Source organism: Microcebus murinus, chromosome 7, assembly GCF_040939455.1.
Source record: "Microcebus murinus isolate Inina chromosome 7, M.murinus_Inina_mat1.0, whole genome shotgun sequence".
In the NCBI taxonomy this organism is placed as follows: Eukaryota; Metazoa; Chordata; class Mammalia; order Primates; family Cheirogaleidae; genus Microcebus; species Microcebus murinus.
In genome coordinates, this window is record NC_134110.1 from 22,401,544 (window position 1) to 22,473,632 (window position 72,089).

The 72,089-nt window shown below is 40.0% G+C and overlaps 1 non-coding gene across 1 annotated transcript; it reads right to left on the reverse strand.

Moving 5' to 3' along the window:
- Positions 1 to 20,967: 20,967 nt before the first annotated feature.
- TRNAE-UUC (transfer RNA glutamic acid (anticodon UUC)) lies at positions 20,968 to 21,039 on the reverse strand. Its single transcript has one exon. It is a non-coding gene; the product is annotated as a tRNA-Glu (tRNA).
- Between the last annotated feature and the right edge of the window lie 51,050 nt (positions 21,040 to 72,089).

The following is a 72,089-nucleotide window of genomic DNA, read 5'->3' on the forward strand; positions in this document are numbered from 1 at the left end:
AACTGAAGAATTATAACCATACTCAAACTAAGGATCTTGGTCTACAGTACAAGACTTTATTTGTGAATAAATCCATATTTATATATTTAGGCTTAACATTTTTTCAAAGTATGTTTCAATACTTTTAGTAACTTCTTACTTGATTAATTTTTAAAATTTAGCCAGTGAGATACTGGTGCCAGGGGGGACTTCAGGAGGCGTGGGTGGGTCGGGCAGTAGGGGTTCCATATGTCTCGGAAACCAGTGGAGCAGATCACTCCGGCCCCTCCAAGGGCCATGCACAAGCCCTCGGAGAATGCCACGAGGGTATTGGCATTTTCACAAGACCTCGTTTGGCTTCATAGCCCCCATTTGCTTTAATAAACTGCAGATTGCTTCTGAAAACCCTGAAAGGGTTATTCTGAAACAGCTCTTGCTATGCCTGTTGTCTCCGTCTGTCTCCTTCATACCTTATTTCCGTATTTACTATTAATGTTTGCGTCAGTGTTTGCTATTCTTTATTTTCCTGTTTAAGGCTTCCCCATCTCCTACTCCTTCTAAATCCACCCCCAAAGAGAAATTCATCTCCATAATTTTCTGTCTATGACATCAAGTTCATTTCCCAAACGCTAAACTGGGACATGGCCATGCAAATAGCTCAATTTCAGGAAGGATCTGAGCAGCAAAAACCAGAGAGGCATTAAAGCAAAAGGAAATCAAATAAATCCTTGTTTCAAACAAGATGACCTAAAATAGCATGTGAAAGAAATGTTGAACTATACATTATGATTTGCTTGAATAACATCTGAAAAAATGCTGACTTCTAAATGGGGTCCTAGAAAATTTTAAAACAGGACTGGAGACACCAGATTTAATACTGGCCAAGAAAGCCCAGGGTGATGGGAAACACATTGAAATTTGCCTCCTGGTCTGAGGATGAAATGAAGTCAGCTCCCTTAGTGCCATAGGGACCCAAGAGGGACTGGAAGAGGGTTCCGGTTTTCAGGATTTGGGGACAGAAACATTTTTCTTACAGAACAATGTAAAATTGGCTATAAGCTTGCCTGGAGAAGGAATATTTATGGGATCTTTTGGCTTATTTTGTGGGTAGAAAATAATTATACCATTTGCTTCTGAGACTTGTCAACTCTACTGCTATGGGCCACATGGCTAAAGCAGCTTCGTGCTCCCTCACATGGTGCATGTCCTCCCCCCAAGAGGCTCAACAGGTTCACAGGGGGTGAGGATGGGGGCTCAGAAAGTGGGTGTGTGGGTTGCTGCTCCTACCCATCTCAGGTTTCAGGACCACCTCTGCTTTATAGAGTGACAGGCAAGGCGCCGAGAAGGCACATGTTTCACGGATGTGGTAGAAACAAAACCAAACGTATTTTATCCAACCTCCCTCCATCTTACATTTGTGCATCCTAGCCCACGAGAAGCTATGTAATTAATATGATTCTGAACTATATTCAAAAAGAGTGAGCTTTACAGTGTTGTTTTGCATTGTGCATGTGGATGATGGTGTTTGGAAGAGCAAAGTGCTACTCTACACCTGGAATTCCAATTACAAGAATGAAATAAACAGACAAAGAAAATGTGGTGTGTGTGTGTGTGTGTGTGTGTGTGTGTGTGTGTGTGTGTATGTGTATGCATACATATAGTGGAATTTAACTTGTACCCCTAAATCTATTAAAATTTTAAAAAATGGAAAGGAAAAAATTATTTTAAAAAATGAAATAAGATAGGCTGACAGTCTAGAATTTACTAAACAAAGGCCTAACTTTATGTATCCTATGCCCAATGATCTTATATCTTAATTTTTGAAGATACTTTACTATGGTGACCAATTCAATTCAATGCAATCCACCAGTACCACGTAGGTAAAAGCAGTCCTTTAATCACTATGGGAGATGCAATGTTGGGAGAGAGGAAATCCCTTCTGTTTCATTCTTGTGTCTCACAAAGTCCTGAGCTACATCTGGAAGATGAGCTTGCATGGTCACTGATTTGTGTGTTTGCAAGTAAATCTGTCCAGAGCATAGGTGATTGTTTTGTGTCTCTAGACACTGGGTGGATTACTAGAAGAACATATGAATGGAGTAAAACAAGCTCCTCACCACACTGGGTACTTTGAACAGTTAACATTAGATTCTATTAATAGAACTTCAAGGAAAATACTTTTGGGTTTTCCAAATTCAGCCTCTTATATATCTGTAATTTTTCTGGGATTCTCTATTTCTAGGATAGATTCAATTCTCTAATTTTTCCATCTGTACTTCCATAAACACACAGACACTCAGAAGTAAACTGTGTGACTTTCTTCTCCCATGTTCACTTTTGCCTCTTTATTCCTCATTAAAGTTGGATGAAAGGTAGTGAGACAGCCTATGCTGCCATTAAAGATTTCATTGTGTTGTCTTAGAAAGTGAGTTATGAAGGAAACAATTATCAATTATAAATCTGTACCTTCATCATGAAGCAGACTCAGACATATCCACAGTGGAATTATTTCCATGGCTCAGAAACCCTTTCAATACAAATTCAGCTTCAATTGTGTCCTCATATTTCACCAAATTTTCCATGGCAAAAAATGGACTTGGGTGTGAACAACAGAATCAGGTGCAAGTTAATTTCATTTATTTGCTCTCTGGTTTAGGCCATTGTGTCAGTCTAATGACAAATGCATTTATGTAAACTTTAGTTTTTCATCTTCTAAATATTAAAAATGGAACCGAGGATTTGTATATATAATTTACAAGTAAGTCTGATATCAACACAGCTTTCTTTTCACTTTATAAATTTCTCAGAGTGTTGGGAGATAGAACAACTGAAGTAGTCTTCTTTGCTGCATAGAAGGATCTATACTAAAAAAAAAATTGTATCCTAGATTTCTTTTAATGTTATGAGGATAAATCAAATGCCAATAAGTTTTGTGGAATACATAACTTTTTGTTTTATGCAACTGCACTGTCAGCATTTGCTAATGAATATGGAAAACAAAAAAATACACAAAATTATTATAACAATGTTAAATAAAAACATCAAAGAATGTTTATCTACAAAGTGCAAGTGAAGGTATATTTAAAGAATTGGGCAAACTAAAACCCAGATTTTACAGTCTTGAATATTCTTTACATAGTTCTTTTTTAAGGTGAAATTATTCCTTATTTTGTCAAGATTTTGTCATTTTTTTTCCATGACTCAATGACGAGATGTCTTGTGGCCATCTTCTGCATTCTAGCTAGCTTATCAGGGACTCATGTACAGAGCCAAAGAATTGTTGGTGTTGTTGTTAAGCACATTTTGTTTTTCTGGTGATAGTAATCAACAAAATATAATAGCACAAACACCATCATTTCTTGGTATCAATCTCCCTGATTAAACCTCTTAGAATTAATGCTTCTTATGAATGCCTAATTTTGCTGATTAAATAACTAATTTTTACAGTGAAATTATGCATGAGCCCTTGCTTTTCATTTGCATAGGAGGATTATATAGGTTGCAAGACATGGAATTCCATTAAAGTAACATAAAAAATAGAGTTACGGGGTCTCTCCTGGAGCTCGTGTGTTCTGAGGATCAGTCAGGTGTCAGGGAAGAATTCCTCCCCAGGAATGATCCGAAGTCAGTCATTCCTATCTGCTCCTCTTTGCTCTGCACATTGTTTTTCTTTCCTCACAGATGTTTTCTACTCTAGGGTCCAAAACACAGCCAATTTCACAGGAGAACATCACCCTCTGCAGTAACCAGACTGAATCTGGCATCCACAGATGAAGGTGGGCATGGCCTCTGGCTGGTCCCTCTGGGTCGGGTGTTGACCCCAAGATCACACACTGTTGAAGGGTGGGGGTGAGCAGTGTTGGTGTCCAGTTGTATGGTCCCAGATGCTTCCACTGCAACCATGAGAAGGGCCAGCACTTGGAAGAAAGGGCGCAAGTTCCAGGAATGTGCGGAGAGAGCCCAACGACCACTCCCAAGGTGCCCACAGCCAGGGGCTTGGATCAGAGGCTTCTAAAGTTGCTTTTGATTCTAAAATTCTACAATCCTGTCACATATTAGGCATTTCTTTTATTTTTTATTTTTTTTTATCAAATTGAAATTCACACAACATAAAATTAACTACTTCAAAGTGTACACTTCAGTGGTGTTTAGTATATTAGCAATGTTGTGCAGCCACCACTTCTATCAGTTTCCAAATATATTCCTTACTCCAAAAGAAATCACCTCACCCATTAAGCAGTCACTGCCCATTCCTCCTCTCCCTCAGCCCCTGGTGAACACCAAATCTGTATTCTGTTTCTGTGGACTCACCTATTCTGGATGTCTCATACCAATGGAATCATATAGTATGTGATCTTTGGAATCTAGCTTCTTTCTCTTAGTATAATGTTTTTGAGGTTTGTTAATATTGTAACATTCCTCTTTATGGATGAATACTATTATATTGTATGTATATACTACAACTTATTTACTCTTTCCTCTATTGATGATATTTGGGCTGTTACCACCTTTTGGCTATTGTGCACAAAGCTGTTATGAACATGTGTGTACGTGTATTTGTTTGAAGATTTTTGTCAAACAAATTCTGTTTCAATTCTTTTGGAAACCTAGGAGTTCACCTGTGACTGGAAGAGTGTCATATGGTAATTCTATGTTTAACTTATTCAAGAACTGCCAAACTGTTTTCCACAGTGGCTGAATGTTTTATATTACCACCAATTGGGAATGAGGATTCCAATTCCTTCATACCATAGTCAGCATTTGTTATTTTCCATTTTTAAAAATTTGAGCCATCATAGTGGGTTTGAAATGGTAACTCATTGTGGTTTTGATATGCATTTCTCTAATGACCAGTGATTTTGAGCATCTTATCATGTAGTAGCTAGTCATTTGTATATCTTCTTTGGAGAAATGTCTAGTCAAGTCATTTGACCCCTTTAAAGAATTTTTTTTTTTTTTTTTTTTAGTTGTAAGAGGTCTTTATATATTCTGGATACTAAACCCTTATCATATATATGATTTGCTAATATTCTATTCTGTTGGGAGAAAGATATTCCATTGTCTTTTCCCTTACTTGATAATTTACTTTGATAAGAACTATTTAACTTGGATAAAGTTCAATTTACCTATTTTTTTCTTTTGTTATTGTAATTTTGGTGTCATTTTAAGAATTTATTTCCAAATCTAAGATTGTGAATCTTTACTTTCATGATTCTTCAATAAGTTTTATAAATATACCTCTTACATTCAGTTCTTCGATACATTTTTTTTCTTTTTTTTTATTTTTATTTTTTTTTCGATACATTTTGAGTTAATTTTTATATACAGTGTGAGGTAAGAGTCTAACTTCATTGAATCTTTTGTGTGTGAATATCTGATCATCCTGGCATCATTTATTAGAGACTATTCTTTCTCTTATTGGGTGGCCTTGCACCTTTGTTCATAATCAAGTGGCCATAGATTAATGGATTTATTTCTGCACTCTCAACTCTATTCCATTGGTCTATACATCTGTCCTTATGCCAGTATTACACTGCTTTGAATACTGTAGTTTTATAGTAAGTTTTGAAATCAGGAAATGTGAATCTTCCAAGTTTGTCCTTCTTTTACAATATTGTTTTGGCTATTTGGGGCTCCTTGAAATTCCATATGAATTTGGGGATTGGGTTTTCCATTTCTGTAAAATGGAAAATTGATCTTGTTCGATTTCTTCTAGTAGTGGTTTGTAGCTTTCAGTGTAACTACAATGTTACACTGAAATAATTAAATCTATTCCTAGATATTTTATTTAATTTTTGATGCTATTGGGAATAAAACTGGTTTTAAATTTTCTTTTCAGATTGTTCATTACTAGAATATAAATCTTATATCCTACAATATTGCTGAATTTGTTTATTAGCTTTAATAGTTTTTTGTGGATTCTTTAGAATTTTCTATGTATGTGACTATGTTATCTATGAATAGGGACAGTTTTACTTCTTCCTTTTCGATTTGGATATCTATTATTTATTTTTATTGCATAATTGCTCTGGCTAGAACTTCCAGTACAATGTTGGATACAAGTGACAAATGTGGGCATTCTTATCTTGTTCCTGACCTAAGTGGGAAAGTTCTCAGACTTTCACCTTTGAATATGATGTTATTAATAGTTGTGGACTTTTTATAAATACCCTTTATCAGGTGGAAGAATTTCCCTTCTATTAATACCATTAATACCTAGATTATTTTTAACATAAAAAGCTATTGGATTTTGTGAAATGCTTTTTCTGGATCTACTGAGATGATTATAGGACTCTTTGCTTTTGTTCTGTTAATATGATGTATTATACTGACTAATTTTCATATGAGCCACTCTTGAATTTCTGGGATAAATCCTATGTGGTCATAGTGCATAATCCATTTAATAATAGAATTGAGTTCAGTTTATCAGTATTTTGTTGGTTTTTGCATCTATATTCATAAGATATTTTTTTAATTTCAGAATATTACATGAGTACAAATGGTTTGGTTCCATGGATTGCTGTTGTACTGCTTAAGTTAAAGTTTTAAGTGTGCTCATTACCCAGATAGTGTGTGTTGTACCTGTTAGGTTTGATTTCATTGACCCCCCATTGAAAATCCTGCTTATTTTCTAGTGACACCTGTTGCACTGCCCTGCACAGCCGCTGGCAATCGTGCCTCGGGATCTCTGTTCATGCTGTTCCCTTGCCTGGAGTGCCCGTGTCCTCTTTCTTTGCTTGGTAAATATTCCTTATCTTTAAAGATTCATTCCAGGCATGATTTTCTCCAGGGAACCCTAGATATTTATAAGTATAGCTTGTACTTTTTCTTGCGCTGTGAAAATCTCTTTTTTACTGAATTATATATTGAAATTATTCATTTTTGTGTTGGTTTCTCCCCACTAGGCTGAATGCTCTTAAGTCTGAACCTCAATTTGTTCATCTTTCTTTCATCAGCGTCTCACAAAACACCTGGCACATCATAAATGCCCAGTAAGTATATGCTGAATTAAATGAAATGTGGGTACGTATTTAATTGGTGAGTGATGTGGTAGCCCTCAGGGTAACAGAGATTAGGTGAAAAAAGCTAAGAGGCTGCCAAGAGCTGAAGTGTTAGGAATCATCAAGGAAACAGGACTCGGACTGTTTCAGGCGAATAGGATTTGGGTGGGAGGAAAGAGAAGGATGGGTTCAGGCCAGGGGCTTACAATTAAAAGGTGACAGGAAATGAGAATAGACTTGGATGATCTTGGAAATAATAAGACTGCCTGGATTAGACGGGAAAGGGGCTTGGAGGAGAATGGAGAATGCCCTGTGGGTGCAGGTGGGAGGCTATGGATATGACATTCAGCCCCATCACCTGTCTGCGGTGCTTCCACTCAAGTCTCTCCCTGTTTGGCATGTAATTTAGAATCTTCTAGAATGTTATCTATTCCCTGTAGAAGGCTGCTTTTTCCTGACTACCAGTCCCAGGAAGGCTTTGTTCTCACTGCATGCTGGAGTTCATTCTAGGGCAGAGGGTTGGAAGCACACAGAGCCCCTGAAGAGGCCCAGCCGGGGTCAGGAGTCAGCTCTAGGCTCAACATCGCCTGTTGCACGTACTCAAATTTTCCTCAAACCTGCAATTGTTTTGTTTGCCTGCTATTTTATGGGATACTAATTACATCCTAGGGCTATGGACTTCTAATGAGCCAGTACCTAGGAGATTCAACCTGGACTCAATTCTTTTTAGAGATTTTATTTCTTAAACAGAGCATCTTAATATACAGATGTAAGATAATAATTTTTCATTTAACATGTAATATTCCTTTGTGGATCAACCTATCATTACGCCTGATTATTCCACCACATTATGAGCTTTGTTAAAAGGAGGAAAAAACAGCTTGTCTTCCTGATGGTACCAAAAAAAAAAAAAAAAAAAAAAGAAAGAAAGAAATGAAATAAACCGACTGAATATAAGTGATGCTATATATAAAAGCTGCTATGGGTTACCATGGCAACCAAAGTTCTAAAAATGACAGGAAGAAAAGAACATCAGGTTGTTGTGACAAATGACACTTGAAGTGACAGTTTTCTTGTGGTGCTTGCTTTTAATTAATGCAACTCGGTAAGGAACATTATTATTGAATAATAGATTAATGTGGTAAATCAGGAATCTGGCTTGCAGACTTGCAACACTGGGATGACTAATAAGAGAATGCAGAGAATGGCTGGAGAGTGAAACTCCACTGTGGGAGGAGATGACTGATGGCGGCTATCCAAAGTCACATGACGAATGTCTGCACCACACGCTCTCAGGGAGTGTGCAAACAGCTGTCTCCAGCTGCAGTGATCAAAGCGAGGCTGAAAAATGCAACAGTCACCACAAAGGAAAGCAGTTGTGTAATATCAAAAATATCAGTGGCTTAAAAAAATCTTAATATGTTGTCATTTTTATTGCTGGTGATTTTTGTTAACTGTTTCAGTGTCTGCTATGTAAGATGAAACCAGATATATATGTTCTCCTTTGCTAGCCTATTTCTTTCAGCAGGGAGTCCCAGTATTGTGAGTTCTCAACACCCCACGTCAGGAGGCCGAGCAGGCACCTGCTGCTCGGGCACTTACAGACATTAAAATGCACAGGCAGTGTCTAAAGGAGACGATCAGTTCTGAAACACACGGACAAGAAGAGATACAGACTCTCTCTATAGCTGTGGAAATCGAGGACAACACAGTGGAGACACCACATCCACAGGACAGGAAGCTGAGATGAAAAGCCAGGTCTCCACCCTCCACCGCCCTGAGTCCACACCATCTGCTCCAGGCCTGGCCTCCCCGAATGGGGCCAGGGGAATTCCTGGTGTATTTATTTATTTATTTCCTTAGAGCCTCAGAACAGCCCTGTAAGGGCACAGATACAAAGGAAATCACTTTTAAAGGAGAATAGAGAAAATAATTCCAAATGATGTGGGTGGTGGATTTCTTATGTATGCTTCCATCTATAGTGTGTTGAGCTGGTGGGGCTTTTCCAATCCTTATCGCTTGTTTTGTTTGCTTCAATCTCCCACCTCCAGGATGGGTTAGGTATCCTTCTATGGGCCCCCATTGCCCATGCTACTGCGTCTGTCTGCACTTGCTACACTCAATGGCACTTAACAGCTCATCTTGCCTACAGACTGTGAGCTCCCAGAGGCAAAGGAAATGTCTTTTCTCCTAGCTTATTTCTTGGCATATAAAAGGGGCTGAATATATTTTTTAAATGAAGGAATGAATAAATGAAAGAAAGCCTACATGTCTAGGTGACTATAGCAGAGTTTCACTGAATTATAGTTATGTTAGTTAGTTCACCCATCATTTGTCAAGGATGTAGGGACGAACCTTGCGTCAATGAAGGAAGGCGTAGTTAATACAGATAGTGAGGTGTGTAGTACCTGTCAAGTCTTGGCATCTACGGGGCAGCACGAACAACCAAAGCAACAAGTAAGACAGCAGGGTAGAAACGCTAGAATAGAGATTATGGGTCAGGAGAACACAGGAGGGTATTCTCAGAATTGGGAGCTGCACGAAAATTTTCTAGGAGAAAATGAAACATGAATGGGAACTTAAGAAGAAAGAGTTAACTAGGCAGAAAAGAGAGAAGAGTGTTTTAGAACAAAGAGGCATATAACAGCAGAGGAAATCATTGAACCTGCTGGAAATGAAGCATGGCTAGAAAGCAGGTGTGTGCAGGGAGGAGGGCAGGATAGGAGGGTCTGGGGTAGCCATGAGCAGGCCAGTCAAAGAAGGCCCTGTGCCTCACGGGGGGCTAGACACTCCAGCTAATGGGGAACCTCTTGGCCTTTTACATGTGTCTCTCATTTGTAATTAAATACATGCTCATTATAGAAACTTGGAAAATATGAATAGTAAGAGGCACCAATTGTCTTACACCAGAAATAACCAGTGCTAACAAAGTTTAATATAGTTTTTTCACAGCAATATGGCTATATATATATATATATATATATATATATTTAACATATAAAAATGGTGATCCTTGATACCTAATGTTTTAAAAAAAATTTAAAGTTGATAGTGCAGTATTTAGAATTTTATTTCCCCTGAACCATTTGTAAGTTGCCAGTCGGGTGCATTCTCCCCCAGATTCCTATCAACAAAAACATTCTTCTATCTGACTTCAATTTAACACAATTTAACCAGGAAAATGATGAAATTAACATTAATAAATAATCTTCAGGTCCTCAAACTTTAAGTTTTAACAATTGTTTCCAAAGATCCCTTTTTAGCCAAAGGGTCAGGTTCAGAACCACATGTTGCATTTATCATGCATTGGTCGTGTCTATTTATTTTTCTCAATCTGGAACAGTCCTTCAGTCTCTCCTGGTCTTTGATGAAGTTGACACTTTTGAAGATCTCAGGGCAGCTTATGGATAGAATGTCTCTCAATTTGGGTTTGTCTGAGGCCCCTCATCATTAGAATCTAATTATAGACATTTGACAGGAATGACCCAGAAGGAATGCTGTATTCTTTCCACTGGATCCTAACAGGTGGGGGCATAATTTTGCTTTGTACTATTACTGATGATTTTTATACTAATTATTTGATTAAGTTTCCAGCTAGGATTCTCCACTGAAAAGTGATTCTTTTACTCCTTTGTATCGCGTTTCCTCGAAAATAAGGCAGGGTCTTATATTTATTTTTCCTCAAGACACCCTAGGGCTTAGTTTCAGGGGATGTGTTATTTTCCCCTCAAAGCCTCAGCTTGCAGCACACACAGGATGGCCAGGACCTGACATGGGGAGCCAACCTTGTTGGTGGGGCTGCCTGCACCTTTCCATTCACCTCTGGGATAGTAGCTGTCATGATGGGGCAGATGAGAAGGGCTGCTTGTCTTCTTTACCGCTCAGTGACAAAATGCACGGGTTGTGCAGATACACTGTGTAGCCATGTTCATCACTAGGTCTTATTTTCATGGTAGGGCTTATATTGCAAAAATGCTTAGAAATCCTGCTAGGGCTTGTTTTATGGGTAGGTCTTATTTTTGGGGAAACACGCTAATTAATAAGTATTTTTTGTGGAAATATTTTGCTGGTCATATTGCATTTCTGCACATCTGAGAGGCATTGACAACATTCTGTTCTGGCCTACCTTTCCAAGGATGTTGTTAGAGCAAATAGCCTTATATGACGGAGATAACGTCTCCCTCTGGAGCAGAGAATAGCTTCGTTTGGTATCCAGTATAATAAAGATAATGTCTTTGGAACATAGGTTGGGCAATTTGCTAGGATTCCATAAAAGTTTGGGATTTCCTGAGCTCAGAGCTCCTCAGCTGTGATGAGAATTCACAGTGTGTGCAGCATTCATCTGGGCCACTTAATGTTGTCACATGGCACTTCAGGGACAAAGGGAACCAAGATAAACATGAGGTTCATGCCGCCTGCTGCGCAGTGAGTAGTAAAGTCTTTTGTCTCTGATCCAGATATCTCGTGTCTTCCGCCAGCATCCATAAAACTATGAGTGGTTAACTTGTTAGACTGCAAGGGCAAAATCTCTGCATTACTTAAAACTTTAAAACTATGTTAATATCTAGTCTTTATCAAACTTTCAATTGATTCATTTATGTATAGCGGTATGGTCTTGTGGCTTCCTATTTTTACAAAAACCTATAATTCTGTACTGTTGTTAAACTAATTCTTTTTTTGCACAAGTTGCTCCTGATTTGGCCAGTGGGAGCCCCTTCAAGTTGGTTTTGATGTCTTTTTGACATATCATCCTCTTTGAGAAATTTCTTGGTTTAAGAACAAAAAAATATTTTAGCTCATTTGTACTTTTTCTTCTCCTGCCCTTGATTTAGTCCTTTCTCTATGGAGTTCTGGTTCCATTTAGTAGGGTGTGGTATTTGAAAGCCAAGATATGGGCTATAAGAATCAGCCAACTATAGAGTTATAGGGCAAATTTCCCGAAAGAATTCCCTCGCCTTTGATACCAACTGCAAGTTCAGGGGATATGCAAAATCACCCTCCATTTTGATAATTTACAGAAGGACTCACCAATCTCATTGAACATTATTATACTCATGGTACAGTTTACTACAGGGAAAGGATGCAAATTGAAATCAACCTAGGGAAGAAACAGAGTTTAGGAGAAGTATTAATATCAAATGCAGAGTTTCTATTCTCCTCTTACCGTGGAGTCAGGATGTATTACTATATTAGCATCTATGTATGGCAGTACACAAGTGTTGTCCATAAGGAAAGCTCCCTGAGCCTTGGTGTCCAGAGTTTTAAATTGGCGCTTTATCAAGTAGGCATGATCAATTGATTTATTGCCCAAGTGACTAATCTCAGTCTCCAGATAGATTGATATTGTATGACCTGAAGCCTTCACCTTATGTCACACTGTTCTTTCTAGCATGGCCAACTTCACCTTAGGATTATATGGAGGTAGTCAGCCCCTGCCCTAAATCACATTGCTAGGCTATTCAGTATGACTCAAGGCCCCCGGGCAAACAAACACAATCCTATTGAGTATAATATTCCAAGTGTCCAGAGACAAAATCTCAGAAGCTGGGGGACAAAAACCAGACCTTTGCTTTGGACAAGGTCAAATTCATCACCTACATGGGCAAGAGGTGTGCTCACTGGTTCTGGGGTGGTAATGCTCTCGGGCTCTCTCAGGATACAGAGCTAGGGAACAAATGTATATACACACACATGCACACTTACATATTTATTAATTTCTCTATCATCTGTCTATATTGAATGCCATGAGTTCACACCAATACCTCCAATACCAATCTAACACCACAGAGTTTATCACAATTTTTTCCCTTTCCTGTATTTAAAACTCTCTTCTCTAACAATAAGAAACCTATCTCCCATTATCCTTGATGTATTTACTTATTTGTTCAATTCTCCTGTATTAATCAGCCTCCCATCTCTTCCACCATATTCTTCCTTCCAGGCATACTTGTCATCCTAACTCTGCTTGGTCTCTGACATCCCATTATTGGTCACTCCTCCAGGAGGAAACTCTCCCCACCATATTTGTACCCCCAAGCCCCATGATGGGCCACCCACTGTGTGGATGCTATTCTCACATTCTCACCCCACTTATGCCCTGCCACCCCATAAGAAGGAAAGGAGGAAGGAAGAGGAATATAAAGAGCTATACACTAATTTGTTATCACAGACTTTTATGAGTATAAAAATAATACTTGTTCATTGAACAGAATTCAGAATATATAGAAAAGTATAGAGAATAAATTGAAAGTCATCCATATTTCTACTGTTCAGAGATTTCCACTAACATTTTTGTTTTTCATTTTGTCCCCTTCCTAAGAACATTTAAAAATAGTTGGTAACATAATCTGTATAATCTTTACAACAAAATCAACAGACAAATTCAAACGTGTTCAAGATAATAATTGTTATAATGGGGGGGAGGCAAGAGCTTAAACAGAAGAGTTCTAAATGTTAATAGGTTATAAACATATTGGAATATCCAGGAAAATGTACCTGAAAATACCACTACTTTGATCACGGGAGTATTTTGATCCAGGGGTGATGTTCCCCTCTCATGTCGTCCTCCCCTCTGAATCACGGCTGTTGAGGGACGGATGCTCTATTCCAGGTCACATGTCTCTAAGGTGGCTGAGAGAATGGGGGACAGGTGGGGTTAGAGGATGGAAGACGGGGCAGAGGAGGGCCAAGCATACTGCGATTGTCATTCCACTACCTGCTGGAGGTGTCCAGACTCCTTCTCTGGCAGCATAACCCAGCGGCCTGCTGTTCATGCTTGGATGATGCTTGGTCTCCTGTTGTAGAGATAAAAGTACTTGCTGGAGTCTATAAAGAGTTATAGTTTTTGGCCATGATATGTCCATTTAAGAAGTCTTTGTAGATACAGTATTAGAAGGTCACAGAGGGTGTGTTGGAGGCTGCTACCTGACACACTTCTGATCTAAATTTTCCCAACAGAACGTGTAAGAAAGCCAAGTGCAGGCTGATGATGTTTAGGTGGGATGTTTTGGGAGCAGAACTGTGGCAGTAGTAGTGAGGAAGGGGAGGAGGAGATTTCTGGGGAGCCCTTTGGAAGATCAACTCAATGGAACAACATGATTGATTAGATATCAATTATGAGTAAAAATGAAAGCAACAAAGACTCTCAGGTTTTCCAGCGTGTGTATGAAACAGCAAAGGAATGCATACATTATCATCACTTTTACTTTTTTTCTCTAGCTAGCAACTACTCCATGTAAAAGCATCCTAAAAAGTAAGAATTGGGTCATTTCTTTGGGTTGTCTAAAGCACCTAGCAGTGCTGAACACTTAGAATACAGTCATTACATGTTTCCTGAGCTTTTGATCTCACCTACAATGAGCACTGGTGGGGATATTTAGCTCCATCGTGGTAGGTAGCTGTCTTTGGGCATATTAAACAGCACACAGTGTGGTCGCTGGGATTCCCACCATCTACCTGACCCTGTCTGAAAGAGAACATGTGCTTTCAGGGCTTTATTCCTGTGTAGTCAAAGTCAAAAGCAGTGTGGCAATGAGACCGTGAAGTTCAGACTTAACTCTTGGGATACATTTATGTTTTTGCATCCTCTCTTGAGTAGTATATTTCCTGTATAGTTATTTACATCTTAATGTGGATAAAATATCAACCTCCTTTTTAAATAATTCATAGGAAGTATTAATACATTATCATGAATGATTTATTTTTATTAAAAAAATACTAACAGAGTGAAACAAGTATACGTCTATAAGGAAAAATGTGGTATGCAAACAATGAAGGTTAACCAGCTGGTGAGCACCTAGGGCTTTTGTGGCTTGTGTAAATATTAGAAAAGTGGGTCACGGCCAATTCTATCCCACTTTAGATTATATGCCACAAGATGGTTTCAGTTGTCTTGCTCCTCCATGGGAGAGCTTTAAGAACTCATGCCTTTTAATAAAAAAGGCTTTAATAAAAGGTCAATTGCTTTTTTGTTATTTATAAGTATTTTGCTTTGTCAACAAAAAATGGAGCTTCTTTTACTGAGGCTGCAAATAAAGCCATTGTTTGTATCTGCACAAGGCACTCGCAGACAAGTACAACAGGGAGATCAGAGCCCTGAGAGAGGATAGTGACAGACAATATTGAGAAACTGAGTAATGCGGTTATTGAGCTTGGGCATTAAATTTCTAGCTCTCAACTTCCTAGTAGCCAAAGCAAAAAAGGAAAAATGGGTAGGTTCTGTGGATTTCAATGCTTACCAAAAGGAAGGATATTATGTCCTCCAAAGAAGTATTTCCAGACCTTCATTCATTCATCCATTCAATAAATATTCACCACACAGTTAAAATGAGCCAGACAGAGAGTTATGTTTGGAAGAGACTTGTAAACAAGACAAATACCTGCATAGATGTGGTAGCTTGTCTCAGGGATGACCACCATCCTCCTCCTCTCTGTGCAAGCACATGCCTCTCCTCTATTGAGAGGTAAAATCTATTTCTGCCCCTCACCCCTGAAACTGGGCTGGTCTAGGACTATATTGACCAATAGAATATAGCACTAGTGACTCAGGCCAGTTCCGAGCCTGTCTTTTTAAGAGTAGTGGCAATTCCTGCTTCCTTACGTTTGGAAGCCAGCCACCACGTAAGGAGCATGACTACCTAGAGACTACCATGCTTGAGAAGCACACAGCGTGTGGAGAAGCTCTAGAAAATAAGATGCCACATGATGGGGTACCAGCTGATTCCAGCCAAGTGAGTGACTGTGGCACGTGTAATGGGAAACAACAAAACTGCATTGCTGAGCCTTTCCTGAGTCATGAGCAAAGCAATGTGGTTGTTTTTGGAGTAGTTTGTTATATAAACTCTAAACATATAACTTAAAGTTTCAGAGAAGACTAGCAGATAAATAAGCAGTAATGATGAGTATGATAAATATTGGGCTTGTTTCCTCTGCTGTGTATGTTAGGAGGCTGTAATCTCACAAACATTCCCAGTTCATCTGGCCAGCTGGCTTCTCATTAGGTTCTGTCCATTGGAGGCACTGACCAGAGGCTGGAAGGTAGGAGGAAGGGGAAATTTTTCTTCCTTCTCTTTTCTAGAGTAGTGACTGACTCCAGGTTCCAGTGCCTTCAGCATTTCCACCGGAGGCAACAGGAGCTGTCTGTGAGCTTCAGCAGTTCCCAGAGCTGAGGGGTGTGTGTGTGTAGATGAGTGTCATGCTTCAGTAGTTGTCATCATAAGTGGCTGAGTGATTGCAACATTACCAGTCCAGGTGGTTCCAGTAGTATCATCTTTAGGCCCTAGCAATGTCAGTGGCTAAGTGCTGGTCATGCCACTTCCTCCCTCTTTGCTCCTCTATCAGAAATACCTAAAACATATTCTGTTTTTCTAGCTAGACATCCATGGAAATGGTTTTTGTAAACAACAGTGCCTTCAGGAAACAGATGAAAATTCAAAATGGGTTGTCTTTCTTTGGGTATAAACATAGTAATGATCTCATTACCTATGGCATATAAGATACTGGTAGTTCACATATGTAGTGGCAAAATATTTATTTAAATTATAATCTGGAATTTCATGAGATAAAGAGTCAATTGAGGTAAAGTATTGGAACCATGAGATTGCCACAATAAACTCTTGTGACAGTGGGATATTTCTGACTGCACTGGAGAATTTACAAAAAGAAAAGGAATTACTCAAGGCTTTAAATTCTCAGCCAATATATAGTCAGAGCCATCATGGCTGTCAGATAATCTGTTCTCCTTTGTTAGCTGCAAGACATAAGAGATACAGCTAAAATCAAGCCCATGATTTGATTCTGCAAGTCACAGAATTACAATAGAAGTTAGATTCATATCATGCCCATATGACTTAAGTGAAAGTCCAGGCACTGATTTAGAAAGAATGGGAACTCCAAGAAATGGAATGGGAATATTTGAGTTGATTCAGAAGAATGTGAGAATTATGAAGAAACAAATCTCATTGATTTTTTTTTTGCTAGTAGAAACAGCCTCCGCTTATTCTGTCAGAGGAAGATAATCTTCCCTTGCTTGAAGCCTGGATTGGTGCTTTTTAGACCTTGACATACATAAGATCCTCCTGACGATCTTGTTAAAATGAAAATCATTTCACTCAGTAGTCTTGGGAGTGCCCTGAGACCCTGCATCTCTAGCTTCCAGATGATGTGATGCTGCTCGTTCATGGACTGCACTGTGCACATCAAGGGACTGAGGGCCTTATCCATAGCAGTTGAAGGGGATGTCGGTTCTACACCAGGACTATCCTCACTACCTCCAATGTTTCCACACCCAAAACTAGAAGTCCAGAATGTCAGGTATAAAGTCTAACCCAGCATTAGATAGTATATACATTGAAATAAATATAAGATCATGCCAAATTACATTAAAATGAAGTTAAGGAAGAAATATGGGAACAAATTCTAAGATTGCTAGACCAAGGAGGCAGAAGATAACATCAGATTGACCCACACTAGTCAGTACGGAGTCCACGTGTTAGTTCGAGTATCTGGGAGCAGCTCCAACTCCCAATTTGCTTCGTGAGTTGACTGAAACCTGGACTCAGCAGTGGCCTGGCTTCTCTGAGGTGGTAACGCTATGTATCCGTGGTGGCGGTCAGAGTAATCTTTTAAAGGCTTAGGTAAATAGTAATATTGGAGGGGGATTTAGCAAGTGCCACCCACAAACCTGCCCACTCTCTACGTTTCTCAGAGAGGCCCAGAAAACACTTCCTTTATGAAGATATTAAGAAATGTATTAGCCAGGAGAACACCGGCTGCTGCAGACTCTTTGGTAGCAAGTTTCCACAAGCCAGGGTTGGTGAGAAAAACCACAGGGCTTCTGATTCAGTGGGAATCATGGCATCCCAGAGCGGAAGAGTCTAAGTGGCAAAGCTGCTGGGTTAAAGTGGGCTCAGTTGCTGCTGACCGGCAAGGAGCTTTGGCAGTGGTGTTCTAGGAGTGAAATAAATGGGTGGTCTACCAAATTATTATGTGCTACATGCAATTTCAAAACTCTAGATCAGGTGGCCAGAAACCTGGCTGGAGTCATTCAATGGAGATTTTGCCTGCCATTCAGTACTGAGGACTGAGTCAGTTCACAGTCTAGAGCCCCAATGGAGGAAGGGGAGACTGGGTATACTTGAGGAAGGTCCCTTCCACACTTGCTGAGAATATGTTATATATATACATCCCAACCCTTTTCCCAGAGGAGCTATGGCTCTTTTTTTCTATTAACTTACATCGGTTTCGATTTGACATCAATCCTTTCCTACAGGCAAGAAGCTCAGAGTTATTATTGCTGTTGTTGCTGTTTATTCCTCCTGCTCTTCCAGTACTTTTGTGTGGATCTTTGGAGTTTAGAAGATAAATGAAGTTTTGGCCTAAGTCTATCTCAACATGGTTCCAGTGGGCCTGTGGACCCACATAATTCTATTATGTACAATTCGAATATACATACTTGGCAATCAATGTTACCGAACTGCTCCCTGAATCTTAGAGCGAGGACTACTATGGTAAGAAAAGACAAATGCTATCCCTAGGACTTCCCTTTCTTACCAAAATGGTAAGCCAAAGGTGATGCTGCATCCCAGGGAGAATTAGAGAGACTAGTGTCACCATCAAAGACTTGAAAGATGCAGAGGGTGTCCAATCATCTGCCTAATTATTCACCCATCTACTTGACTTGTGCAAAAGGTAAACAGATCTTGAGAATAACTTGCCACATTCACATTTACACCCCCCTTCACCTTGCTAACTCATCCTTCAGGTCTCACCTGAAACATCATTTCCCCAAGAACTTTCTCTGACATATGGAATAAGTTATGCACCCCCTTTCCCTCCCCAAGAAAGCCAGTAAGGCTGAGAGCATAATGGTAGATGACAATCAAACAATAACAACACTTGTATCAGTTGTTCTGATGTCAAGAAAGCAGATATTTCAAACAGGAAATTTAAGGGCTGGAATTAGTTACAAATTTTTTGGAGGTATTAGAGGAGCAAAAGGCACTCACAGTTAGATTATTCAGATATTAGTAACTGCAGATGCCACCATTCACTGAGGGCGGGTGGCATCACCTGCAGGGAGGGGCCCACTGCATGGTCACTGCCATTGCCACTGGAACCACACTACTGCCAAGCCCACTTATGCTCTGCTGAAACTCCCAGAGCCACTGGAGCCCACAGCAGCCCACTCCTGCCATTGTTAGTGGCTCACAGCTGACAGCCATAGGGGATGTCCGCTGCTACCAAAGATACCATCAGAAGCATTAAAAAAAATATTCTTTTTTTGACATATTGCAATTTTCCAACAGAACCTCCCTTGGGTAACTGTTAACCAGAAGTCTACTGAAAAGGGAGTCTGAGAGGTGGAATTTGCAGAGATCCAGCCTTCTTAAAAAACAAAAAACAAACAAGCAAAAGAAAGAATATGAAGGATATGAAAGAAGATAAGGGCAAAGAAGAAAATGACGACGAGGACAGTCCAGCCTTTTGGCTATGGCGTCGTTTCCCAGCCTCCCACTGGTTTTTCACTTTTGTACAACACAGTGCTCAGGGTAGCAGGATGGGATTTTCTGGAACAAGTGAAACATTCTCACACACTCTCTCCAGAGGTGAGAGGCAAAGTGCTATCTAGTTGTATCAAGGCAGCCAACCTCAGACAAGGCTGCCAAGGTTGCTCTGGCGGAAGCTATTGGTGTCTTGGACTGGTGTAGTGGGAATGGTGACGGAAAGAAGGCAACTAGTCTGTGGGGTATTTACAGGTGATGCTTTCCAGAAATAAATCTTAAAAGAATATTAATAGGTTACATAATAGAGAATGTCTGAAGCAATAACTTGCAAAAAACTCCTCAAATGATCTTTTTGGTCAAATCTTATATTGTCTCTAATACAGACTGAGAACATAGAATTAAAATTCAGTCAAGGAATGGAAGTGATTGCCTCTGCATGAATAGTACAATTTCCCCCCCTCAATAAAATCTCATCCCTCCATGCACCTCGTGTTGTCGATTTATGAATGCTCTGGGTTCCCCCCGGTCCAGGCTAATGCTTTTCTAAGATTGCTATTTTGCATATCAGGCTGGCGACATTAGCAACTGACATACCATAAGGTTTTCACATGATCTGGTCAGTCCCGTGGGGGCACACAAGCCAAGCGTTGGTTCAGACAATAGAACTCTAGAAGAAGATACTGCCTGTTCTGGACAGGCACTGGCTCAGGCAGGCTTATATTGTAGTTAAGAGTACGAAGGCCTAAGCATAGAAAGAAATATTTTAATCTCGTTCTGGAAATGGCTTAGAAGCTGGGAAGGTTTCAAGGCCGTTCCTACCTCTGAAAATTTGAGTTTGCTAGAAGTGCTGACCTCAACCCAACCAAGTGTGTGATTCTATCCAGAGCCTAGTTCCTTGCCTCAGTTTCCCCATCTCTTAATCTGTTGCAGCTGTCCAGGTGAATGGATCCGGGTTTTGCCTTCAACCTCTACATACCTGTGCAAACTTCTGTTTAAGCTATAATTCTACTTGGAGACCTGCCCCTCTTTCCATCTCAGCCCTAGTGACTCCTGTTTCAGGAAACACTGTCCTCTCACCTCTCAGTCCCCAAAGGACTTCAGCTACTACTGTGGGTGGGTGGGCTCTTCCTTGCCCCTTCTCATCACTCCATACTGCTCACCATCTTGTTATCTGCCGGCCAGAAACACTTAGTGGGGCCATAGAGGACAGAAATAGGCCAGAATATAGGAATTCCTTTGTTTATAATAGAGTTTGACCACTAAATATTATTTGTTGTGAAATTTTAAATGAATTATATGGTGAGCAAAAATAAGAACTCTGACTATACAAGCCAGCTTTTCGAAGTGCTAATCGCGGGCTGGAACTTCATTTCTCAACACTCTCCTAGGAAATTACAGCTTTTAACAATAGTATTTAGTGCTTTTCCTGCTGAAGAAGGTTTGAAATTTTCGTATTCTTACCTAAGGTTCTAAAACAATTCGCATTCCCACACCGGGAGTCGAACCCGGGCCGCCTGGGTGAAAACCAGGAATCCTAACCGCTAGACCATGTGGGAAGTGACAGCTAGTGGCTGAAGTCATAGCAAATTGAATCATTCTTCTCTGCTTCCGCCTGCCGCGCTCGGCCCCTTCTCTGACGCCAGGTTCTCTCTGCGCCTGCGCGGGCTTTTGGTGTCCCCCGCCCCGCCCCAGACAGTGTCGCTTGCTTGCCAGGCGGCTTGGCGCTGCTGGCTGCTTCTGCGGCCAAATGGGCGCAGGCCTCCGCCCTGCGCCCCTCACGCCGGGCCCGCGGGAGCCTACAGCCTGGCATCGGGTCCCAAAAAACTGTTAAAAGGCTCTGCAGTGCGATTTGGGAAAAGAATGGTTTGAATGGCTCAAAATAAAGGGGACAGAGAACCATTAAGTACGGGCGTGGCTCCCTGGTCTCTTCCCCAGGTTTGCTGCTGAGGGTGACTAACCAGTAGACCAGAATTTTCAAATCATGGTATTTTAGATCATTGGCCATTTTAACTGAAATTTTGCTTCATTTTAACTGAAATTTTGATTAATTCTGACTTTGGGAACCAAAGCTGAATGGACGAAACCTCCTAATAGCCCATAGGGTATGCTTTGGAGCAGAAGGCCTTCAGACTTCAGGCTTTAAGATCTTTTCTAGGGACAGCCTTACATTATTAAAACAAAAACAAAATACCCACAACCATGAAAGAAAAAATCCACTTACTGCACTATGATAACAACTCTTACGTGGCAAAAACAAACAAATAAAAAAAACCAAAACAAAACGAAAGTGAAAAACCAAGGCACTGGCTAAGAGATAAACATGTACAACCATATATAAGAAAAAAAAAAGATATAGATAAGCAACTACACATTGCAAGACAAACACTGTAATATAAACGTGGGAGTTGGATGTGAGCAGACCGTTGTTGGACTGGAAATTCATGGCTGAAGAGTATTTGTAAAAGATCTCAAACTCATTGCTTCACAGCTAGAAGTTTAAACACAAAAGTGTAAAAATGTCACGTATGTGGGGTAAAGGAAGTTCTTAGAAACTTGTAAAACTTGATCAGGAAGAGAGATTGTCAGGATTTCCTAAACATGCTTATGACCAAGCAATTACGTTTAAAATTTTTTTTGAAAACCAGTATTACTCTGAAACTACTTCTCACGCACTGAACATAAAAAAATACTGACTTCTCTGACAGTATTCATACCAGACAGGTCCTAAGGCATTACCACACCAGAGGGGGCAGACCCACCCTAAACTAAAACTGTGGACTGGTGGGTTCAGAGATTCCTAATCTCTGAGAATTTCAAACGTCTGTGCAATAAATTACAAAAGAATCACTATAAATAATCTCAACAGCCAGACATAAAGAAAATGGAATAAAATGTTTGAAATCTGTTCAATAGGAAAAGGTGACTATTCTCCCTTTGCAATTGAACCTAAGCATTCAAGAAAATCCCACACAAGAAGGGGCCAAGGATATGCACAGAGGATTAAGAGGAGGAGAGTTCTGATCTGTCAATAAGTGGGCAGCGGAGCACAATCTCACTGGCACCAGAGCGACACGATTTAAAATAGCACTCAAATATATGGCACGAAGGTGAAGTGAGATGACAAACTCAAACAATGGAAATAGCTACAGCACCTTTGGGGCATGGGCAACCTGACAATTATCTATCAAAATGTGGAAGGTGTGCCTTTCATCTAGAAATTTCCATTCAACATTGCCCAAGTCTTAGGGAAGACAGTCTGGGAGGCAATGCCCGGCCGGCCGTGTCAAGCAGTAGGGACTGGGAAACCGTGGGGCCTGTATGTCCTGCTCTGCAGCTCCCACACCAGGACAAGGCCATTTACCTTTCTGACAAATGAACATGGCTGGCTGGCTTTGCCCTGGGGTGCTGTGCAGCTGCTGCTGGGAATGTCCTGCCCAATCAGAGATTATTTTTCCCAGCCCTTTCTCTCTCACTGGGGCCATGAAAGAGTAGGGGATGCCTGTTGAGGCCAGGCTGGGCTGCTTAGGAAACTGGTGATCTTTTCTCCCTCTGCTCATTCACTACCTGAATGCAGAGGATTCTGAGCAGGAGCCAGAGCCGCCACAGGGATAGACAGTGGGTTCCTGAATCTCTCTGTGGAAGCCACTTGCCTAGCACACATTGGTTTGTTACAACTAGAAATAAAATGTTATGGCATTGAGTCGCTGAAATTTGAGGCCTGTTTGTTAGCCCTACTCTAAGGGATGCACCGGGTTCCTGTAATAAGGGCAAGCACCATGGAAAGGAAAAAATAATTCTAGCAGACGATTATGTTCCTTGGCAATGACTTGGGGGAGGGGAATTGGGAGAAAGTATGGGAGAAAGTAGGGAGAAAGTACTCCTTCCTACTGTAGGAGTACAGTAGGAAGGCTTGAATATTTTGTTTATTTTACAGAGCAGTGCATCCGGGTCCTTCTCTTCAGTATTATTTCAAGTAACTAAAAAGAATATAGGAATTAATAGTTCACATTTCTTTTATTGGATACTTGATGCATTTCAATAATTTAGAATTTAGATTTATGAAGGTTTATATCTAAAAGATAACTGAGGATTTTCAAGGCCAGAATCTCAAAAAATATCCAGGATTTTAAAATGACTTGCCCCAAATCACCCTACTGATAGGTTTAGTGAAGTCCTTTTAGAAGATCTTCGTGTGTTGGCCTCACTAATAAGAATGATGTTGGCATACTCTGACATGAATGAAAAGCTAGAAAGCAGTTTTTTCCCCATAAAGGAATGAAAAATTCCATGACAACATACATTCTGAACAAAAAGTTATTAAATCTAGTATCCTCCTATGAGTTATGATTTGGGTGACATAATATTACTGATATTACTGATAAGCAATTGTTTATTAACTTGAGTAACTTAAAGGTTAAAATAGGGAGAATAATATGAATTGTGTGTGTGTGTGTGTGTGTGTATTTGTATGTATAAATTTCTCCTTTCTTTTGAAGTCAGACTCCCTGGCATAAATCTTAATTCCCCAAACTGACTAGCTGTTATTTAATAATTTTTGGAAAAAAATTCTAAACCTTTGAATTTCAATTTTCCCTCTATAATAATAGAGAGTCACCAGGAGAGCATTGGGTCATTGAGAGGACGAGTTCTCAGGGTGATGCCCGGATTCAAGGCGGTGCTTGATGCAGGCTAACCATCAGTGTGTACTGTCACCCTGCAAGGACTCTGGTGGCAGCTGGTCAAGGGCCGGGAGGGACTCGTGCCTTCTCTCATTGATAGGTATTGTGGGTGGTCACTTCTCCAGCAGATTAAGGACGTTACCTGAATTTCACCATTACTCAGTCTGCCCAGGCCTCTGAGAAGGTATCCCCAGAGAGCTAAGAAGCAGCTTGCTTAAGTGTACACATATTTGGCCAAGCTGCTGGGAGAGATTTCAGGTGTTCTCTCTACATTTGGATGTGTGCTCCCTTTTTCTTTCACTCTCTTTCTTTTGCTAAAATCTCACAATGTTTCTTTTCTTTATTATTTATTTGACAACTATTTAAGGCCTTGAGGTGTTCATCAACTTTTCAATGTATGTTTTCAAACACCTCAAAAAATATGCAGGAGTTCAAAATGACTTGAGCTAGAATGCAAGCTCCTTGGGGTAAGAGCCATGTCTGCCCTGTCCAGGCACGCGTGAAGCCTAGTACACAGTCAATGTGCAATGATTTCTTGGTGAGTTTATTTCCTTTCTAGTGACAGTGAGATTATATAAGTCATGTTTTGGCAAGTCCAAGTTTCCCAACTCATGTTTAAATAAATGTGCCCAGTTGGGAAAGTAGATGGTGACCACCCTTATTCTTGCTCTAACAAACAGACAAAACAAACAAACAAAAAAATTGGCATTGCTTCCAGAGACCATATTTGGTTATTCTCTAAGCCAAGAAAAACTTCTATTTAAAAAAATAATTTTTCATTATATTAGGTTAACCACATAAAATCACTAGTAATCCACTGGTTTTGACATACTACAATGAACATTTTGTATCTTTCAACCCAATTCCTCTTTGTCTAACTGTGAGCATCAGATTTACCTATTGTGTTAACAAAGAAGACTAAATAGAAATTGCACAATGTAATTAAAATTAAAATCTGACATTTCCCAACATCGGCAGCAACAATAATAAGAATAAAAAAAATTGTACTTGCTTCCAGACTGCAGGTACTTTCCTTCTTAAAGTAACAGAATTCTGAGGGGGAAAGGGGCATTTAACTGACGGCAGTTAAAATGTCTTATTTTGCACACTTTTACAAAAACATATGACTATAAGAAGATATCCCAGGAGCCACTCCCAGTCACTTGGAAAGGGCCAGAGCAAGTGAGGATCCTGGAAGCTTAAGCCTCATTCGCTCCCTAATACTCCACCTCTAGCTGTAAGAAAAAAACTAAAATTCTCCATCACCTTTCTCCCCTCTGGCCCATTAACAGTGCCTTAACTCAGGCCTTCACCTGCCCCTCCTGAACTCCTGGAAAACTTCCTCGCTGGTCTCTCTGTGCCTTGGGTTTGTCCTTTTTCTGATGTGACTATGTGAGTCCACTGTTCAAAACCTTTTGGCGGTTATTCATCATATGTTAGCCACGTTCAAATTCCTTAGCAATTCAGAAAGGTTATTAACATCCAACTCATGCCCAAGCATACAGCCTCACTTCTCAGTGCTCTGGAATCTTTGTAGCTTCTCCTAATATGTCCTGCTGCTTTGAAAACTCATTTCCTTAGTCTGTGCTGGCTTATTTCTGCCTAAAATGCCCTTCCCCTACTTTATGTATGTCTCTTGTCCACTCTACCTAAGGAATGTGTATTTATCTGTCAAGACTTAGCTTGAATGTTGGTGCATTATAGAAATGCTTCTAAATTAATAAATAGTTAAAAAATTAAAAAAATCCTCTTTGAACCAAGCTGTGCCCTGTGGTGCTGCATTCCTGCCTCAAATTATTCTCCCCCTCATGCCACCCCTGTATCTTGTACACGCCATCGTGATTCACTTCCCATCCTATGGTGTGCTTGGTTACTGCTGTTTGCATGTGTCTGGTTTTCCCAAAAGCTTTACTTTTTAGAAAGGAAATCAAAAGAAAATGAACACCCTCTGATACATGGAAAGCTGACCTGGCACTCACAGCTACACCATATTACTCTCCGTTTGGACATAAACAATATCACAAACCCTAGCCTCAGACAAGGTTACTCTGGGGCCATGTTTAAGTGGGATGAAGCGAAGGCATTTCATGATTTTGTCTAAACACAGACAAAAACAAGGTCCCTGTGCCACCCACAAAATACCAAATATCCTTCTCACTTGGCTAAACTTAGTGATCGCAACTCCTCATCAATTACAGCCTTTCTGCTCGCACTAGTCTAGTCTGTCTTCCTGACAGATAAGATAAATTGAGACACCCAATTACTGAATTGCCTCTGCTTTTAGACAACACCCAAAATAGAGCAAGCTCTTCCTTTGATCCTTCTTCACCCACCCAGAGCCCAAATCCTATAATAGTTTCTTTCTTTCTGGCATCGCGTTGCTGAGATGCCATGGTTTCCTGATGTGTGTGTTCTGCTCACTGCAGCTAGTAATAAACCCAGCTTGTTCAATCCCAAGTGTGCTCCTGGTGGTCTCTGACTAAAGGACGTTGACAGAACTGGAGGTTCCCCTGAGATGCAGCTGAGTCGGCATTGCCTTGGATTGCGATGATCAGCTCAGTGACGTTGACCACATCTGAGACCCCTGTGCCTCCACCTTCCTGGTGCCACCTGCCCTGGCTGGGAGGTAAGTTCACACCGAACTGAGCTCCAGTACTTCACTGAAGCCTTTTGGCATTTGATGATTCTGTTTTCCTAGGTGGTAGGTCGCTCGGGATATTTTTCCCAGCATATTATGGAGGTACAAATGTTAAGGTTACGCATATTGCCCATGCCCCCTTACCCCCTCGAGTCAGAGCTTCAAGTGAGACCATCCCCCAAACGTTGCATATCTCACTCATTGTGTTTGTATATACCCATCCCCTCCTCCCCTCTCCCACCTGCCCAACACCCGATAAATGTCATTCCTATATGTCCATTTAGGTGTTGATCCGTTAATACCAATTTGCTGGTGAGTACATTTGGTGCTTGTTTTTCCATTCTTGAGATACTTAGTAATTAGATGAAATTTGTGTCATTCTTTGGCAAAATTGTTTTATAGAACCCAATACCTGTTTGTCTAATGCCCTGTCTATCTGCTTGTCCTGAAAGCTGTTTGTCTATGAGGGACAAAAGTCTATAGGAAGAGAGTAGATCTAAGAAATTGAGAAGATTTCTTCTCAAACCAGTATTCTGTGGGCAAACTTGGCTTTGGGTTACACTTTCAAAGCCTCATACGTACTCAATCTTGCTTATGTGTTCTTGAGAACTGCTTTTATTTAATTTTGTCTGCTTGGAACCAGGAGTTTGTGCCTGGCCCCTGATGGGTGATATTGGTCTTTGCTAAGCTTCAGAGACATGGAATTACACAAGAGCCATCCATATGGACACGCTGCAGTTTGCACGGGCTCTCTTCAATATAAACTACACCTCCTCCAGGCTGAACTCCTGATTTCTTTATGCTTTATCACTGGAACTCTAACTCTTGTGCATAGCTTTTTAACTGGCACAATTTCATCAAGATAATTCCAAACTACAGTGACCACTTCAGAAAGATTTTAATAATTAAAATAAATAAAATTATTTAAATAAATATTTAAATAAAATTATTTAGTTGAGCACCATTTAAAAAGGAAAAAAAAATTCTAAATGTCCAATGATCTGCTTTCTTTGATTGATACAAGGAGGCTTCCAAGTGCAATTTAGTGCTCAATTTTGCCTCACTGAAATATTTTTTAGGTATAACTAATGAAAAATGTGAGGAACTATCTTTCCAACCAGCATCTTTAAACAGTATTCAAAATTAGTTACTGTTGACATTTCCAAAGACTTTCCTACATTTTGTGTTGATAGTTTAAAGCCTAAAATTGCAGATATGATAGAAATTTAAAGATTGGCTAACAAATCACCTCATGTCATGAACTTCCATATTTGAATGAACATTTTGTAGAGATTTTAGATAACTCCCAGTTTTAAAACCCTCATGAGAGAATTGTATTATTTGCCTAAAAGAGAGATCATTTTGTTTAATATGGGAGGTATCTCCTACTTCACTTTCATCTTTGGGGATTACTAAGAGTGAGCTTTTTGATCAGTTGGCTTGACAAAATTCTCAAGGACTAACATTGTGTCAAAAAATGAGCTGTATGACATTCTTTTGGGTGTGAATATGTCCACATCATATATATACTTTCTTTCCTGTCTTTACAGAAAGGAGATACTTAGAGATTCCTCTGAGGTCCCTTCCTTCTCCTTTATGTCCTACTCCTTTCTCCTCTCATGAGAAACTTTACCCTTTAACTGATAAAAAATATTCAGTTGTTAGATGCATAGTATAGGAATGTTTAGTTCAGATAAACATTTAAAATTGCCTAAAAAAATTATCAAAGTATGTTTCTCTTTGTAGATATGATAGCCTTTGTTACTATAGAGATAATAAGAAAAGACTTCAGTTTCCAAATAAAAACAAGCTTTGGCATGATTCAAAGTTTTAACAATTAGTTTACCATAAAAAATGTTAGTACAATATTTTGGATTGTTTAAGACCAAGGTTAAATTTCTTGTGATTCAAACTTGTCATACTAGTTTTATGAACGAAGTAAGTTTCCACTATTTCCATAACTTATTTAAAATTTAAAATTATGTGTACAAATTTGTATTCAATTAAATACAATAATAATGTTTTTATTAATAAATTTTAATTTTAGAATACATTATATGTACAGAAAAGTTGTGAAGACAGCACCTAGAATTTCCATATCCCCTATCCCTGGTTTCCCCTATTACTAACATCTTACGTTAATATGGTATATTTGACACAATTAATGAACCAATCTTGATACTTGATTATCAATAATGTGCATACTTTATTCATATTATCTTAGTTTTTCACCTAATGTCTTTTTTCTGTTACAGGATCCCATGCAGGATGTCACATTCAACATCACATTGAGTTGCGATGTCTCCTTAGGCTTCTCCTGGCTGTGATAGTTTCTCAGATGTTCCTTGTTTTTGATGACTGACAATTATGAGGAATATTTGACAAGTTTTGTAGAATGTCCCTCAACTAGTATTTGATTGATGTTGTTCTCACGGTTAGACTGGACTTGAAGGTATTTAGGAGAAAGATCACTAAGGTGAAGTGCCATTCTCATCACATCATATCAAGGGTATATATTATCAATGTGACTCATTACTGTTGATCTTCACCTTGGTCACCTGGCTGAGGTAGTGTTTTCCAGGTTTCTCCCCTGAAAGTAGTTATTCTCTCCCCTTTCCATTTGTACCTTTTGGAAGGAAGTCATTTTGAGCAGCCCGTAACTAAGGAGTGAGGAGTTTTGCTTCATCTCCTTGAGTATGGAGTATTTACATAAATTATTTAAAATTCTTCTGCAAAGGAAATCTGTCTATTCTTCCACATTATTTATTCATTCAGTCATTCATTGTGTGCATATATGGTTTAGCACTTTCTTAATTTTTGGTACAATAAGATGTACTAGGCTCATCTTGTATGTTCCCTGCCCCAATCACAGAATCAACCATTTTTCCAAGGAGCCCTGGTTCTTTATATTGCAGAACAGTATTAGAAACCAAGATCTAGCTGCTAGATGTGTTCATTGCTCCTAGACTGTCATTGCTTCTAGGCCTCTTAACTGAAAGAGTAAGGAAATGTATGTGTGTACGCATACTATATATCTGTCTATATTTATAGATACTACAGATTTATAAATATTTTTACTTATATTCATTTATACAAAGCTAAAGATGAGTTCATACTGATGTCCCAATCCTACTTAATCCATTAACTGTGGGTTTTCTAGCCTTCAACCTTTGTCTGTAACCTCTCACTTTAACAGTGAGAAACCTGGCACTCACCATCCATAATCCACTTGCTTTTCAATTCCATATACATGTATAGTAGTTTCAGATGTGTTAACTCATATCCTGGCAGAAAACAGCATTATCATATAAAGTACAGTGCTTATGTATAGCTCTTTTTGCCATTAGTCTTACAGTCTCTACTCATATCTAAAATTACTTAGGTCAGCACTTTCCCCCCCAACTTTTCTCAGTGTGGTTGTGTTATACACATGTAATTCAGTTACATTCTTTTGTCACAGTCTGCAATTTAGCTTGAGATCCACCATCTCCAAAATGGTTTTTTAAAAATTTGCATATGCTAAGGTTCCTCTTTGTGCTGTAAAGTTCTATGCATTTTGACAAATGCATACTTTCATGTATCCACCATTACAGTCTCATATCATACAGAATAGTTTTGCTACCCTAAAAAATTCTCCGTGCTTCAACTATTTTCTCTCCCCCAGTCCCTGACAACCACTGTTTACTGTCTCTGCAGTTCTGTCTTTTCCAGAATGTCATATAAATGGAATTACACAGTGTGTGGCCTTTTCAGACTGGAGTCTTTCACTTAGCAATGAACACTGAAGAGTCACATGGCTTTTGTGGGTTGATAGTTCATTCCTTTTTATCACACTGAAAAATACTCTTGTATTTCATCCACAGTTTGTTATCCATTCACCTACTGAAAGACATCTTGGTTACATGTAGTTTTTTGACAATTATCAATAAAGCTGCTATAAATATTTGTGTGCAGGTTTTTGAAAACATACGTTTTCAAATCAGTTGGGTAAACACCTAGGTGTGCAATCTCCAGATCACATGATAAGATTGTGTTTAGCTTTGTAAGAAACTGCCAAACTGTCTTCCAAAGTGGCTGTAGCATTTTGCATTCCCACCAGCTATGAATGAGAGTTCCTCTTGCCTTGTATCCTTGCCAACAATTGATTTAGTCAGTTTTTTGGATTTCAGCCATTGTAGTAGATGTGAAGTGGATCCCATTGTTGTTTTAATTTGCATTTCCCCAATGATGACAAATGATGTTGAGCTCCTTTTCGTATGCTTATTTCCAATCTGTGTAGGATCTTTGGCTGTATCCTGATCTTTTGCTCCATCAGTGCTCGATGGTGTCTCTGCTATAGCGAGAGCACGTTCTAGCCTTACTGCTCATATGTGACTCTGTGTGCCATTTCTTACTCTGCCGTAGCCTCTAGCAAGCCACGCCAGGGCCTGCTGCACACCACGATCCAATGACACAAGGTTGAAAAATTTGAAAACATGTAATTATAAAAATATATACCTCCTCATGTCCCCATCCAGGAATAGCCAACTCAACCAATTCGTCACAATTCCCTCCAGCCTTCTTTTCTCCTGTGGGATTATTTTTTTCTTTATTTCAGAGATTTAGTTTATTTTCAACTTTTTCTTATCTAAAATCATACTGAAATAAACCACATGCTTCATACATCTTTGACCTCATTTCAGATGAAACCCTAGAATTAGAATAATCACATAAAATTTTAACAGCCTTTTGAAGGTTGCTTAATACACACATCCAAATTGCTTTTTCACAGACTTGCTACCAGGCGACTGCCCCTGGCAGGGAGTGAGGGTGCCTGTTGTTACCCTCCCCCACAGCATGAGGAAGGTCAGCAGTTTTCAAACCTTCGTCAGGCTGTCAGCTCACCGGGTATCTTTTGTTAGTTTAGATGTATTTAATTTGCTAGCAGGTTTGAACATTCTCTATTATCCTTGAAATTAGTTTCCTGTAATAGTTTTTGTAAAGTGCTCATTTGTGACGATTCACTTTAGTCTGAGTCACAGTCTCAAACTGCTTCTTGAGCTCCCTTGGAAACATGTCCTTAATCACAAAACAAGGCCAGGGGAGGGTGTGAAGTGCAAAGCCCAGCTTTCAGGCCAGGCAAAGTGAGACAGATCTACACCATCTACACCGTTGTTGCCTTTCCAGGACCACAGCTGTGACATGGGACTATAGCTAACTCCCTGGGCCTCTGTGACCTTGTTTGTGAAACTGGGGGCATCTCTTATGCTTCTTGGGGTTTTTGTAAGGATGACATATCACACACGTGACAAGCTTTCCTCTTTAAGGGCTCTTTGCCCAGGACTGCTTGAGAATTTAGCTGCTGTGTCAATCTGTCTGTTGCTGAGAACAGAGAATTTGCTGCTGACAGATATTCCCTGGAGGACAGGGAACTGGTCTTACGGGAAAAGCAGATAAGGGGAATCTTGCAATAGGGATCAGGCAGTGGAATGTATCCGGGCAGGTAATTTTTGTTTCATCATCTAAGGATCAATTTGGAAGAAGGGTAGTTTACAGCTGCAGTCCCCAGCCCTGGCCAGGAACCTGGTTGCACAGCAGGAGGCGAGCAGCAGGCCAGCCAGCAAAGCCCCACCTGCACCCACAGCCACTACCCATCGCTGGCATCACCGACTGAGGCCTGCCCCCCCCATCAGATCAGAGGTGAAGTCAGACTCTCAAAGGAGTGCGAACCACGCCCCCCCCAGCTGCAAACTGCGCAGGCGAGGGATCCAGGCTGTGCGCTCCCCATGGGAATCCAAATTCTCTGAGGTGGAGCAGAGACACCCCTCTCCCTCCTTTGCCTATGGAAAAGCTGTCTTCCAGGAAACCAGTCCCTAGTGTCAAAAAGGTTGGGGACCGCTGGTCCAGAGTACACTATCTGTAATGCTTTCTCCTTCTGCTTTAAGAGAGCTTAATAGTTTGTAAGCTTGTTAATTGCCAGCGCGCAAAGGAGGAAGTAGATCTACCCTTATTAGTGGTTTACTGCTCCACAACAGACCTCCAAGTGACCCAGTGGCTGAGGTCACTTACAAGCTCACCTACAGCCAAAGAAGACTAGCAACACCCTTCAGGGGAACCAACGCTAAAAGTCAGTATCAGTGACACAGAACTGGTGGAAAAGCCAGTCAACAATTTTAATAAAAAAGTAGTAAGACTCAAAAGGAGATTCAATTAGAGCACAAACATAACTTTCTCAAATTCAAATCTTAGAAGCAAACTGGAAAAATATTTCACAATTGTAGAACAAAAGTGCCAAAGGAATGGAAATAATAAAAGTAAAGATATTATAAACTGAAAGTACTTTTAGGAAATGCAATAAGCAAATAAGCAATCCAAAGAGAAAAAATACATAGCACCAAGAGAGATAAAAATTAAATAATAAAGAAAAATGTCTCTGAGAGTCTTGAGTCTGCAGACTGAAAAGGCTCATAGGGAGTGAGAGAATTAATTTAAAAAGTAAATGAAAAGATGCCTAAACATACCTATTTAAAATTCTGACATTGCAAGTATAAAGAGAAAATTGTTTAAGTTTCATATGAAAAAAAAAGAGTACTTAAAACTGAAATAACAATAGCATTACACTTCTTTTCTCTAGCATCAGCCCTTAGTAAGAGTGAAATAACATCTACAAAATACTGAAAAGACCCAAGAACATATGCCGAACCAAAATATCACTCACTTGTCAGGGCTAAAGGAGATATTTTTTGACGTGCATTGATTTAGAATATATCACCTAATGAGTAGAGCTGCAGAAAATACTCGTGAAAGTTTCTGAAACAGTACTTGAATCAGAAGAGAAATCTCAAGACAAGTGAGAAGATTGTTGACCCCTGAATCTTCCAATAGCGAAACTCTAAATAAAAAATTATAGTTTGTTGGAGAACTATACTGTCTGTTAATTGTCTGATAGTTGAAGCAGATGAGATATGTTGTAAGGGCAAAACTACAGGAATATTTAAAGAAAACATTACATAGAAAAGACAAATTAGAACTTTTAAATTGATCATTCAGGAAAAAGTGATACATAACATCACATATTAAATGTATACTAACAAAAATATGGTACTTTGGCTGGGTACAGTTGCTCATGCTTATAATTCCAGCACTTTGGGAGGTTGAAGTAGGAGAATTGTTTGAGCCCAGGAGTTTGAAGTTACGGTGAGCTATGATTGATCACGCCACTGTACTTTAGCAAGGGCAACAGAGGAAGACTCTGTCTCTACTAAAAAAAAATATTCAACTTCAAGAATAGAGAAATAGTGAAACAATTTCTTTACATCTATGTATATGATTAGGTCACATTTAGTGAACAAAAAAACCACCACTGGCTTCATGCCTTAGATTTTTCCATATAAACATTCAATATTAAAAGACAGTAGAGCAGTATTTTCAAGGTCTCATGGAAAGGAAATAATGACCAAAATTCTATTCCAAGCTTTCAATTATAAAGACAGGAGAACAAACCTTTAAAAATCTGATAGACCTTTTGAACTGGTTCTGAAGAAAGTACTGAAGACAAATGTCAGCTGAGCAACAGATGAATGGATAAAAAGGCAATTGGAGCTAAATCTATTTAATGAACTAGGACTAAAGCAAATGTGGAATTTTTGACTAGAGAATCTGATATAAATGCTGCATACCCTAATGCTAATCCTACAGAAAGCGCCAAGTAAACACTACTTCAAAGGAAATAGAAGAGAGGGTAAAAGGTGATTTAAACATTCTGATACCCTTGTTTCTTATAGCTGGTGTCAAGATAATAATTTCAAAAGTGATAAAAAAACCAATAGAGGGATAAGTATTTTTAAACTTTAAAAATAAATGCTAAAATAATAATCAACTAAAATATAGTGGTGGAACAAAGGCGAGGTGTTTAGCACTGGAGATTCACTAGCTGCATGGCTGCAATAGGGAAGGAATGCATACTGTTTGAGAAAAAGAGGAGTGAGTTTTGAATAGTGTGAAAGCCATAAAGTTCATTGCTGAAATAAAAATTGAATAAAGTCCTCTATGCTAGCAAAAGACACTCACTCTAACACAAAACCAAACACCATAAACAAAGGCATAAGCACAAAAGAAATTGGAGTAACAAAATTCATTGATAGAAATGCTACCCAAACTTTAAAGAATAGGTAAGTATTCTAAGTCTATTTAAACTGTTCAAGAATCAAGAAAAAGCAGAAAAATTTTCAAAATATTTAAATAATATTTTTAAAAGTATAACAACAATAAAAAAATAAGAAAACTAATGACTAACCTGACATACATATTGATGCAAAATTCTAAATACTATATCCTAGTTTAAAATATTCCAACATTAAAAGGATATTAAAAGGATTGACCAATTTCTGCTTTATTTAAAGGATGGAATATAGTTCCATGCTGGGGAATCTCTAATATAATTGTCTGAATGTAATTCAATTTCATTATTGTAATTGATACTTTTATATGTAAAAATGCTATCATCTCTGCAGATACTGAAAAGATATCTTTTTTAAAGTTGCCATTTATTTTTTTATCAAACCTTTAATAAAATAAGAATATACACTTCCTTAATGTTTAAAAATCTTGGAGTGTGTGTGTGTGTGTGTGTGTGTGTGTGTGTAATCTCAAATTAACAGCCAGTATCATGTTTCATGAGAGAAGAGAAGAATCTCTTCCATTGAAATTAGGTAAAAGACAAGGATGTGAAACATTTTCACTAATACTTAACATTGTTTCAAAACTACTAGCTAATGCTAAAAGTAAAAACTAAATAAGTAAAACAGAAGACAAAGTGGTCATTATTTGCGGATAATATATGCTTGGAAAATCTATGAAAATCAGTAGAAGAAAATATTACAAAGAGGATACAATCAGTTAAGTACAAAATTAATACACAGAAATAATTGGCTTCATGTGTACAAACTACAAAAAGTTCAATTATTTAATGACAGAAGAGACTATTATTTTTTAGCAATAATAAATATGCATTTAGAAATAAACTTAATAAGTGATATACAAAATTTATATGAAGAGCTGTTTAAAATGCCGAAGAACAATACCAAAGAAGACATGGGCAAGAGGAAAGGTGCACCACCGCTGGGGTGAGAATTAGCATCAGGAGGATACTGATCGCCACTATATTAATTCTTACATTTAGCATAAGTGCAATAAAGTACCACCAGAATATGTTTGTGTGGAATCTAGACAAACTATTAATAATTATAAAGTTTGTATTTAAAAATAAACAAATAAGAATTGCTAGGAAAATTCTAAGCACAAGTCATGATGGAGTCATAACAGGTAACCAAATTGTGCCCCCATAATATCCTGAAATTAAAAAAAAAAAAAAAAAGAAGAAGTCATGATGGGGGAGCAGTTTTATCAGAAGTTGAAATAGATTTTAAAAATTTTTATAATTTAAAGAGTGTGGTGCCTGCTCATGGTATGAAAGATAAATGAGATGAATAGAAAGTGCGGAGTAAACCCGAATTCATACAACCGAGTTGGGTAAAATTAGTACGGAATAACAGAATGATGACTGTAGTTAAGAGCAAGGTATTGTAGTCTTGAAAATTACAAAGACAGTCAATTTACCTGTTCTCACCACAAAAAATAATCAGTATGTGAAATAATGCATATGTTAATTGGCTCGACTTAGCCATTCCACAATGTAGACATGTTTCAAAACAACATGTTATACACAATAAATGTATATGACTTTTATTTTTAATTAAAATTAATAAATAAAATGTTCTAAAAACCAAGAGGGAATAGATTAATAAATGGTATTTGGAGAAACCATATATCCAAATAAATTTACGTCTTCACCAAGTAAACTACAGATAGGTCAAATGTTTATATCTAAAATCCAAAACAAAAAAACAAAAAAAGCACCTATCATAAAATATGAGAGAATGTTGATAAGGATCAGGAAATGTCTTTTAAAGTATGATATAAAGTACGGCAGCTTAAGTAGGACGAATGGTGGCTGCCAGGGGCCCAGGGAGAGGGAGTAGGAGTTACTGTTTTATGGATACAGAATTTCGGTTTTGCAAGATGAGAGTTCAGGAGATGGATGGTGGTGATTGTCCCATAATGTGAATGTATTTAAAAAATACTTAATGATGCTGAACTGTACACTTGAAACTGGTTAAGATGGAAAACTTTATGTTGTGCATATTATGCCAAAATAAAAAATATATAGTAATGTAAAACAAAAACTTTGATAAATCAAATACATACAATTTTTTTAAAAAATCATGGCAACCACCCATCACCATAAACAAGGTTAGAAGACATAAAAAAAGAAAGAAAGAAAGAAAAACAGTTTCAGGAAGTTACATGCAATTTATATCACAGAAAAATACATTTTTTAACCTAATAAAGAGCTCCTGTAAATCAATAAAATCCTCAACAAACCAACAGAAAAATAGAAAAGGATTTTAACCTTTTTCAAGAAAGGAAATGAAAAATTGCTCCTATCTATATGAATAGATGGTCATCAGAAATCATCATGTCATTTTTCACATATCAGATTGTCAGAGATCAGGATGGTTGATAGAGATCAGGTACTCTGATGGGTGCAGGGACACTGGCACTTATACGCATTGCAGGGAGAGCACAGTTTAGCTCTAACTACTAAAATTTAAAAAGCATACATCCTTTGTCCAGTAATTCCATTGCTAGGAATGTAGCCATAGATAACATACATAGACATAGACATAGACATACATAGACATACGCAAATGCTATGTGTGCAGGGGCATTCACTGCAGCATTGTTTATAGCAGCAAAATATAAGGAAAAAATAATTAAATGAAGATTGCACAGCAGTAAAAGAATGAAACAGTGGTATATAAACTAATATGAACTCCAAGGTTTATTATTAAGAGAAAAGAGTCACGTACAGAATAGTGGACTGCTACCATCTGCTGAAAGAGCACATAGAGGTGAATGTGCTTGATAAACATCAGTTAGGTTCTGGAAATATATACCAGAAACTACCCTCAGTGAGTGCTCAGGAAAGGAAATTGGGGGCAGGGCCAAGACAGGTGGTGGGTTACATTCTTTGTTTTTGTATTAGTTTCCTGTGGCTGCCATAAAAAATGACCACAAACTTGGTACTTTAAAACAACTGGACTTTATTCTCCCACACTTCCCAAAGGCTAAAACCTGAAATCAAGAAGTCTGAAATCCAGGTGTCGGCAGGACCATGAGCTCTCTGAACCTCTAGGGGAGAATGCTTCCTTGCCTCTTCCAGCTCCTGGTGGCTCCAGGGCTTCCTGGGCTTGTGGCAGCGTCTGCTTCAGTCTTTGCCCCTGTCTTCGTGTGACCTGTTTGCCTCTGTGACTCTGTGTGTCCTCTCCTCTTCTTATAAGGTGCCCAGTCATTGGATTCAGAGCTGACTCTAAGTCCAGGATAATTTTATCTTGAAATACTGAAAAAAAAAAATCAGCTCTGCAAAGGCCCTATTTCCAAGTAAGGTCACATTCTGGGATTCTAGGTGGATGTGAATTTTCGAGGGACATTGTTCAACCCAGTATACCTATGTATACACTTTTGGATGTTTTGAAATTTGTGCTACATATATTTATCACCGATTAAGCATAAATAAATGAGGTAATTAGAAACTATTGAAACCACACAAATCCTCATTTATAAATGTAAATATATGAACATTTATTTCCATTTATATGTATTCATATTTTTATAAGGTATAATGGACATAGTTTTAGAATGGTTCTTACCAGATTAAAATTAGCCTGATGGTTGAAGGGCTAGATTTAAAGAGAAGGGGAGTGGAGGGGCCGTGTTCTCTGGAGTCTCTGCAATGGCTCATGGGGTTTGACCCACAGTTTATATACTGAGATACATTTCCTGAAATATTATATTTTGAAATAAATATGCTTGAGCCCAGTGTTAATCTCTGAGTTATCTGGGAAGCAGCAATACAGAGGTGACTTAACTCTTGTGGCACCTCCAAGACCAAAAGGTCCCATGGGACCATGCCCCTGAACTGGCGAATGCTAGAAGACTTCAGTGCCTGGGTCAGAAGAGATGAGGGCAAAGGTCCGGGCGCTGGGTTAGGACGGGAACAGGGAAGATCTGCCGCCTGTCTCAGGGGCTGTCGTGCAGAATAACCAAGTGGTGGATGGACAGATGTGGGCTAGGCCAAGAAAATCTGCCATCCTTCAGCTCATGGAGCAGGCTGCTCTTGGGGAGAATCACAGCAGGTGAAAATGCCCCAAACTATGATTATTTTCAATAACAATCTCTTCCTGGCAAAATAACTCTAAACTATCCCTTAGGTTGGCCTAGAGTTGTTTATATGTTTTCCTTCTCTCTACCCCAGGTCTGAAGGGATTTGTGCATCACTGTTCAATATTAAATGGAAGGAAGGCTGCAGTTTCATGGCCACGGGCATTTCAGTTGGGGAACATCTACCTCAGGGGTGGGTACAGCTAGTCTCTCCTTCTGGGGAGTGTTCATGGTCTGCTTTATGGAGTTCGCTGGCCTGAGCGAAAAATATTGTTATAAAATCTGACTGAGATCACAATGCTTATTAAACATCTGAGTCACGGATACAGGTTTTGAATCTTTCTTCTGGAATTTTGTTTGTAGTGAAAATCCTCAAGGCTCAAATATAGCCTGTGCACCAGAAGGTGATCAAAGTTGGGACAATCTCTTCTTAAAGTGGTCCTTTTTGGGAGCCGCTCTCCGCACTGCATTTTCCCAAGCGGAGAAGCTAAGTGCCGAGTACCAGAGGGGTTGACAGAGGCCGAGGCTTGGCAGGGACGTGGGGACGCCCGCAGTGGTGGGTGTCAGGAGGCGCGGACTCCCGAGGCCTGGTGACCGTTTGCTGAACCCGTGCATGGCCGCCACACCGGACAGACTTCAGAGCCTCCGGACAGCCCGGAAACCGCGAGACAGCCGGCGGGAGATGGCGCAGAAGATATCTGCCTGGCAAAGAAGTGGAGGCGTTTGGCTCCTGGAACCAACCACTGGCCATCATCTTCCTCTTCCGAGATGGAAGTGAACATTTTATGGGTTGTTATTTTTTCCCGTGCGTTGGAAAACCGTAACTGAAATCATACTGGGGAGCTTGTGTGTGCTCCTGGCTGCCGCGGCCTCATAGGTAATTAGTCACGTGCTTCCGGGCGGAAGTGACGCAGGTGCGGCAGGGGGGGTGCGCCCCGCGAGGCCGGTGCCCTAGTGACGCACGCGGGGGACGGTCGCCTCCCTCCCGAACCAGACCAGAGATTCTGACAATTTTCAAACTTGCAGCTCATCTTCTCATTGAGAATGTGGATGAATGTACCTCTTATTTATATCACATGTAAACGGAGAGAAATAATGTGACCCATACTAATTTTCATATTTGCCCTTTGTCTCCTAAGGCCTCTACTTTTCAATAATATTCTTTGTTTAAAATACCTGCTTTTCAGTGTGGGTTATCACACAAGAAACACATTTAATGGTAATCTCATAGGAAACCTTCTTGCAGGAATAAATTAGGACGGAGAGGAGTTGCCAATATAGGCCATGGTTCTCAAGCCAACCTTTATTTTTATTGAACTAAAGTTGCACATCAATCTTTTATAACATATGACTCTTTGGGCCACGTCAGCACCCCTGTGTGCCTTTTGTTTCTTGTATTACTTTATCTGTGTCTTCCATGTTTTATTTTTTATGGTATTTACCCAAAGTTTATTTTATTAGTGATTTCATAGAATTTTCGTTTGGTGCTGTTGATTATCTGCAGGCTTTGTGTGGGGGTTTATTTTATTGAATTAAATTGTTTTTCCTTCTCACTAATTTTTTTCTTCTAATTTCTTTGGGTTTATTGTGCCATTTTTTTTCATCTTGGATTCTTGAGTGCAAAGCTTAATTTAATTTATTTTTAATCTCTCTTTGACTCTAATCAAGGCACTTAAGAATACCTATTGTTCTAAATGTCCCTTCTGCTCTCTCATGGCTGGGAATTGGAGATACGGTGCTCTCATTTATTATTCAGTTACAAACAGTTTGCAATTTGTTTTATTTGATTTTTTAAAAAGTTATATAAATGTTTGTTTTTCATTGTTCTCTAATTTTATTGCTTTGTGAAAATAAATGTAGTTTGAATGATATTAACCTCTTGAAATTTATGAGGATTATCTTAGTGGTTCAGGGTATGGTTTGAAAATCTTTGAAAATTATGTATGTTTTTGAAAATTATACAAGTAGGGAAAGCATGTTCCCTCATGAATAAATGCAGTCGTGGTGATTGCATTTTATCCTGAATTATTTGATCTACTTTATCTGACCCTTTGTGAAAGTGGTGTATTTAGGTCTACCACTATGTAGAATTGGGAGTCTTATATTTTGAAGCTATATGTAGTGCTTTTCTTAAAAATTTTGCCACATGCATCTCTAAACAATACATGATTACTTTTTTATATTTTTGGAAAGCATTGAAATGGAAGCACACCGTATTTATTCTGCCAGGGTACTTATCCTTGCTTATTTTGCTCACCATTATGTTTCTGAGATTGATCTGGCTGGGAGCCACCATCCATCTAGGACTTCTTTAGGATAAATTCTCAACTAGAGATCTCTGAGGCACTGTGAGAAGGATGAATTCAGAGCAGCAGCCCACACGGGGCCAGCCTGCCTGCTGGGCTCCTGAAGTGCAGAAGGGGGACGGCTCCATTTCCTTACTGTCCCCGGCCCATGGTCCCTGAGTCTCAGTGTCTCTCCGCGTCAGCCGTTGGAGTCTCAGTAGCTCAGCATCTTCCCCTGGGGTGTGGTTTGTGTCCCTCACAGGGACAGTGGGCTAAAGCCACTTGACAATGTGGTCCCCACTTTCACTTCTTTTCCAGCCTTTGAATTTTTATTATCTTGCCCCTCATTTAAAAAATATTTTAAAACTTTTCTATTGTTTTTAAATTATTTTCAGCAGGAGGGGTTTTCAAGGTATTTGGTTCACCATAGTGTTATAAAAGGAAGTCAATTAACTCCTTTTCATTTACTTTAAAAAAAGTATTCAAGCAATTTTAGGAAACACAAAAACATGAAGATATTAAAATCACAAATCACTCAGCACCAAAAAAGAATCCCTGGCATCATGTAGCTATTAGATATATGTCTTCTATGCTTTTTTTAAAAAAAATCCCCTCTGCATATACAGATTTTTTAAATAAAAAGTTTAGAACCCTAATGTGCCTACATTTTTGGCCTTATTTTTATGCTCAACACTGTTTGAGGACCACTTCCTCAATGACATCTTGATGACCCTCTACACTAATTTCATGGTCTTTGCAGGGCTCCCGGTACCCTCCCGCCACCTCCCTCTGCCTGGCTCTCCCTCAGCCCTGTCACCTCTCTGCATCTCCTCGACTCCCTCCCTCCCCACTTCAGCCCTCCTGGTCCACTAAACCCATGCCTACTACTCCACATCTAAACATGGGAAAGGTAGGAAAATAAAGATTGTCTTCTACTTGAAACTAAACCCTCCAACTCCTTGCTTTACCTATAATACTTTGGAATTATTTGCCTTGGAAATATTACTTTTTTATTGCTTTTCCACATTTTTTGCCTGATGTGACAATGAGTATCTATAATTTCTTCTTTTCTTGATTTGTCAGTTATTATCTTTGTCCATTTTTCTAAAATGGCATTTTTCATATTATTAATTCTTCTGACTCTATAAATTTGTAAATAGTTTCTCAGGTTTGAAATTTCATTTTAATTTGTCTGATTATATTTTCTAATGTATCTTAATTTGTATGCAATTTTTATTCTATATTTTATCCTACTTGTGTAATCTAAAGATATATTTCTTATCTGAGAAGACCTAAACTTTCATCTACATTTTCTATTCTTTAATCATTTTAAAATTATAAATTCTAAAATTCTAATAGTAAATTTAAAAATTGTTTATTTTTCTTAATGGAAAAATTAAGAAAAATGTAGCAAGCATTCATGTGCATGCTATTTGGCATTAACAGACATTATTTTCTTACACTATTTGTTTTATATAATTTTTTTACAATGAAACATTAAATACATAGTTAAAACCATCCCCCTCCCTGGCCTCAAATGATAATTAATTTTATTAAAATAAGTTACAAAACAGAATCCTTAACTCAGAACAGATAAGTTACAAATAAAATACAAGTTTTAATTTTTCAAGGGAAATTATAAAAGTAAAATAATATAAGAAAATTTAGGTGAATTTAGGAAATTTAGGTTACCACCACCTTAAATTTGGTAGGCCTTTTTTGGCATACATGGTTTTCATTTCTTTTGATATTTTAACTTTGGATTTGTTTATTATACATATATATGTATGTATATATAGTTACTATATATACTACAGTGCATATGCACATATAGTTACTATAGTGCATATGCACATATATGCTATCTATCTTTATGCTTTAGATAGTTATATATGAATTATGATTCTTAACCCAATCTCATTTTATTCATTTAATATTTTAGAAGACGTCCCTGAGTTGGTAGACATACATCTTATTTATCAATTTTTTGTACAACTACGCTATGGGTTATTTATCTATTACCTTGTTAAAGAGTGGCTAGGTTGATTTTGTGTTTACATTGTTTGAAACTGTGCTGCCACGGACGTCCTTGCATGTGTCTCTGCACACGTGCTTGTGTTTCTCAAGGGAGATGACTTGGAAGGAGAGCAGTTAGGCTGATGGTCACACGGACCTTCAGCCTTGGTACGGACTCTCTGGAGTCCCCAGGATGACACACACTCCCACTAGTCACAAGAGTAAATTCCTGTGTTTCAATGTTCTTATCAACCCTTGTGTTACTGGATCTGTAGCAGACATTTTCCAGAAAAGTCTTATATTGTCTGTAGTGTTTAACTGATTTTTCTTATACTTCTAAATTTACCAAGAATTATTATTGAAGCATTACCCTGAGAGCCACGTTGAATATATTTTGGTGTTTCTAATCCAGCTTTATTTTTCTCCTTAGAATTAACTAATTGGCTGAGCATCGTTTATTGAATAACCCTTCCTTTCCTCACTATCCAAAATTATTACTTATAACTCCCTATACACCATGGGATCAGTATCCGTACTTTTAGACAGGTTTACCTAATGCCAGCCTATTTCTGTGCTGGAATAATACTGTAGTAATTGCAGCTTCGTTTTAATGTTATACAATTTTAATGTGCACTGATGCAAGTTGTGTATCATTTTTATCTTTTAAATTTTTATTTCCTGTTATCTAATTAACTTTAGAATCATTTTTTCAAGTTCATAAAAACCCATATAATACAGATATTTTAAACTCAGTTGGTAATTTGTCTTAATCTTATCTATGAGAAAAAATTGGCATATTTTTATTACATAGATCAATATTCTTATTTATAGCTTCAATATTCTGATTTATAGCTTCTGGTTTTGATAACGTGTCAGTTTTCAAACTTTGGTTGGTTATGAAAATAATATTAAAATATTCACCTAAATTTTCTTATATTGTTTTACTTTTATGATTGGTGTTTTACAATTTCCTCTGAAAAATTGAAACTTGTATTTTATTTGGAGCTTATCTGTTATGAGTTAAGAATTCTGTTTTGTAAATTATTATAATAAAATTAATTATGATTTGAGGCCTAAACTATCTTTTCCTAGTTGATTGGAAAAGCTTCCTTTACCTTACAGGAAATTCTCATGTATCCTTAGTTGGAAACTGCCCTCTCTGGCCCCAGCAATTTCCCTCTTTGCTGTTGTAATTACTATGACCTTTCTATCTAGTATCTATAAATTACTAGATATTTATAAAATATCTGAATGTAGGCTCCTGGGTGTGGGCATCATGGGAAAGGTGGGGGAGGATGGGCAGCATCTCAGTGGCCCAGGGACTCTGGGCCGTCCTTGGTCCCCACTGCTGGGAATTGGCCACCCTCCCAGTGCAAACAGGTCCCAAGGCAGGATTGTTGCTAAGGATGTGGAAATAAGAAATAAAGAAATGATATGTTATAGACGGAGAAATGATTAAGATGAACAACAGTTCAAAAGATGGGGGAGTCAAGGTTCTTGGCTTCCCACCAACCGAGAACCCGAGTGAAGTCCCACATCGGTATTTATTGGTATAGCAAATAGTTGTCTTTTGTTAGAGAATTACATATACAGATCATTTTTTGAGGTTTCCAGGGGAATCTTACCTAATTCTGTCTACAAGAATAGACAGTTACATAGTTTTTCAATGATAAGCATGTTAAACTCTAAGTTAGAAACAGACCTAGCTGAGCATACAAATTAAAGATAAAATGTATAAAATGAGAACACTGAGTCTGTGTACTGCTCTAATGTACTTCTAATAAACACAGAGATATGTAGTCAGGAGAGAAACAGGAATAGCCTTGAACTAGGATAGTTCCAGCTGCATGTTATCTGCTAGGCAGGCATTTTAATCAGCTTCTCCTCCAAGGCCCCAAACTGAGCTTCTGCTTTGCAAAAAAGCTCAAGGCAATGACCAGCAGCAAGAGAAAAAACGTTGCTTTGCAAGCAGCGTCCTCTGACAATGCCCCCGTTGTTGGAAGCAGCTTCTATTCTGTGAACTAACATGTCCACAGATTCCTTCAAGGTAAAGACCTGTAAAACCCCTGAAACTTCTCACATCTCTTAGTTTATTTCCCAACACCCCACTTTCCCACCCTGCCAGCAGCCCACAGATCCTATCACAGTTGCTTACAGGTGTTTCTGGTAACTGGGAACACTGGAAAGGCCTTCTTTCCTGCTATCAATGCAAATAAATTTTGAATGAGATATATCATTAAATGTAAAAGAACAGCCAATCTGAAACAAGCAAAGGGGCCTAAAACACAGAAAGAAAAATCAGAGGAAAAGCAGATCAGGAACCCACGCTGATGCTGGGTGGCCTACAGGAGTTTTACAGGGGTGTGTGCTAAATGCTTAATAGCAGATCTCCAGGGGAAAAAAGCTTGGAATTGTAGTGTTTGCCAATTTCCATGGTGTAATTACTCCCGCCCTGGCTGATTTCAAGCTACCAAGATGCCATCACTGCAGACAGAATAGGAAGAGATGCTTGTCGTCACCTCATGTGAGCCTATTCATGCCTCCAGCACACTGCTGGTTTTATTCCAGACACGGATGCTCCTAGGTGTTTGGATATGGGCTCTTCACATCCATGTGCGACACCAGCAGTGACTTTGACCCATGTAGGGAGAGGGAGCTTAGCATGAGCCTCTGTACAAAGCCTCAGAACTACTTTCATTGGTAGAGAAGATCAATAACTGGGTCAGTGCCCCGAGACCCAGGAGAGAGCTGTGCTGTCTGAGGATGTGCTAGAGAATCAAGTGCACTTGTTGAAGTCTGTACCCAAGGCAATGGCTGGAGGAGGAAGTTCATACAGGAATACAAAATGCGATGGACTGAAATACATCACATATGTTAGAACTTATGGGATTATAATAAAACTTTAAAATAAAAGGATGTTTCAATCACCTTTGGTGAATACAGAAAATTAATTCATTCTTCTGAAAACAGATTTAGAAACATCAAATATTTACTCTTTCTGTTTAAACTGTGCTTTAGGGTAAGTAAATATTTGATTAGGAAAGACTCTTTGTATGGAAGAATCCAACTAATAACTGCAGAAGAAATGATATGATTAAGATATGACCATTGTGCCTTTTAAAATAAAATAACAGATCTAGGTGATCATCATTTGTGTCATCAAAACTGTTGGTTGAAAACCGAAGGGAACATCGTAAGGGACTGACAGAAGTGACCCCTGAAATCAGATGATCGATCTTGACTGAAAGAGAGGCAGTCGGATTTGTTGTGCCTGCTGAGCTGAGAGGAGTTTTACAGCCCTCTCCATGAAGCATTTGCTCCAAAACATTAAACTTTTATCTAATGAGGCCTCTAGATCTAATAGATGATAGGCAATTAAAAACTAGAAAAACAAGTTAAACACTTGGGGGAGGCAGTCAGCCAAACCCCAAACATGGGCTATTTTACAGGACAGATGACTGTGTTTCTTTAACAAATAAATCACAAAAACAAAATGAAAAGAACCAGGGGAATATCATAGATTAAAATAGATTGAAAAGGCCTTGGATTAGTCTCCCATGACTGCTGCAGCAAATTACCAAGAGTTTCGTGGCTCACGGCCACACACATTTATTCTGTTACAGTTCTGGAGGTCAGAGTCTCACGCGGTCTGCTGGCTGGGTTCCTTCTGGCCTCTGTAGGGGTCAGTCCCTTTCCTTGGCCTTCCAGCTTCCAGGGGTTGCCGCGTTCCCTGTCTCTTGGCCTTGGATCGCTCCAGCCTCTGCTTCCACGATCGCATCTCTTTCTCTGACTCTGACACTCCTGCCTTCCTCTTCTAGGGACCCTTGTGCTTGCCTCCGGCTCATCCGGCCGTCCAGGGTAACGTCCCCATCCCAGGAGTCTTGTGTCTGGGAATCTACAGGCTCCCTTTGCTGCATAGGGAACGTTCACAGGATCCGGGGATTCAGATGTGGACAACGTTGGGCTGCCATTACTCAGCCTACGCCGGGTGTGTTAAATAGATACTGGCTTCTAATTCATACATGCCAACTACAGGGGAAAATGATGAAATAATTGGGAAAATTTGACACTGAGTAGATCTTTGATGGCATTAAGAAATTTTTGTTAAATGCTTTGAGTGTGATAAGGTATTTTGGTTATATTTTTCAGAAATTATTCTCCTGAAGTATTTACAGACACATTGGTAGGATGTTTGGAATTTGCTTCAAATACCTAAGACCACCCTGTGCTGAGAGCCGCTGCAGCTGGTGAAGGAGTCGTGGGTACGAGGGTGCGAGCACGTTTACACTGCGGATGAGAGCGCCTGTCTGGGGGGCAAGAGAAAGTCCAAGAGAAAGAGCTGCGACTGCACTGAGAGAGTGAAGGAGATGAAGCCAAACCCACATTGGAGGACCAGACTTCATGCAAGAGAAGTGGCCGCTCTCCTGTCCTTGTAGGAGAATGGGGAAAACAGGCGTGGACAGATGGTGGGTTGGATGCTTGGTGAGGGGATGGGGAGGACTTCCACCCCTAGTGGCTTCTGTTTCCTCTGGGCTGGTGCAGGAAGTTCGATGGTGGCAGGGCTGGGAAGAGGCAGGTGGTTTGAAACCCCCTGTGGAGGTGGCGTCAACAGGATAGAGCAGGGTTTGCACGCAGCACTGAAGGCCGCAGGTCACCGCGAACTCACTGTGGAAGCAGCTGGCCCTGCTGGGTGGTTTTCTTCAGAATTGCTGGGTCCGCCGTTCCCACGCAAGTTCTGAGAAAGGAGATATTTGGTTTGCTTGGGCTGGGGGTTTGTTTTTTAAACTATAGGCTTTATTATTATTCAGATATGATGAGGCTGACAGATCAGGAGATGGCTGCCACTGAAAAGATGGCTTGTGACTTAACAGTGCTCAAGGGGGGAGGACATGCCATGCCATGGGGGTGGGGCATGGGAAAACACCGGGTCAGGAGCGGGAGCTGTGGGCAAGAGTTTTTATGGTGTTTCTGTGGGAAGGAACGGGCAGGGGCAGGGAGGCAGGCTGGGGATTGGCTGGTGTGAATAATTTCAGCAGACTCTGGGGCACAGGGCCTCCCCCTAGTTGTCTGATACCTGGTCCTCCGGTGATTGAGCCAGGTGGATCATAGCCTAGAGTGTGAGAGCCCAGTGATGGAGTGGTTGGATCGCATTCTCTGAGTTGGTTTGTTTGCATATGAAAGGTGCCCTCTGGGGAGAGTTGTTTACCACCAGCTCTAGGAATTGGCCAGCCCTGGGAGGAGCCATTTCTCTAGAGTCTGCAAGACCCCAGATGTCAAAGCATGTGAACTAAAATACAATCTTAAGGCTCATCTCCCCCACCCCACCACCAGTTGACTGAATGGACCCTCTCATGGCCAAAGGAATATGCTAAAACTAAATTGCCTGTCAGGAGGAGAGAGGTCAGACATGCCTCACTGATCCCCCTCCTTTCTTGGGGACATCCTTTGTAACCCATTAGTAGGCCTAAGACAAACCTGCAGGTCCTCAATTTACACAACAAATCTATGTCTGGTGGCTTATCTCTGATAAACAGCTCCTTATGTTAAAACATTCCAAGCCTTTAGACAAAGCTTCAGGTCTTTAATGAATTTCAAGTCAAAGAATTTTTAAACCCCACCTGCAACATATAAGCCCCTGCTTCAAGATGGTCCACCTTTTCGGGCCAAATGAATGTATGCCTCCTATGTATTGATTTATGACTTTACCTGTAACCTCTGTCTCCCTGAAATGTATAAAACCAAACTGTAACCCAGCCACACTGAGTGTACTGTGTTTCCCCAAAAATAAGACCTACCCATAAAACAAGCCCTAGCAGGATTTCTAAGCATTTTTGCAATATAAGCCCTACCATGAAAATAAGACCTAGTGATGAACGTGGCTACACAGCGTATCTGCACAACCCGTGCATTTTGTCACTGAGCGGTAAAGAAGACAAGCAGCCCTTCTCATCTGTCCCATCATGACAGCTACTATCCCAGAGGTGAACGGAAAGGTGCAGGCAGCCCCACCAACAAGGTTGGCTCCCCATGTCAGGTCCCGGCCATCCTGTGCGTGCTGCAAGCTGAGGCTTTGAGGGAAAAATAACACATCCCCTGAAATTAAGCCCTAGGGTGTCTTCTTGAGGAAAAATAAATATAAGACCCTGTCTTATTTTGGGGGAAGTAAGGTACTTGCTCAAGTCTTCTTGGGTGTGACTCCAGGTCATGGTCCTCAAATTTGGCTCAGAGTAAATCTCTTTCAAATTATTTTACAGACTTTGGCTTTTTTTTCCCCATTAATAGAATCAGAACACAGGAAATACATGGTCAATACAGTTTGCCTGTCTGCTGGTATGACAGAAAAACCAAAACAAAGGAGTTGGGGGTAGCAGCAACAGTGTTATTGAAATGGCGAGCTGTGGAATCCCAGCTTGCTAAGTGAGAAGGTGAAGAAATTGCAGGGACTACAGAGACACATTCCTGATGAGGGTGTAGGGGACGGGCTAGCCCAGGATGCTGGGAGAATGGAGGCTGCAGACAGTTGGGATGCTAACAGCTACTAACGGTGGGATAGTTTTGGGTTATAATGCTCAGCATGACTGTGAAGGGACATGGTTCCTAGATGTGAAGGAAATGACCAGCTGAGTGCGTGGGAAACCAAGTTTCTCAGGAGCCTGGAAGGCCATGCTGTCTTCATACCCCTTCCACGTAAGCAGGTGCCCGTTTGGCAGTCGTTTCTTGCCATGCCATTCTGCACGGGAGCAGGGAGAGTCTTTGCACAAGGTTAGGGGAGACATCCTTATTTTCACCAAATGAAATGACACCAAATGAAAGGGTAGAATATGAACTCCTCATAAGGAGTAGCCAAGGACTGTTTTCTGCCTTTGAACTTCAATGCTCATCATAAAGATAGGAGCTGACAGGAGTTCTATAACTATTATTAGTTTGAAATTATAAATCAAATAAAGGGGAGAAGAAATCATAAATGCACCCTTATTAATAAAAAAGAGACTCACAGCGCATGCCCAGGGAGAGACTGACGAGACAAGGTGTGTGCATGGAGTCAGAAGCACACGTGAATCAGTGGACAGCCAGAGCTGGCAGAGGTGGTGGGGCGGTCACTTGAATTGAAAGAAATGACATTTTAGAAAATATAAGGCTAAAGCACTTTGGATAAATAAGAATAAATCATGGAATGGACATGAGAACGGACATTGTGATAGAGGATAGAGCAGAAAGACAGTGGAAGAATGACCCAAGAATTTCTGATGTGCAGGCTGGGGAATATCAAACACCCAGGAACTTTCCATGAGCCCAAAATAGGGCAAAAATTCAAGTATCTCCATGTGGGAGAGATGTGTATGCGGTAAATTTTCCACATCAGCAGGGCTGCGGAATTAGGACACTGAGGGGCAATGGGCTTGTCACGAACTTATCTCGCCACCCTGCCTACCAAGGTCTGGGGTCCTTTCCAAGCAATAAAATTATAGGTGTGAAGTACTTTGGAGCTATTTTCCCCCAAATGCATCACAGAACATCGCAAGAGGACGCAAAAGACGACTTCCTCCTATTGAAATGGCTAAAACAAAAGGGATAAAAATAAATTCATGGTTAAAAATATCTGAGGATTGGTAGGGCAACAGGGTATCATTACTCAGAATCTGGCCTACAATTAAAGACTTCCAAAAGGTGGCAGGTTGCCTGCTTCTTCACCAATTTTACATCTTACCCCCATTAATTCTACTTGCAGACGGCAAGACTTACCATAAAAGCTTCCTTACAGCTGTGAGATTTCCACACCATGAGTGTGGCACTCACTCCAATACTTTTTATATTCCAGGTGCTTGCAGTGTCTATTTCTAGGTTGATTAGTTTTGGCAGAACCATTGAGGAAATTGTTTTAATGTGTTGACATTAACTATACCTCCATGGCTGGCAGTTGTCAGGTATATTATAATATTATGATATTGCTGTTGTTGTTATTGACTTCAAAAAGGAAACCTTGTTCATTAAGAACTTCTACAATGGCTGGAAATAATTTCAAACAGAATAATTTCACATTTTAAACTCTTAAGTACAGGCTGTGGATTGTTGACTATGCAGAACCTGGTTTGCTGGTTTGGCTTTTACATGCGATCTTTGCATGCATCTCTTCTTTCTGTTCTGTTTTGCAGAGAGTGAGGAGGGAAGATGGGAATGCAAATCTAGGGGAATATAGACTTCTGAGGATAGGATATAAAAGTTGTACCTTTTAGGGTTTTCTTGCATGTAGCAGTTAATCAGCATCTCTTGAGTGAATAAAATCACATCATTCAATTAATGTTAGGACTTTAAGGAAAATTCCAAGTAGGAGAAATATGTACCTGTTGATTATCAAGTTAACTGAATAAAAGCTATATACATAAAAAGCTAGAGTTCAAACTGCAAGCATTTACCTTGCAGACTTATTTCCTTTTCATGTGGTTATTTTGCGGCAGAACCGAGATGCTCTGAAACTTTGGCAACTTCACCTTATAGTTTCTAAATGGTGAATGGCTTCCCTGCCTTCTTTCCGACCCTGTTGGGAGAGCCATACAGGTCTCAGGGCTCCAGGCACAGGTGCTGAGGCCCATTTCCTAGGAGCAGGTGGCTGTCACCAGTAGGAGGCCCTGCGCTGCTCCGTGCTGTCAGTAAGTTTCATCGGCAGTGCTGTGTGGGTGAGTCTCCTCATCTGCCACACGAGGCTGATAACACCTGTCTCAAGGGGCTGAGGAGGGAGAATACAAATAAGGTATTGGGGTGTACGAGCTACTAAACATAATGTCTAGTACTTAAATTTTTTTTAATTGTGGTAAAACACATATAACATAAAATTTACCACCTTAACTACTTTTAAGTGTGTAGCACAGTGCCATTAGGTACGTAAACACAATTGTGCAACCATCACTGCCATCTCTAGGACTCTTTTCATCGTGCAGAAATGAAACTCTGTGCCCATTAAACACTAACTCCCCATTGCCCCCTCTCCAGCCCCTGGAAACCACCATTCAACTCTCTACATGAATTTGACTACTCTTGGTACCTCCCATAAGTCCAATCATAAAATATTTGTCCTTTTGTGACTGGTTTATTTCACTTAGCTTAATACCCTCAAGGTTCATTCATGTTGTAACATATGTCATAATTTCCTTTTTTTAAAAGGCTGAATGATATTCCATTGTATGGATGTACCACCTTTTGTGTATTCATCCGTTGATAGATATTGGAATTATTTTCTCCTTTGGCTATTGTGAATGATGCTGCTGTGAACATGGGTATACAAATATCTATTTGTGTCCCTGATTTCACTTCTTTTGGGTGTTCATCCAGAGTGAAACTGCTAGATCATATGGTAATTCCACCCAGGCTGATAATTCTGCCATACTACCTTCCAAAGTGCCTGCACTATTTTACCTTCCCACCAGCAATGCGCAAGGCTTCTAAGTTTTCTATATTTTCTGGTTTTTTTTTTTTTGTTGTTGTTGTTTATTTGTTTGATTTTTTTATAATAGTCATCCTAACAGTCGTGAAATGTATCTCATTGTGGTTTAGATTTGCATTTCCTTAATCATTAGTCACGATGAGTGCATTTCCATGCACTTATTTGCCATTTGTATATTTTCTGTGGATATATGTCTATTCATGTCTGATAATTTTTATTTGTTCAACAAATCTATCATTATTATCATTAGAGGGTTTGCACAGTGAGGCAAAAATAAGGTGGATTTTAAATTAGGAGAGAACTGAAATCAAGAATCAAGGCTAGAGTGACACTTATGCTCAGGACTTTAGGCAAGTTATTTAACCCCTCTTGGCTGAGAGGGACTGTGAAGCAGTAGGTCATTGCCTTAGCAGAGCTGCGCGTGCACTGGCTGTGGTAGAAACTCTGTGATGGTAACAAGTGTGGCCTCAGGCACCAATGCCAGAGTTGGTGTGCTGGAAGTGGGGAAGCACAGCCACCATGCAAATGTGGTCACATTTGAATAGTTTAAAGGAAGCTGGAAGGAAAGGTCTCTGGCCTGGCCTGGCATTTGCCATTTGTCCCTGATTGTGGAGGAAGGGGAGAACGTGCCGCCCACAAAGAGAAAATCTGAACCAACGATCCTGATTTTGAATGGAGGCTGAATTCAGGTGATCTGCCAGGAAGAGAAGATGTCATCTTAAGTCCAGTTTCACCAGGGTTGTCACCAGAGGCTCTAGACAGCATAGCTCAGCAGGAACCCTTGACCCCCTAGATAATCGTGATGTTAACATCTTGAATATTCGGCTCTAAAGTCTCTATAGATCTTTGCAAAGCATATGCTTGTGCCTTATTTTTAGCATACCTTTTTATAACCAATTCTGATATTTGTTTAGGGATGAAATTGATTTCTGGGACCAGATCTCTGGTGTATACCATTTCTCCATCGGGAGATAAGATCGACCCTAAAATGTCTATACTGGCCGCTCTCCAGGAACAAAGTAAGTTGGCAGGTGGGCAGCTCGTGCCTGCCTCAGGAATCTCTACGTGGATTACATGAGACAAACATGGAAATGCTGACCCCGAGGACTCCCTGTGGCAACTCTGACCTGGAGAGCCATTGTCGTGGGTCACAGAGGAGACAGGCAGTGCCACGCTGAGTCACACAGCCTCAGGAAGCCTCTTCTACTTCTGGTCCCTTGTGTCCACTTAAAATTCTCCTAAATTAAAATGCTCTGATGCATAATTGTCTGACTGGCCTACTTGATAATAATTTGTTAATATCCTTCATAGTGTCAGGAGAAAGTTATCTGGGGGAAGCTTTATTATATTTTAAAATTTATATTATTTTAGTTTAGTTTATTTCTTTTATGCCAAATACCTTCAACTAGAGTGCCTGTGCTCTTCCCCCCCCCCCCCCCCCCCCCGTTCCTCTCCTTTGTGCAGGACATACAGGAAGAAGGATGGTGGCTAGCACAGTGAGGTTTTGGGGACAGCATTTCATAGCAGCAGGAGGGAGAAATGACTTCAGCTGAGGAGTCTAGACTTTTTTCTGGCAGGCCCATGACTGACATCCACTGCAGCCATTGAGGTTCTGAGGGTCTGTGTGCCAGTTGTGTGGGTGGCATTGCTGTCCTCTGCATTGCTGTGTCCTGAGCCACCACCCTGGGACAGCTATGCTTTCCAGTGTCGTACACAATGATAGCCTCAGGGCTGGTGTGGTGACTGCTGCAGTATGTGTGTTAATCCCTGTCTGACTGACCCACTAATGCCACGTCACGGAGGAGAACCATGGGTTTCATTTCTAAATCATTGCCTTAAGCCTGTTTTCATAGAAGTAACCAGATTTTGGTGAAATGGATATTTGCAAGTGTGAGTGAACCCCATGTGCCAGGGGTCCTCAAACTTTTTAAACAAAGGGCCAGTTCACTGTCCCTCAGACCTTTGGAGGGCCGTTGGAGAGTGTGGTGCACACTCCACACATGCGCACTGTGGGCCCCGGACGAGTCGGCTGCTAAGCAGGACAGGCAGCTGCAGCAAAAACACCCGGCGGGCTGGATAAATGTCCTTGGTGGGCTGCATGTAGCCCACAGGCCGTAGTTTAAGGATGCCTGCCATGTGCTCTGGCCTGAGGAAGCCCTGAGATGGCACAAATCTGCCTGACTGGGCAACGGTCTTGAAGCACTCAGGGCACGGGAAGGCACAAGGGCATTTTCTGTATGCCAGGCTCAGTGCCATGCACTTCATATATGTTGTTTTGCTATTCCTGACCAACCCCTGAGACGTATGGAGGATACCCTAATTTGGCTCTGTCAGCATCCTGTTCTGCAGGGCTGGCAAGCTGCAAGCTGCCTTTCCCCACACTGCGTTGCAGAGAGGACACGGGATGTGATTTATTATTCCTCTCAGAAGCCCTGGTGCAGGTTTTGGGGCAGATATGATGTGGGTGGCTGCCTTTCTTGTTGACCTCCTGGCAAACATGGTCTTGGGGGCTTTGCCACCAGCAGCATTCCAGTGTCTAGTCACTCGTGGGTGTTGAGAAGCAGGACTGGGGCATCCATCAGGGTCTGAGTTTTGCTTACATGGACAAGCAGATGCACCACAGCTAACACCATGCTTCCCGAAGGCAGCAGCTGCCCTGGGTGCTAGTTCCCTAGTTCTGGGCACCAATCCCAGAGATGAAGACAAGAGCCAGCTACTCTGGCTCTGCCAACAATTTTGTAAGCATCCAGGTCTCTGTATGGAATTCCTTACTGCTTTAAATTGTTAAAATAACTTTTCCCTGCAATTGAACTGATAAGAATTGGAATTGTTATTTTGGTTTATAAACGAGGTAACTGGGACTCAGTAAGGTTAGAGGCGGATGATGAATAAGTGTCAGGGGATGGATTTAAATCTGGGCTTGTTATGTTTAAAGATAACACATTTGTACTATACCTTTAAATTGTTTCCAAAGCAAATCTGAACTAATAAATTTTAGAAAAGCACAAGTTCCTCTTCTGACAATAATGCAGAACATACAACTTGAAAACTCTGCTTTCCTCCACCTTGCAGGATGCTGGGTAAGGTCTATAGACATCCTTTAAATTATATGGAGGAAAAAAAATGTGAAGGAACTTCACAGGGTACTAAAAAGAAGAAGGAAATGAAAAACGGTGTGTGAACTGCCACTGCAGCTGCACTGGCTGGGGGAAGGTTGCTGTGGGATTTTAATGGTGATAGCAGGTAAGGAGATGATGAGGTGGGTCTTGGGCCTTAGAGAAGTGCATATTTGAAACTAAGATTCACACATCAAATCAGAAACAGGCAAAGGCTTACACTCTCATGTGGCATCCTGTCTGTCCTAATCTAAGCTCTGAATGGGGAGAAATGCTTGTCTTAGAATTCATGACATTCTGTCTGCAACTGATGTGAATTTGGGGCTCAAATTAATATTACTGGAGTAGTATGGTAATTCCCAAGCCAAGTAATTCATATTCAAAATGGTTTTTGGTGACATTTTCTTGGTTTTTCTGACAGAACTAAATGCAAGCCTTATTTGAAGAGACAAGTTCTCACATGATTCCCACAGATAAAACTCTGATGATGATGAACTTACAATCAAAAATCATAAAGCAAGGAGAAAATAATTCACTAAGAATGAAAATCAGCAGAAGAAATAAACTGTAGGATTAGGTCCTCAAAAACTTCAGATGATAAAGCTATGACATAAACCATTATAAAAATATTTTTAAATGATTAAAAGCATACGAGATGAAATTTTAAAAACATAAAAAAACAAAATGCTATGAAAAAGAAGGAAGATTTTTACAAAAAGTAAGGGAACTTCTAGAAATAAAATTATGTGGTTTTTAAAAATTAATAGAGTACAGAACAGCATATTAGACAGCTTAAGAAAGAATTACTCAGTGAAAAAAATATCTAAGTAATATACAACACAGAGAAAAAACAAGATAAAGAGCATGAAACAGAGTTAAGTGATGTGTTGTTTGGAATAGAAGCTTTAACATGCATTTAATATGAGTTCCAGAAGGTGAAAGTAGAAAGAGAGGGGAGATAATGTTTGAAGAGGTAATAGTTGCAGTTCTTTCAGAATTCATTAAAGATATTGTTCCATAGAGTCCTTAGATTCAGGAAGTACTGGTCTGGAGGAGGACTCATTTATAAAATAAATTGCACCAAGATATTGATTACCAAAGACAAAGAAGGGAACCTAAAGCAGACTGCTTTAAAGTAGAAGACAGCAATTAGACAGAGCAGACCTCTCAATTCTTAACTACAGAGCAGGACTTGTCAAACTCCAGCCCATGATCCAGATGCTTGTTTGTGTAAATAAAGCTTTATTGGCACACTTACACCCATCCACTTACATACTTTTATGGTTGCTTTCATGCTACAATAGCACAGTTAGGTACTTGTTATAGAACTATATGGTCTGCAAAGCCTGAAATATTACTATCTTGCTGTTAAAGAAAACATTTGCTAATCCCTGGTATAGAGAATGGAATTTAGTGAATAAATTATTTAAAATACTGAGAGAAAATTGACAATCTAGAATTCTATACCTTCTTAAAATTATTTCTTCAAAGGTAGAGATGAAATAAAACTATTTTAGAGGAAAAAATGTAGAAACTTTACCTTCTTCTCCTTTTGAAATAGCTATTAAGCTAGTTACTTCTCAGTGGAAGGAAATGAAACCTAAATTGTTCCTGGAGCCCTGAGCTGTCATCTAAGATACTGAAACACACTAAGACCACTTTGATGGAAGGAAGACTAAGCTAGCCGCATGGAGAATCCATGTGAAGAATGAACATGGAATGTTCCACCCATCCCAGATCAGACTCCAGGCATCTACCTGAAACCTGGTGTCTCTGAAATAGCCCAGCTGCCAGCAAAACATCACCAGCTGAACCCAATCTATATCACATGGAGCAGAAGACTCACCTAGATGGTCTTTGACCAATTTCCTGAGAATTATGGGACAGAATAAAATTGTCATGCAAACCACTAAAATTTGACATATTTGGCTATCTAGAAATTGACAGCCAGAACAACAGGAAAGGATAATGTGGTCACAGAGGCCGAGACTGGGAAACCTTCACACCGTGTTTCCTGCATCTGTAAATGGTGGGACATTTTTCTAGCTGAAAGTTTAAGCCCACTCCTACTCTGTGCTGAGATAAATAAAATGACTTTAGCACATTTATAACACACACACACGCATATAAATACGTATGTATTTAAAGGGAGCCCTCAAAGAAGGAAGGTGAGATTCCAGACAGACAATTATTGGCTTTAAAATCCTAGTTGGTCAGCACAGGCTGGACAGCAATGTTAGGTTCCACTGGGTGTGGATGCCAGTTTGAGACAAGAATTTAAAGCACATGGTGGGCAGTTTGCCTGTGAACACTGTAGCAGTATGATGTTCCTGATCACCAACACCATCCAGCAAATGGCAGGACCTTGACAAGCATACAGTTAAAGCCACCAGGCCCAGAAGGACAATTTCTCACCTTGCCACAAAGGCATTTCATTTTCCCCAAGGATTCACCCCTTACCTCCTGACTCCAAGCCCCAGTAATGTTAGACTCTTCTATAGGGCCTTCTGCTAGCCCCTAATAGATAGTAAGGGGTCCAACCTCAGGGGTATTAAATCACAATGATAATCATGAAAACTGAAATCAAGGGCCTCAGGAGATCCATCTAAAGGTGATTTTTAAAAAATACCTTTCATAATGACATAATGAGAGAGAAAAATTAAATGTGAGAGGGGAGAAGAGATCATTAAGGGTCATCTCCAAATGTCATACTGACACTGAACAGCCCTCATGGGTAAACATTTGTATTTTTAAAAAGATTACTTTGGTTTCCTTTCTATAGGAAATATCAATCTTTGTTTTTAGCAAATGCTGTTCAAAACCAAGACTCCCTTCTTTCAAAACATGAAGAGAACCTTTTGCTTTTTCTTTAACAAGTTCAAGGTTGTAAACTCCTCCTGAGTTCCTGGATTTATGTAAATAATGTTAATGCAATAGCCTGTGTTGTTTTATTGACTTTATTCTAAAGAAGGTATGGCTTTTTTAATTTCAAAATTAACATTCAAATACAGCAGCAGGAGGTACACCAAATGCATCATTAGAGCTTATTTTACATACCACAGCATGGACTTTTGACTGAGTTTATAATAAACAAGGAAACTGTGATACAAATTTAGTGCTAATCATGTCTTTAAGAAGATTTGAGAAGCAAAACAAGTTATAAAGCTTTCAAATAATTTATTTATTAAAAGCTCAGGATCTGATGTTTCATCTTGCTTTTGTTTACTTTGTTTTGAACATCAAAATATTTTCCTCTGATGACAAGCAGAAGTAAAAATCAGTATCTTATTAGCCCTAAAATGGAAAAACTTAAAGTTCAAGGGTCTATAAGTAGGTATTTAAAAGATGCAAAAATCTGGATTTTTCAGATATCTAAAGTTTTATTTAAACAAATTATTATGGTTTTTTTCTAAAGTTCTCTAAGTGTGGTGCTCAAACCAGTACCAGCACTTTGGCTGGGGACTTGTTAGAAATGAAATTCTTGGGTCTCAAATTAGACCTGCTGCATCCAAAACTCTGGGGGGTGGAGCCAGCTGTTTGTTTTAACAAGGCCTTTCCTGTGAGATACCCTCTGGCCTGAAGACTGCTATGTGCCCAGGGCATTGCATCCACGGAAAGAGGGAATTATGTTGACAGGAGTTTCATGCACTGTAAGGCAAGTAAGTGTGTGTTTTTGCAACTTCAGATAGATTGGAGACACATTATTCCAGGACTAGGGGAAAAGTGGTCAGGAACCAAATCTGCACCTATGGGATGGTGGAAAACCCAATACAATGCTAGAAAGTAGAAATGATATTTGGACACAAATAGACAAAGCTGCAAAAGTAACTGCCATGTAAATATTATAGATCCAGCAAAAAGGATAATTCTACTGATTTTCCTTTTTCTTTGACAGTTGATTTTTATTAAATTATTATTTTTTTATTTCAGAATATCATGAAGGTACAAACGCTTTGGTTACATATACTGCCTTTGCACCACCCAAGTCAGAGTTACAAGTGTGCCCAACCCGTAGACCATACACCATACCCATTAGGTGAGAATTTACTTTTCTTTTGCGTAGCAATTTACGGCATACAGAGTACTTACACAAAATTCATCTCAATTCTCACACCACTCTCATAATGTTATTAGGGCATTTCTTAGTGTCCTCTTGATGCAGAAAGAGAAGTTGAGAGCTTTCAAAGGTATGTGATTTGTTCAAGATTATCCAGCTAGCAGGAAAAACGTTGTCAGGTCTCTGACTCTAAATCCAGTGTTCTTTTATTCTAGACGTGTAAAATCCACCTATAATCTTTAAAGATAACTAGCTGGGAACAGAGTGAGTGAGAACAGGGACCCAAATTAAAATATAGGTAAATCTGTAATGCTTGCGCTAATGTTATCTCAACAGATTGAAATACGTTTGAACAATAAAACTGCTGCTAGTTATGAGTTAAACAGGTTAGTTTTATTTTTCTTTATGGAGGGTTTATGTCAAAACAGAATGTCCTTTATAAATGATGACTGAAACAATGATTCTGCCAGTGACTTTTTTTTTTCCTGGAACAAAACAACTACTCCCAGTTGTCTGTATGAGATGGTTTTCTCAGAGAGACGCTGAACTTGGACCATGAATCTCAAACCTGGCTGCACTTTAAATTCAGCCTGGGGGAGGGAGAAGCTTTTTAAATGATACTGATGCCTGCTTCATCCTTCTCCCCCAACAAATTAAGTCAGAATCAGAGTCAATTCTAAAAGCTCCCCTGGGTTTTGCAGGGGTCCTCAAACTACGGCCCGTGGGTCACATGCGGCCCACCGAGGAGATTTATCTGGCCCGCAGGGTGTTTTTGCTGCAGCTGCCTGTCCTGCTTAGCAGCCAACTCATCCCAGGCCCACAGTGCACATGTGTGGAATGTGCGCCGCATTCTCCAACGGCCCTCCAACAGTCTGAGGGACAGTGAACTGGCCCCCTGTTTAGAATGTTTGAGGACCCCTATAAGTGTAGTCATGAGTAAGCACCAGTTTCTTGGTGGAAGACTAAGAAGAAAGCTTACAGAGGCCACAAGACTGGGCTCCCTAATAACTGAGTAGAAGAATGATCCATAGAGTACTAGACATTGCCTAGTATAAGGAAATGCATACAAATCCACTGAGTTGGGATTTCTTTCTGTTATCAGTGACATTACTATATTGTTTCTAGTACTGATTATAAATTGTCTTACATTTGCACATAATATGTTAATGTATTTTCTTGGGAGTTCATAATTTTCACTTGAGAACACATTGCTCCCATCACTGTACTTGGCATCACGCACAGTCAGTCAGGCAGCCCCAGGTCTCCTGGAGGCAATAAACAGATGACAGCCTGGAGGAGAAAAACAAAATGGAGTTTTCGTCATTCCTCAAGACTGCAACTGAGATGAGGACTACCTACAAGACAGATGGAAGGTTCGGCAGTTCTTCAAAGCCCTTAAAAACCAAGGCTTGGTTTATATCAGGATTGCTACTAATCCGAGGGACTCTCCTCTTTATGGTGGGCTCTACTGCATACAAAGAAAGAGCAGAGTTTAGTAGGAGAAAAACGTGGGTTTTGAAGTCATTTAGACTTGGAGGGGAATAATGCCAGAGCTTCTTGTCTGCAAGAAGAAGCCATGAGAAGACCTCATGGAGTTGGTGTGAAGATTAACCGAAGGTGCAGAAACTGCTTGCTTAGGGCTGGTTCCCATATCATAGGAAGGTTTAGAATGTTCTGTGAAATGCCAGTGACAAAGGGGCTTTAAAAATCATGTTATGTCAAAGGTTGGGAAACACTGTATACCACTTTCCAGAGAGAAATGTTCCAGAGCAGAACATGACATGTGTTTCCCAATTGCACGGAGACCACATGCATCAACACGTCAGAAAGCTGCATGCGATTCCTTGCTGCTAGTCACTAAGGCCTTCTGAAGCCCTGTCTGCTGATCTTCAAAATGAGGAGCTGGACAAACACATTCGAATCATACTCCAGACCAAATAATTATTTGGTTCTACACGTGCCAAAATGAGGTTTTGAAGTAACTGAATTGTTTTCATTGAATAGTCGATTCAGTAAAAGAGTTTTATTAATCCCTTTGAAAGATGGTTATAGAAAACATGGCTTCTAAGATCAAGATCGTGTCCTTTGTATGATTCCAGATAGAAAGTTCTTTCCATGGCTCTACAATTAGAACTGGACTTTTTTGCAAAGCACAAAACCCAACAACTGTTGAGTGGACTTTTTATACTGGAGTCTTTCCAAGGAGAGTGAACTTATAGCTATTTTTATTTGCCTTGCTGCATCATTTAGTTCACACTGCCCAAGTGAATCTAATTGTGGGGCTTATGGCTTTTTAGTCAAATCCAAAGTCTCTATATGAATAACATCAAATCGTCATTTCAGGCCTCCTTGTGGCGGGGGAGACTTTGCCTTGTAACTTTCCATACTGAAGGCTCTGGGGACGGGAAGACTGCGTGCCTTCAGGTAAGGGGCTTGGGATCTTCACGTCTGCTGTTTTTATGTCATTTAGGAAATTTACCTGTGAGCCTCTCCACTCCCCCTTTTCCTCCCTCCCCCCTCCTCTCTTCCTTCCTTCCTCGTATTTTGTGGAAATATTTGTGTGATTTTCTCATAGAGTTTTAGAACACTAGAGCTGGGAGAGGTTTTCAGATCCTAACCCACCTCTCATTTTATAGACAAGGAAATTATTTGGGAGAAGTAAGACATTTCACCAAGATTACGTTGTGCAACCACAGTCTTGTTCCTCTCTCTTTTATGCCTCCCCGTCACCTATGTTCTGACCTGTTAAACATGAGGCCAAAAATGTGACTTGGTGGTTTGAAATAATCTTTAGAGCCTTTACCAAGAATATTGCATTTCCTGTTCTCCACGTGTGAAGTTTGAGTAGCTTTGGCCTTCACTGACCATTTTATTTTCATATGTACACTATATCCTGGGTTCATCATAAAATATCTATGTCTCTTTCTTTAATTAATACATATTTGGTATATATCCTGCCTCAAATTAACATTTTTAGAAAAATTTCTCTGAGAGAGAGATTGATTCATCCACCTGTAAGACTTTAATTCATGAGGTTTATGTAACATAAATGAAAATAAAGAATTCTGACCCCTTATCTCCCACCAAAAATAAATTCCTCCAAGATTTAAGTCCGTGAGATATAGCCGAGATGAAACCAATGCATATAGCTTTGTTTTCAGCTATTGAGATTTATGTGCACTTATTTGGTGTTTGGCACAGCGTCAGTGTGGGGGTCACAGGTGTACCCTCTAGAAGCTAACAGTCTAGGGAGTGGAACAGAGTAATAGACAAATGCAACTGATACCCTGTGGTGTATGTTATTAGGGGATAAGAATGAAGTTAGCGACTATGTTTGGAGGACAGAGCAACTTGCTCTGGGGGTGTAGAGCTACTTTCGCTGTGGGAGAGATATTTAAGTTGGCTTTGTAAAAAAAATGGAAAAGAAAGAAGGAAGAACATTTTAGAGAGTAGGAAGATCGTAGTCCTAAAAGGGCATGGAATATCAAGAAATCTAAATTTGTAACATAGCCCTTTTCTTGCCCAGGTTTTGTAGCAGTCTTGTCAATCTCACCCTTGCCTTTTTTTCCTGTTCTCTGAGATCCTTCCAGCACGCACAATGGGCGACTTTTTAGAGTGTGCCTGGCATGGGGTCACCTGCAAGACCTAATAAATAAAACATGGGATAGATGCCAGGCTCCCTCACTGGGTGCTATGCATTTTGATCAGAAGCTTCTAAAATGTTATTTTTTTCTGTTGTCTGGTCACAGCCATACTAAATAATGCAGGTGTGTAAAGAGCTATGGTCTACTGATAATAAATTAGAATTAATGAGGTTTTTAACAAGGCTGCTAAATACAAGGTTAATATAAAAAAATTGTAACCCAATTTCTCAGAAAAATACTATTAGAGAGAAAAATGTTAAATGTTACTGTTTAACATAGCATTAAAAATATCAAGGACCTCCTGATAAATCTAACAAAAGATATGCAAGACTTCTACAGAGGACAAAAAACAACAGCATTGTTTTGACACAGTAGAGAAGAGTCACTCCATGGAGACCTACCGCATGTTCATCGGTTGCCAGGCTCAATATGGTAAAGGTGTCAAGACACACCTCAGTCAAAATCTCATCAGGTGGTCTTGCAAAAATCTTGATAAATTGTTTTCAAAATTTGTATCAAAAACGCGAAGGTCCTACAATAGCCAAAGACAAATAGAGAGAGAGGACTAGCTGTACCTGTTATCAGCAGGGATTAGAAAGCAGTACTACACATGATGACTTAGCTTACAACTAGGAATAAAGAAACTGACCAGAGGCACAGGGTTGAGAACCCAGAAACCGACCCACACATGTACTGACACTTGATACATGGCAGAAGGGCCCCAGCAAATTGGTGGTATTATTGGGAGCTAGTATCCACATGGAAAAAATATAAACTGGCTCTTATCACGCTATATGAGAAAATCAGTTCAAGAAGAAATGTACACCTGAATGTGAAAAACGCAGCTATAAAGCTTTCAGAAGACAATATAGGGGAACCTCCATTTTCCCCTTCCTTATGTGGAAATCCATTTTACTAGGATACAAAAAGTATTAAGCATAAAATACATTTTACTACCTTAAAATTATGATTTTTTGTTAATCAAAACCCCCCAAAACACCATTAAAGGAGTGAAAAGGGGAAAAAAGTGAAAAGGCCAGGCACAGAGAGGGAAGATGTTTGCAACAGATGACTGATACTCAGAAACCTCTGACAAACTCCTGCACATCAATGAGAAAAAGATGAGTTGGGAACAAGTGGGCCAAACACTTGGTAAGAGATTCCACAAATGAGGAAATGGAAAAAACCAATAAACTTCCGAAAAATAGGCTGTGATCTTTGTAGTAAGAAAAGAAATGCAAATTAAAACAGCAATACAGTGCCATTACATATAAGAGCCCATTTGCAAAAACTTCAAAGTCTGAAAATACCGAGTGTGGGAACCTCTCGCGATGCCCCTGCGAGGCCAGCGAGCACTGCTGTTCCCGGAGGAGGCAGCTTGGCGTCATCCACCCAAGCTGAGGGTACACATTCCCCACGGCCCAGCAGCCCTGTTTCTTTTCGTGTGTATCTCAGGGAAACGTCTGCATATGGGCAGCAGCATATGGGCACGTGTGTACAAGAACATTGGTAAAGTGTGTTTGCAATAACCCCAACCCAGAAACAAGGCCAGGGTCCCAAGTGTCTACTGTGAGTGAAAATAGATAAATGGATTGTGGTGTGTTCATGTAATAGGATATTACACATCCATGGAAATGAATAAAATGCAAGTAAGTAAAAAAGCAAGGATAAATTTTAGCATTCAGGGAGGGAAGCAAGGCACAAAGTAGCACTTCCATCCTTGGAATTTATATATTGTTCCCCAAACAGGCAGAACTGGGTGATGTATGCAAGGACGCACACATAGTTGGTTAAATGATAAATAAAAGCATGGAGAAGTATTTATCACAAGATCAGGATAATGGTGAGCTGTGGAGGGAGGGAGGGGGTCAGAATTATGGAGCAGCCCACAAATGACCTCTGGGCCCCTCGAAATAAGATATGTATATGTGTTATGTGGTGTCCTTGCATTTTTTTTCTCTCCTTTATTTTTTTTTTGGGGGGGGTAGGGGCAGGGTCTCTCTTGTTGCCCAGGTTGGAGTGCAGGGACACTATCAAAGCTCACTGCAGTCTCAAACCATCCTCTCGCCTCAGCCTCTCAAATTACTGGCATCACAGGTGTGAGCCACTACTCCTGGCCTGGCCTTGCATTTCAAGGGTATATATACATTTTTTTTTTTTTTTTTTTGAGACAGAGTCTCACTTTGTTACCAGGCTAGAGTGAGTGCCATGGCGTCAGCGTAGCTCACAGCAACCTCAAACTCCTGGGCTCAAGTGATCCTCCTGCCTCAGCCTCCCGAGTAGCTGGGACTACAGGCATGCACCCCCATGCCCAGCTAATTTTTTCTATGTATATTAGTTGGCCAATTAATTTCTTTTTTATTTATAGTAGAGACGAGGTCTCGCTCTTGCTCAGGCTGGTTTCGAACTCCTGACCTTGAGCAATCCGCCCGCCTCGGCTTCCCAGAGTGCTAGGATTACAGGCATGAGCCACCGCGCCCGGCCCGGTATATATACATATTAAGAAAAGGGGTGGGGTTGGGTGAGGTGTGAGGGCTGAAAGTAGGAACTGTGATGTAGGCGATGGCAACAGCACACTTCCAGGACCTATGGCCAGAGAGTGCAAGAGGAATTGAGGTAACTACTCTAAGGAGATAACCCTATGTTACAGTATTTGCCTTCCAAAATAGTGAATAGAATGCTCATTTTATTGTCCTGAATTGCTCTTTAGAAATAAATTGACACATCAAATAACATAAAATAAATGTATCACTATTTTGTATCCTCAGATCAGAAAATACTGGTAACAGCTTATAATTACTAAATGGAACACCCATTAATTAGCCCAAGATACTAATTTTTATTAGACTTACAAAGATGTTATCTTATTTCCAGAGATTACATTAATGTTGCCATTTATTCCTTTTACGATAATAATTTATACTTCCCCTCGCTATGCAAGTAATTATCATTTTATCCATTAAATATAGCAAGAAATTTACATTGGATAGTATACATATAAACTGCTGGCATGCATACTTTTAATAACATTCCAACAAGAAACTAAAAGGAATAAATTACTTCTGAATATGCTGATTAAATGAATTTTGTAGAACCATCATTTCAAGCCCAATAAAAGGCATTTGAAAGTAATTTTTAAAAATATGTAAATTTGCTTAAAATATATTAATTTCATTGCTTTAGACATAGAAAGAAGCTGTTAAACTAATACTTGATTATCGCCACGTAACTGACAGAGAAGCAGCTGTGGAATTTTTTGTTTCTGTCATACTTCTGATTTAATTTGAGTTCCAGCACATGATCACAGAAAACATTTTTTAATGCTGTTTTCCTTGCTCCAACAATATGAAGCTCCACGAAACTCCTAGCCTGAAAATATTTTTCAATGACTTTTTAAAATCTCTGTAATTAGTATCATTTTTGCCACATTGTTCTAGGTGAAAGGACTGATAAAATTATTAAACAAGAAATGATCCTATTTAAAAAAATCTGATCTTTACCATGAATATAACTTACCGAGAAAGCAAATAATAAAATCGCACCATGAATAATTGCTGATTCAATTGATAGGCGTGGGAAATTAAATATTAAGGGGAATTAATAAAAGTTAAGCATTTACTTTACATGTTTGACAGTTTCTTCAGGAAAAACTGAGGGTGAAACACATGCGTGTGCAGGACACATTTGTGGGGATGTGGAGAGTTTGAATATTCACCTATACTCTTAGGGTTAAAGAAAGGAGGTGAAATATAGTTGGCCACATACATGGTATTTAGGAGAAACTGTGGTCACTTCACGGCCACTTGCAATTGCTTTGTCCAAGTTCACTAACAGCTCCCTTGCTTCTAAATCTCCTGGATGCTCTCAAGTTCTATCTCACTGACCTGTTCTTCTCCCCTTCTCTTCCTCCCTCCCTCTCCCCCTTTGCCTCGCCCTAATATTTTACATCAAGTGCTTCACCAAATCCTCACGGTTTCTTCCTCCAAAGAGCCACTCCATCCCTTTCCCTCCACCACCGCCCACTGCTTCTGTTCAGACATCCGTCACTTCCTACCCAAGGCAGTGGCTGCAACAGGTTTCTAGCCTGAATCTCTAACCCTAGTCTCGCCTCCTAAAATTGTTCCCCACATTTGCTGTTGGAGAAATTTCACCAGAATACAAACTGTGCCACATTTCTTCTCTGCATGAACTTCTTCAGTGGCCTGGCCATCATCGCAAAACAAAAATCGTGAAAAGGTTGTTCTCCCCCTTTCTGCCTTGACTTTTTTCACACTTTGCTCACACTTTGTTCCAGCAGGACTGAGTTACTGATACTTGTTCTCAGTTACCAACTTACCCTATCCGACCGTAGAACAACCCTTGCAAATACCCCGGGAGCTATTATCATTATTTGGGCATTTCGTATAAGGAGACTGAAGTTCGGAAGAGCTACATCAGTTGTTCAGTCAGTTGCACACTTGCTCTAGCATCATGGAAGCAAAATTCAAAGACAGGGATTACATCTAAGGGCCACAGTCTTTTCCTGTTGCCTCTGTGTCTTTTCTGGCAGGCTCCTGAAAGGATGTATGGCATCTCTGTGCCTTTGAACAGAACTCTGTCCTCTCCGTTGTAAGCTGGTCAAGGCCACCTTATGTCTCAGCAGTTACCTGTGTCCTTCCTGTCCCTCCCTCTGGCCCATGTGTCACACCTCACCCTCCTCTGCTGGCCAGCGCTCTGCATTTAGCTTTGTCAGAACACACTCAGAGGATCTACTGCTGGCCTGAGTCTTCCTGTATCTTTTATCTTTGTGTCCTCTGTGCTGGTGACTATGCTGGCACAGAGTATATGCTCACCTGGGGGCAAGTTTGCACACACAGGGGACGTTTGGCACTGTCTGAAGCTATTTCAGTTGTCAAAATTTGGGGAGAGATGCAATTGGCATCAAATGGATGGAGGCCAGAGATGCTGATGAATGCCCTATGATGTACAGGCAGCCCCTGCCCCCAAACAAATAATTATCTGCCCCCAAATGCCACTACTGCTGGGGTCGAGAACCCCTGGCTACCAATGTTGTTGTCCCCATCCGATCAGTCAACTCCAGCTATGCCACAGTGACCCTTGACACTCAGCTGTGACATGTTTTCAGCTTTCTGGACTGTTTTCAGTTTGACAGTGGTGCATGTTTATCACAAAGGGAATCCACAGTGGGCCACATGGTCCAAGTATTTAAGGGGCATCTCATGCCCCAACATCCCTGAGCATCTGGTGTGGGTGAGCACCTGAATGCCTCCCAGACAATGATTCCAAAAGATTTCTGACTCTACCTCTTCACCTCCTCCAGGTCCACACACCCTAGTTTGGTGATTGGATGCAGCTGTCCCCAGAAAGGGACCATTTCCTCTTAGTTCCTCTGAGTAGGGGATGATATGAAATTATATTGAGCTCTTTTGAAATGTGGGAATTCTGCTCTTTCAGACAAAAGGACTGGTCAAGCAGGGTATGATTGGAGAATAGGTAAATTATAGGAACTGGATGGGACCTGCCAAAGTCACAGTGGTGTAGAGAGAACAAGGACCCCAGCATGTGGAAAGGGAACACCTCAGCCTCTGGGTGGTGGCAATTAGTACTCTCTTTGTTCTCCAGATCCACAGCGATGGCTGAGTCAAGCAGCAGCTGCAGCTAACAGTCTTACCTGTTGCGGGGTTTGCATTCCATCCCTGTGCTATGAAAACAAATAAGCTCATGCAGATATGGCTGGTCCTGATGCTGCTGTGCTGGACGCCACCAGCTGCAGCTCTCAGTGTGAACGTGCACACAGACTCACAGACCATACACATGCTGGTGCTTCTCCAGATGTCCAAGTGACCTTGAGTTATGGCATGCACAGTGACTGAGGCTGCAACTACTCAGTGACAAGGCTTATGCAACTTTACTAAACCACCATGACAATGAATCCCAAACTGGAGGAAGCTGTGCCCTTTTGGCTTCTATGTTTCTATGTGGGTCGTGGAATGTTGTGCCATTGGACATGGGGGTTGCTTTGTGGCACATCTATCACCCTTATAATTATTGACAATGACACCAAAGATGAGAAAGTCAATCTAAATACCCTTGAGTTGGGGGTAATGGATAGTAGTCTGACCTTAGACTACATTCTGGCTCTCTAAAAAACTCTGAATCTCTGGAACTTAAACAAAACTACATCTGTGATTCTGGGCAGGGGAGTATGGTTGAGGTTGGCCTCATCTTGCCACTTAGGTAGCTTTAATTAACTACTGTCTGAAACTAATCAAAGGGCTTTGGTCCTGGCATCTTCTGGGCAAATGAGTCAGAATGGCTGGCAGAATGGCAAACCCATGTAAAAGTTCAACTTGGGAAAAATCTTTTGGGGAGAGAGTGAACTGTTGAGTGCACTTTTAGCACTCCCTCTTCCTTGCTTCTCTCTAGACATCTGAAGCATATACCATCAGGAGGGAATTTATATTTCATGTTCAGGAGCACCCTTAATAGCCCAAGAGATAAAAGTGATAGGTTTGTCACACAATAGTTTGGAACACAGCCACTATAAGTAGCCTTCTCAAATCACAGGACAGGGGTTCTCTTCTTATTTAAGCACCTGGACCTAGACTTGTGTCTGAATTGTAGATGGAAATGTTTCCATTTTTGAAATTTTTGCATTTAGAGGGCAAGAGAGTCTTTTGGAGTTGACTCTGACTGATGTATGAGGTTTGTATTTGTATAAACAGAATCACCCACTGTTAACCCAACCCTCCAGCCCATTATTGGAAAGTGGCAGGAAGAGCAAGGAGAGGGGAAGGAGGGAAATGGGGAAGGAGGAAGTATAGAGAAAGGAAACCCAGTTATCATATGCTGTAGTTTGGATGTTTGTTGCTCCAAACCTCATGCTGAAATTTGATCCCCAGTGGTGAAGGTGGGGCCTAGTGGAAGGTTTTTGGATTATGGAGGAGGATGCCTCATGAACGGCTGGGTGCTTTCCTCATGGTAATGGGTGAGTTCTTGCACTATTGGTTCCCAAGAGAGATGGTTGTTAAAAAGAACCAGGTGCCTTCCTCCTCTCTCTTGCTTCCTCTCTTGCCATGCGATCTCTGCACACTGCAGCTCCCCTTTGCTTTCTGCCATGAGCGAAGCAGCCTGAAACCCTCATCAGGAGCAGATGCTGGCACTAGGTTTCTTGTACAGCTTGCAGAACCATGAACCAAATAAACCTCTTTCCTTTATAAATTGCCCAGCCTCGGTGTCCCTTTATAGCAACACAAATTAACTAAGACATCATCTAAGAAGGGAGTCAGTCAGGACTGTAGTGTGGAGATCAAGGCTGTAAGGATTCTGTAGGTTTGGGAATCCTTTCTATCTTTACAAAGTTTATTTTGTTGTTTTATTTTCCTATCCTTGATTCACTTTAAAGATTAGCATTGCATGGCTTAAATTAAAATGGGCTTGTTTTTAGAAGAGAAGAAAAGTAGGAATGGGAATATTGTATCCTCTTTGGCTTCAGTCTTTGAACAAGGACCATCCCCAGGAGTGGAGTGGGTGGTGGCAGGTGCAGAGAAGAGAAAAGCAAGATAAACTGGGCCCTACAGTAAGAAACAAAACATGGCTGGGGATGGAACTTGGCAGAGAAGCATCCTTGGAGATTTTGCTAGAAAGTTGGCATTTTCCAACATACATTAAAGGAACAGATAGCCCCCCATATACACATGCTAGTAAATTCCCACAAGGTCAGATAGTGAAAGCTGTGAGATCCCCTTCCAGATATCCACAAAGAAGCCATTTGTTCTCTTGCCTGAAGAGCAGGTCTTTCCCAGGTTTCTTAGGGACCTCATCAGCTTTAATACGAGCATTAATTTATCTCACTTTGGTAACTGGACTTTATGGCTGGTTCCTGAGCTACCAATTAGCTGGATTATATGGTTAGAAAACAACAGGACCATTAAGGTTATAGCCTCATGGTTTACCAGACACAATATATATTTTATTGGAATCTACTCTATTCATTGTTTCATGAATGCTGTTGGTGGGGTCCAGACCACACACTAGGCTTGCAATGTTCATTATTCCAACTTGAACATCCATGCATTCTGCAAATCATGTTTATCTTATGGCACAATGAAAGTTAATGAAAAAACAGAATTAATTTGGCCTAATATGGAGCTGTAACCTCCAGTATACTGGAAGAGTTAAATGTACATCCTCTCAGTTGCTAAGATTGAACAAAGAGAATGAAGAAAATGTAATTGTACTGAAGAAACCCATAGTCTTATTACAGGGAAAAATGGTTTACTGCACAAAGAGAAATATCATGATTTATTTCTCCTAAGTGAAGTATTATTTATATTTCTCAATTACATCTGAGCTTTATAAAGATTAATCAAAAAAAATGTTAACAAATGTTAAGTGATTTTTAGAAATTCCCCTAGAATGAGTTTTTAACATTTTCTTGAAAAGGAAGTCTATAATAAATGTGTGAAGCT